Source organism: Urtica dioica, chromosome 3 (genome assembly GCF_054948205.1).
Source record: "Urtica dioica subsp. dioica isolate 48M chromosome 3, U.dioica_male_clone48M_v1_H2, whole genome shotgun sequence".
Lineage (NCBI taxonomy): Eukaryota > Viridiplantae > Streptophyta > Magnoliopsida > Rosales > Urticaceae > Urtica > Urtica dioica.
This window is the reverse complement of record NC_142758.1, coordinates 17,755,754-17,827,842: the sequence shown is the minus strand read 5'-3', so window position 1 is coordinate 17,827,842 and position 72,089 is coordinate 17,755,754. Positions and strand designations below refer to the sequence as shown.

The following is a 72,089-nucleotide window of genomic DNA, read 5'->3' as shown; positions in this document are numbered from 1 at the left end:
GAACTCAACTCGAGGAGAAAAGTAGAGTCGACACGAGGAGTAGCTAGTCGACTCGTGGATTCCGTACTCGACTCGAGGAGTGAACTCCACTGGAGGAGAAATGTGGAGTCGGTGCGAGGAGTAGCTAGTCGACTCGTGGACTCGGTACTCGACTCGAAGTGTGGACTCAACTCGAGGAGAAATGTAGAGTCGGCACGAGGAGTAGCTAGTCGACTCGTGGACTCGTTACTCGAGCCGAGGAGTGAACTCAACTCGTGGAGAAATGTAGAGTCGGCACGAGGAGTAGCTAGTCGACTCGTGGATTCGGTACTCGACTCGAGGAGTGAACTCCACTGGAGACGAAATATGGAGTCGGCATGAGGAGTAGCTAGTCGACTCGTGGACTCGGTACTCGACTCGAAGAGTGGACTCAACTCGAGGAGAAATGTAGAGTCGGCACGAGGAGTAGCTAGTCGACTCGTGGATTCGGTACTCGACTCGAGGAGTGAACTCTACTGGAGGAGAAATGTGGAGTTGGCGTGAGGAGTAGCTAGTCGACTCGTGGACTCGGTACTCGACCCGAGGAGTGAACTCAACTCGAGGAGAAATGTAGAGTCGACACGAGGAGTAGCTAGTCGACTCATGGACATGGTACTCGACTCGAGGAGTGAACTCAACTCGAGTAGAAATGTAGAGTCGGCACGAGGAGTAGCTTGTCGACTCGTTGACTCGGTACTCGACTCGGGGAGTGAACTCAACTCGAGGAGAAATGTAGAGTCGGCACGAGAAGTAGCTAGTCGACTCGTGGACTCGGTACTCGACCCGAGGAGTGAACTCAACTCGAGGAGAAAAGTAGAGTCGACACGAGGAGTAGCTAGTCGACTCGTGGATTCGGTACTCGACTCGAGGAGTGAACTCCACTGGAGGAGAAATGTGGAGTCGGCGCGAGGAGTAGCTAGTCGACTCGTGGACTCGGTACTCGACTCGAAGACTGGACTCAACTCGAGGAGAAATGTAGAGTCGGCACGAGGAGTAGCTAGTCGACTCGTGGACTCGGTACTCGAGCCGAGGAGTGAACTCAACTCGAGGAGAAATGTAGAGTCGGCACGAGGAGTAGCTAGTCGACTCGTGGATTCGGTACTCGACTCGAGGAGTGAACTCCACTGGAGGAGAAATGTGGAGTCGGCATGAGGAGTAGCTAGTCGACTCGTGGACTCGGTACTCGACTCGAAGAGTGGACTCAACTCGAGGAGAAATGTAGAGTCGGCACGAGGAGTAGCTAGTCGACTCGTGGGCTTGGTACTCGACTCGAGGAATGAACTAAACTTGAGGAGAAATGTAGAGTCGGCACGACCAGTAGCAAGTCGACTCGTGGACTCGGTACTCGACTCGAGGAGTGAACTGAACTCGAGGAGAAATGTAGGGTCGGCACGAGGAGTAGCTTGTCGACTCGTGGACTTGGTTCTAGAGTCGAGGAGTGAACTCAACTCGAGGAGAAATGTAGAGTCGACAGGAGGAGTAGCTTGTCGTCTCTTGGGCTTGGTACTCGACTCCAGGAGTGAACTTAACTCGAGGAGACATGTAGAGTCGGCACAAGGAGTAGCTAGTCGACTCGTGGACTCGGTACTCGACCCGAGGAGTGAACTCAACTCGAGGAGAAATGTAGAGTCAGCACGAGGAGTAGCTAGTCGACTCATGGACTTGGTACTCGACTCGAGGAGTGAACTCAACTCGAGTAGATATGTAGACTCGGCACGAGGAGTAGCTTGTCGACTCGTTGACTCTATACTCGACTCGGGGAGTGAACTCAACTCGAGAAGAAATGTAGAGTCGGCACGAGGAGTAGCTAGTCGACTCGTGGACTCGGTACTCGACTCGAGGAGTGAACTCAACTCGAGGAGAAATGTAGAGTCGGCACGAGGAGTAGCTAGTCGACTCGTGAACTCGGTACTCGACCCGAGGAGTGAACTCAACTCGAGGAGAAAAGTAGAGTCGACACGAGGAGTAGCTAGTCGACTCGTGGATTCTGTACTCGACTCGAGGAGTGAACTCCACTGGAGGAGAAATGTGGAGTCGGTGCGAGGAGTAGCTAGTCGACTCGTGGACTCGGTACTCGACTCGAAGTGTGGACTCAACTCGAGGAGAAATGTAGAGTCGGCACGAGGAGTAGCTAGTCGACTCGTGGACTCGGTACTCGAGCCGAGGAGTGAACTCAACTCGAGGAGAAATGTAGAGTCGGCACGAGGAGTAGCTAGTCGACTCGTGGATTCGGTACTCGACTAGAGGAATGAACTCCACTGGAGGAAAAATGTGGAGTCGGCACGAGGAGTAGCTAGTCGACTCATGGACTCGGTACTCGACTCGAAGAGTGGACTCAACTCGAGGAGAAATGTAGAGTCGGCACGAGGAGTAGCTAGTCGACTCGTGGACTCGTTACTCGAGCCGAGGAGTGAACTCAACTCGTGGAGAAATGTAGAGTCGGCACGAGGAGTAGCTAGTCGACTCGTGGATTCGGTACTCGACTCGAGGAGTGAACTCCACTGGAGATGAAATATGGAGTCGGCATGAGGAGTAGCTAGTCGACTCGTGGACTCGGTACTCGACTCGAAGAGTGGACTCAACTCGAGGAGAAATGTAGAGTCGGCACGAGGAGTAGCTAGTCGACTCGTGGGCTTGGTACTCGACTCGAGGAATGAACTAAACTTGAGGAGAAATGTAGAGTCGGCACGACCAGTAGCAAGTCGACTCGTGGACTCGGTACTCGACTCGAGGAGTGAACTGAACTCGAGGAGAAATGTAGGGTCGGCACGAGGAGTAGCTTGTCGACTCGTGGACTTGGTTCTAGAGTCGAGGAGTGAACTCAACTCGAGGAGAAATGTAGAGTCGACAGGAGGAGTAGCTTGTCGTCTCTTGGGCTTGGTACTCGACTCCAGGAGTGAACTTAACTCGAGGAGACATGTAGAGTCGGCACGAGGAGTAGCTAGTCGACTCGTGGACTCGGTACTCGACCCGAGGAGTGAACTCAACTCGAGGAGAAATGTAGAGTCAGCACGAGGAGTAGCTAGTCGACTCATGGACTTGGTACTCGACTCGAGGAGTGAACTCAACTCGAGTAGATATGTAGAGTCGGCACGAGGAGTAGCTTGTCGACTCGTTGACTCTATACTCGACTCGGGGAGTGAACTCAACTCGAGGAGAAATGTAGAGTCGGCACGAGGAGTAGCTAGTCGACTCGTGGACTCGGTACTCGAGTCGAGGAGTGAACTCAACTCGAGGAGAAATGTAGAGTCGGCACGAGGAGTAGCTAGTCGACTCGTGAACTCGGTACTCGACCAGAGGAGTGAACTCAACTCGAGGAGAAAAGTAGAGTCGACACGAGGAGTAGCTAGTCGACTCGTGGATTCCGTACTCGACTCGAGGAGTGAACTCCACTGGAGGAGAAATGTGGAGTCGGTGCGAGGAGTAGCTAGTCGACTCGTGGACTCGGTACTCGACTCGAAGTGTGGACTCAACTCGAGGAGAAATGTAGAGTCGGCACGAGGAGTAGCTAGTCGACTCGTGGACTCGTTACTCGAGCCGAGGAGTGAACTCAACTCGTGGAGAAATGTAGAGTCGGCACGAGGAGTAGCTAGTCGACTCGTGGATTCGGTACTCGACTCGAGGAGTGAACTCCACTGGAGACGAAATATGGAGTCGGCATGAGGAGTAGCTAGTCGACTCGTGGACTCGGTACTCGACTCGAAGAGTGGACTCAACTCGAGGAGAAATGTAGAGTCGGCACGAGGAGTAGCTAGTCGACTCGTGGGCTTGGTACTCGACTCGAGGAATGAACTAAACTTGAGGAGAAATGTAGAGTCGGCACGACCAGTAGCAAGTCGACTCGTGGACTCGGTACTCGACTCGAGGAGTGAACTGAACTCGAGGAGAAATGTAGGGTCGGCACGAGGAGTAGCTTGTCGACTCGTGGACTTGGTTCTAGAGTCGAGGAGTGAACTCAACTCGAGGAGAAATGTAGAGTCGACATGAGGAGTAGCTTGTCGTCTCTTGGGCTTGGTACTCGACTCCAGGAGTGAACTTAACTCGAGGAGACATGTAGAGTCGGCACGAGGAGTAGCTAGTCGACTCGTGGACTCGGTACTCGACCCGAGGAGTGAACTCAACTCGAGGAGAAATGTAGAGTCAGCACGAGGAGTAGCTAGTCGACTCATGGACTTGGTACTCGACTCGAGGAGTGAACTCAACTCGAGTAGATATGTAGAGTCGGCACGAGGAGTAGCTTGTCGACTCGTTGACTCTATACTCGACTCGGGGAGTGAACTCAACTCGAGGAGAAATGTAGAGTCGGCACGAGGAGTAGCTAGTCGACTCGTGGACTCGGTACTCGAGTCGAGGAGTGAACTCAACTCGAGGAGAAATGTAGAGTCGGCACGAGGAGTAGCTAGTCGACTCGTGAACTCGGTACTCGACCAGAGGAGTGAACTCAACTCGAGGAGAAAAGTAGAGTCGACACGAGGAGTAGCTAGTCGACTCGTGGATTCCGTACTCGACTCGAGGAGTGAACTCCACTGGAGGAGAAATGTGGAGTCGGTGCGAGGAGTAGCTAGTCGACTCGTGGACTCGGTACTCGACTCGAAGTGTGGACTCAACTCGAGGAGAAATGTAGAGTCGGCACGAGGAGTAGCTAGTCGACTCGTGGACTCGTTACTCGAGCCGAGGAGTGAACTCAACTCGTGGAGAAATGTAGAGTCGGCACGAGGAGTAGCTAGTCGACTCGTGGATTCGGTACTCGACTCGAGGAGTGAACTCCACTGGAGACGAAATATGGAGTCGGCATGAGGAGTAGCTAGTCGACTCGTGGACTCGGTACTCGACTCGAAGAGTGGACTCAACTCGAGGAGAAATGTAGAGTCGGCACGAGGAGTAGCTAGTCGACTCGTGGGCTTGGTACTCGACTCGAGGAATGAACTAAACTTGAGGAGAAATGTAGAGTCGGCACGACCAGTAGCAAGTCGACTCGTGGACTCGGTACTCGACTCGAGGAGTGAACTGAACTCGAGGAGAAATGTAGGGTCGGCACGAGGAGTAGCTTGTCGACTCGTGGACTTGGTTCTAGAGTCGAGGAGTGAACTCAACTCGAGGAGAAATGTAGAGTCGACAGGAGGAGTAGCTTGTCGTCTCTTGGGCTTGGTACTCGACTCCAGGAGTGAACTTAACTCGAGGAGACATGTAGAGTCGGCACGAGGAGTAGCTAGTCGACTCGTGGACTCGGTACTCGACCCGAGGAGTGAACTCAACTCGAGGAGAAATGTAGAGTCAGCACGAGGAGTAGCTAGTCGACTCATGGACTTGGTACTCGACTCGAGGAGTGAACTCAACTCGAGTAGATATGTAGAGTCGGCACGAGGAGTAGCTTGTCGACTCGTTGACTCTATACTCGACTCGGGGAGTGAACTCAACTCGAGGAGAAATGTAGAGTCGGCACGAGGAGTAGCTAGTCGACTCGTGGACTCGGTACTCGAGTCGAGGAGTGAACTCAACTCGAGGAGAAATGTAGAGTCGGCACGAGGAGTAGCTAGTCGACTCGTGAACTCGGTACTCGACCAGAGGAGTGAACTCAACTCGAGGAGAAAAGTAGAGTCGACACGAGGAGTAGCTAGTCGACTCGTGGATTCTGTACTCGACTCGAGGAGTGAACTCCACTGGAGGAGAAATGTGGAGTCGGTGCGAGGAGTAGCTAGTCGACTCGTGGACTCGGTACTCGACTCGAAGTGTGGACTCAACTCGAGGAGAAATGTAGAGTCGGCACGAGGAGTAGCTAGTCGACTCGTGGACTCGGTACTCGAGCCGAGGAGTGAACTCAACTCGAGGAGAAATGTAGAGTCGGCACGAGGAGTAGCTAGTCGACTCGTGGATTCGGTACTCGACTAGAGGAGTGAACTCCACTGGAGGAGAAATGTGGAGTCGGCACGAGGAGTAGCTAGTCGACTCGTGGACTCGGTACTCGACTCGAAGAGTGGACTCAACTCGAGGAGAAATGTAGAGTCAGCACGAGGAGTAGCTAGTCGACTCGTGGACTCGTTACTCGAGCCGAGGAGTGAACTCAACTCGAGGAGAAATGTAGAGTCGGCACGAGGAGTAGCTAGTCGACTCGTGGGCTTGGTACTCGACTCGAGGAGTGAACTAAACTCGAGGAGAAATGTAGAGTCGGCACGAGGAGTAGCAAGTCGACTCGTGGACTCGGTACTCGACTCGAGGAGTGAACTGAACTCGAGGAGAAATGTAGGGTCGGCACGAGGAGTAGCTTGTCGACTCGTGGACTTGGTTCTCGAGTCGAGGAGTGAACTCAACTCGAGGAGAAATGTAGAGTCGACGCGAGGAGTAGCTTGTCGTCTCTTGGGCTTCGTACTCGACTCCAGGAGTGAACTTAACTCGAGGAGAAATGTAGAGTCGGCACGAGGAGTAGCTAGTCGACTCGTGGACTCGGTACTCGACTCGAGGAGTGAACTCAACTCGAGGAAAAATGTAGAGTCGGCATGAGGAATAGCTAGTCGACTCGTGGACTCGGTACTCGACTCGAGGAGTGAACTCAACTCGAGGAGAAATGTAGAGTCGGCACGAGGAGTAGCTAGTCTACTCGTGGACTCGGTACACGACTCGAGGAGTGAACTCCACTAGAGGAGAAATGTGGAGTCGGCACGAGGAGTAGCTATTCGACTCGTGGACTCGGTACTCGACTCGAAGAGTGGACTCAACTCGAGGAGAAATGTAGAGTCGGCACGAGGAGTAGCTAGTCGACTCGTGGACTCGGTACTCGACCCGAAGACTAGACTCAACTCGAGGAGAAATGTTGAGTCGGCACGAGGAGTAGCTAGTCGACTCGTGGACTCGGTACTCGACTCGAGGAGTGAACTCAACTCGAGGAGAAATGTAGAGTCGGTACGAGGAGTAGCTAGTCGACTCGTGGATTCGGTACTCGACTCGAGTCGAGGAGTGAACTCAACTCGAGGAGAAATGTAGAGTCGACACAAGGAGTAGCTTGTCGTCTCTTGGGCTTCGTACTCGACTCCAGGAGTGAACTTAACTCGAGGAGAAATGTAGAGTCGGCACGAGGAGTAGCTAGTCGACTCGTGGACTCGGTACTCGACTCGAAGACTGGACTCAACTCGAGGAGAAATGTAGAGTCGGCACGAGGAGTAGCTAGTCGACTCGTGGACTCGGTACTCGAGCCGAGGAGTGAACTCAACTCGAGGAGAAATGTAGAGTCGGCACGAGGAGTAGCTAGTCGACTCGTGGATTCGGTACTCGACTCGAGGAGTGAACTCCACTGGAGGAGAAATGTGGAGTCGGCATGAGGAGTAGCTAGTCGACTCGTGGACTCGGTACTCGACTCGAGGAGAAATGTAGAGTCGGCACGAGGAGTAGCTAGTCGACTCGTGGGGTTGGTTCTCGACTCGAGGAATGAACTAAACTTGAGGAGAAATGTAGAGTCGGCACGACCAGTAGCAAGTCGACTCGTGGACTCGGTACTCGACTCGAGGAGTGAACTGAACTCGAGGAGAAATGTAGGGTCGGCACGAGGAGTAGCTTGTCGACTCGTGGACTTGGTTCTAGAGTCGAGGAGTGAACTCGACTCGAGGAGAAATGTAGAGTCGACAGGAGGAGTAGCTTGTCGTCTCTTGGGCTTGGTACTCGACTCCAGGAGTGAACTTAACTCGAGGAGACATGTAGAGTCGGCACGAGGAGTAGCTAGTCGACTCGTGGACTCGGTACACGACCCGAGGAGTGAACTCAACTAGAGGAGAAATGTAGAGTCAGCACGAGGAGTAGCTAGTCGACTCATGCACTCGGTACTCGACTCGAGGAGTGAACTCAACTCGAGTAGATATGTAGAGTCGGCACGAGGAGTAGCTTGTCGACTCGTTGACTCTATACTCGAGTCGGGGAGTGAACTCAACTCGAGGAGAAATGTAGAGTCGGCACGAGGAGTAGCTAGTCGACTCGTGGACTCGGTACTCGACTCAAGGAGTGAACTCAACTCGAGGAGAAATGTAGAGTCGGCACGAGGAGTATCTAGTCGACTCATGAACTCGGTACTGGACCCGAGGAGTGAACTCAACTCGAGGAGAAAAGTAGAGTCGACACGAGGAGTAGCTAGTCGACTCGTGGATTCTGTACTCGACTCGAGGAGTGAACTCCACTGGAGGAGAAATGTGGAGTCGGTGCGAGGAGTAGCTAGTCGACTCGTGGACTCGGTACTCGACTCGAAGTGTGGACTCAACTCGAGGAGAAATGTAGAGTCGGCACGAGGAGTAGCTAGTCGACTCGTGGACTCGGTACTCGAGCCGAGGAGTGAACTCAACTCGAGGAGAAATGTAGAGTCGGCACGAGGAGTAGCTAGTCGACTCGTGGATTCGGTACTCGACTAGAGGAGTGAACTCCACTGGAGGAGAAATGTGGAGTCGGCACGAGGAGTTGCTAGTCGACTCGTGGACTCGGTACTCGACTCGAAGAGTGGACTCAACTCGAGGAGAAATGTAGAGTCGGCACGAGCAGTAGCTAGTCGACTCGTGGACTCGGTACTCGAGCCGAGGAGTGAACTCAACTCGAGGAGAAACGTAGAGTCGGCACGAGGAGTAGCTAGTCGACTCGTGGGCTTGGTACTCGACTCGAGGAGTGAACTACACTCGAGGAGAAATGTAGAGTCGGCACGAGGAGTAGCAAGTCGACTCGTGGACTCGGTACTCGACTCGAGGAGTGAACTGAACTTGAGGAGAAATGTAGGGTCGGCACGAGGAGTAGCTTGTCGACTCGTGGACTTGGTTCTCGAGTCGAGGAGTGAACTCAACTCGAGGAGAAATGTAGAGTCGACACGAGGAGTAGCTTGTCGTCTCTTGGGCTTCGTACTCGACTCGAGGAGTGAACTAAACTCGAGGAGAAATGTAGAGTCGGCAAGAGGAGTAGCAAGTCGACTCGTGGACTCGGTACTCGACTCGAGGAGTGAACTGAACTCGAGGAGAAATGTAGGGTCGGCACGAGGAGTAGCTTGTCGACTCGTGGACTCGGTACTCGAGCCGAGGAGTGAACTCAACTCGAGGAGAAATGTAGAGTCGGCACGAGGAGTAGCTAGTCGACTCGTGGTCTTGGTACTCGACTCGAGGAGTGAACTAAACTCGAGGAGAAATGTAGAGTCGGCACGAGGAGTAGCAAGTCGACACGTGGACTCGGTACTCGACTCGAGGAGTGAACTGAACTCGAGGAGAAATGTAGGGTCGGCACGAGGAGTAGCTTGTCGACTCGTGGACTTGGTTCTCGAGTCGAGGAGTGAACTCAACTCGAGGAGAAATGTAGAGTCGGCACGAGGAGTAGCTAGTCGACTCGTGGACTCGGTACTCGACTCGAGGAGTGAACTCAACTCGAGGAAAAATGTAGAGTCGGCACGAGGAATAGCTAGTCGACTCGTGGACTCGGTACTCGACTCGAGGAGTGAACTCAACTCGAGGAGAAATGTAGAGTCGGCACGAGGAGTAGCTAGTCTACTCGTGGACTCGGTACTCGACTCGAGGAGTGAACTCCACTAGAGGAGAAATGTGGAGTCGGCACGAGGAGTAGCTATTCGACTCGTGGACTCGGTACTCGACTCGAAGAGTGGACTCAACTCGAGGAGAAATGTAGAGTCGGCACGAGGAGTAGCTAGTCGACTCGTGGACTCGGTACTCGACTCGAGGAGAAATGTAGAGTCGGCACGAGTAGTAGCTAGTCGACTCGTGGACTCGGTACTCGACTCGAGGAATGAACTCAACTCGAGGAGAAATGTGGAGTCGGCACGAGGAGTAGCTAGTCGACTTGTGGACTCGGTACTCGACTCGAAGAGTGGACTCAACTCGAGGAGAAATTTAGAGTCGGCACGAGAAGTAGCTAGTCGACTCGTGGACTCAGTACTCGACCTGAGGAGTGAACTCAACTCGAGGAGAAACGTAGAGTCGGCAGGAGGAGTAGCTTGTCAACTCGTTGACTCGGTACTCGACTCGGGGAGTGAACTCAACTCGAGGAGAAATGTAGAGTCGGCACGAGGAATAGCTAGTCGACTAGTGGACTCGATACTCGACTCGAGGAGTGAGCTCAACTTGAGGAGAAATGTAGAGTCGGCACGAGGAGTAGCTAGTCGACTCGTGGACTCGGTACTTGACCCGAGGAGTGAACTCAACTCGAGGAGAAATGTAGAGTCGGCACGAGGAGTAGCTAGTCGACTCATGGACTTGGTACTCGACTCGAGGAGTGAACTCAACTCGAGGAGAAATGTAGAATCGGCACGAGGAGTAGCTTGTCGACTCGTTGACTCGGTACTCGACTCGGGGAGTGAACTCAACTCGAGGAGAAATGTAGAGTCGGCACGAGGAGTAGCTAGTCGACTCGTGGACTCGGTACTCGACTCGAGGAGTGAACTCAACTCGAGGAGAAATGTAGAGTCGGCACGAGGAGTGGCTAGTCAACTCGTGGACTCGGTACTCGACCCGAGGAGTGAAATCAACTCGAGGAGAAAAGTAGAGTCGACACGAGGAGTAGCTAGTCGACTCGTGGATTCGGTACTCGACTCGAGAAGTGAACTCCACTGGAGGAGAAATGTGAAGTCGGCGCGAGGAGTAGCTAGTCGACTCGTGGAGTCGTTCTCGACTCGAAGAGTGGACTCAACTCGACGAGATATGTAGAGTCGGCACGAGGAGTAGCTAGTCGACTCGTGGACTCGGTACTCGATCCGAGGAGTGAACTCAACTCGAGGAGAAATGTAGAGTCGGCACGAGGAGTAGCTAGTCGACTCGTGAATTCGGTACTCGACTCGAGGAGTGAACTCCACTGGAGGAGAAATGTGGAGTCGGCACGAGGAGTAGCTAGTTGACTCGTGGACTCGGTACTCGACTCGAAGAGTGGACTCAACTCGAGGAGAAATGTAGAGTCGGCACGAGGAGTAGCTAGTCGACTCGTGGACTCGGTACTCGAACCGAGGAGTGAACTCAACTCGAGGAGAAATGTAGAGTCGGCATGAGGAGTAGCTTGTCGACTCATGGACTCGGTACTCGACTCGAGGAGTGAACTCAACTCGAGGAGAAATGTAGAGTCGGCACGAGGAGTAGCTAGTCGACTCGTGGACTCGGTACTCGACCCGAGGAGTGAACTCAACTCGAGGAGAAATGTAGAGTCGGCACGAGGATTAGCTTGTCGACCCGTGGACTCGGTACTCGACTCGAGGAGTGAACTCAACTCGAGGAGAAATGTAGAGTCGGCATGAGGAGTAGCTTGTCGACTCATGGCTCGGTACTCGACTCGAGGAGTGAACTCAACTCGAGGAGAAATATAGAGTCGGCATGAGGAGTAGCTAGTCGACTCGTGGACTCGGTACTCGACTCGAGGAGTGAACTCAACTCGAGGAGGAATGTAGAGTCGGCACAAGGAGTAGCTAGTCGACTCGTGGACTCAGTACTCGACCCGAGGACTGAACTCAACTCGAGGATAAATGTAGAGTCGACACGAGGAGTAGCTAGTCGACTCGTGGATTCGGTACTCGACTCAAGGAGTGAACTCCACTGGACGAGAAATGTGGAGTCGGCGCGAGGAGTAGCTAGTCGACTCGTGGACTCGGTACTCGACTCGAAGAGTGGACTCAACTAGAGGATAAATGTAGAGTCGGCACGAGGAGTAGCTAGTCGACTCGTGGACTCGGTACTCGACCCGACGAGTGAACTTAACTCGAGGAGAAATGTAGAGTCGGCACGAGGAGTAGCTAGTCGACTCGTGGATTCGGTACTCGACTCGAGGAGTGAACTCCACTGGAGGAGAAATGTGGAGTCGGCACGAGGAGTAGCTAGTCGACTCGTGCACTCGGTACTCGACTCGAGGAGTGAACTGAACTCAAGGAGAAATGTAGGGTCGGCACGAGGAGTAGCTTTTCGACTCCCGGACTTGGTTCTCGAGTCGAGGAGTGAACTCAACTCGAGGAGAAATGTAGAGTCGGCACGAGGAGTAGCTTGTTGTCTCTTGGGCTTGGTACTCGACTCGAGGAGTGAACTTAACTCGAGGAGAAATGTAGAGTCGGCACGAGGAGTAGCTAGTCGACTCGTGGACTCGGTACTCGACTCGAGGAGTGAACTCAACTCGAGGAAAAATGTAGAGTCGGGACGAGGAATAGCTAGTCGACTCGTGGACTCGGTACTCGACTCGAGGAGTGAACTCAACTCGAGGAGAAATGTAGAGTCGGTACGAGGAGTAGCTAGTCGACTCGTGGACTCGGTACTCGACTCGAAGAGTGGACTGAACTCGAGGAGAAATGTAGAGTCGGCACGAGGAGTAGCTAGTCGACTCGTGGGCTTGGTACTCGACTCGAGGAGTGAACTAAACTCGAGGAGAAATGTAGAGTCGGCACGAGGAGTAGCTAGTCGACTTGTGGACTCGGTACTCGACTCGAGGAGTGAACTCCACTGGAGGAGAGATGAACTTGTCAAAAAATTTATTGACATTCATTTCATCATATGTCTCAAAAGACAAAAATATCCTTTTGACTATTTTCGTTCTTGTTTTGACTTACCTTCCAGTTTAACTATTCCTATCGATGTGATTCGTGACAGTGACCTCATGGACCCAAATGAACAAAGCTTGAGCTAAACACTTGGGCTCAAAAGTTCACAAACCTTTTCCAAGTTTAGCTTAATGCCAACTGACTCCACTAAAGAGCTGACACTGAAAATCTCTCGGTTCAAATGAATTTGTTTTCTACTCAAGAATTCGACCTAATTATGATGAGCGGATCCACTGAATATTATCTATGTTTACCCTTCATGAATGTCATCAGCTAGTCGGGATTTACTAATTTACCATTTTACCCTTCTAGCTGTTATTTCCTCAACTCCTTTGTCGCTTGTGAATAAGTTAGAAACAATGTATTGACGATGAGCTAACAAGTCACATTATTTCATCCAAAAGAGTCAGGACTCAATTTGGACACTGGCCAGTTCATTTATTCACACTCCAAGGAACAAAGCATGAGGTGACATACATTGTATTTCAGCAATCTTGTACATGAATTCCATATCTATGAGAACTTCACAAAGTTACTCATGACAGACTCACAACTTACTACTTCACCAATAGGCCTTGTTCGGAATCACATAGTGAATCCGAACTTTGACTTTCTCAAATGAGAATACTAAGGTGTGAAATGGCATGTCTCATTTCAGGATTAAGGTAAGCATGATGCAATTCATACATAGTGACTTCGAGACATAAGAGGTTAAATGGTTTGTTCTTATATTGTCTCTAGAAGTGCACTGGTCAATTCAGTACCTTCGGAAGATACCTAGAAGAACTATAGAGTCCCCAACTCTCAATGCCTCATAACCAGACATCATAGATTCTTCTAACAATCGTACTGAGGTCAATAGTCCTTTGACCCTAAGATTGCGAATATATCGTTTTAAGCAAACTACGAAGAGTTTGTTCATGCAAATCTACATTTGTCTCTTCGTAAGTTGTTAAGTTTGTTTATGGACTAAAAGATTAAGGTTTTATCATAAAGCTTCAAACAAAGAAAGAATGAATGAACGTTTCAACTCTATTAATGAATAGATAGGCAATTACAAGCAAGAGTCTTCGTAAGACTATATGACATCAAATGTACATAAATAGACACTACTACTCTTCTTGTGGACACCATTGACAACACCATGTAGGCGTCTTTAGTGCACCATGTAGGCGTCTTATGCGGGCCGTTTTTGATGCGCTATGTAAGCGTCACGAGGGACGACTTGGATGCGCCGTGTAGGCGTCTTAAGTGCGTCATAGAGACGGCTTTTATGCGCCATGTAGGCGTCTTAAGTGCGCCGGGTAGGCGTCTTAGGTGCGGCATGTAGGCGTCTTAATTGCGCCATGTAGGCGTCTTAGGTGCGCCATGTAGGCGTCTTGCATGCGCCATGTAGGCGTCTTATGTGCGCCATGTAGGCGTCTTAATTGCGCTATGTAGGCGTCTTGCATGCGTAATGTAGGCGTCTTATGTGCGCCACGTAGGCGTCTTAAGTGCGCCATGTAGGCGTCTTAAGTGCGCCATGTAGGCGTCTTAATTGCGCCACGTAGGCGTCTTAAGTGCGCCATGTAGGTGTCTTAGGTGTGCCATGTAGGCGTCTTAGTGTCTTTGTTCCCGTTTGTGTTTGGGTTGAGACATAATTTTTTTTTGGTGCAGCGTGTTTTTCTTAAGGATTTCCTTATTGTTGGTAGTGTTGTCAATGGTGCCCACAAGAAGAGTAGTAGTGTCTATTTATGTACATTTGATGTAATATAGTCTCACGAAGAATCTTGCATGTAATTGCCAAATTATCAATAAAAAGTTGAAACGTTCATTCAATCTTCTTTGTCTTCTTGAAGCTTTACGATAATCTATAGTCTTTAGTCCTTAAACAAACCTAACAACATACGAAGAGAAAAATGTAGATTTGCATGAACAAACTCTTCGTGGTTTGCTAAAAATAATATATTCGCAATCTAAGGATCAAAGGACTATTGATCTCAGTACGATTGCTAGGAGAATCTATGATGTCTGGTTATGGAACATTGAGAGTTGGAGACTCTATAGTTCTTCTAGGTATCTTCTGAAGGTACTGAATTGAGCAGTGCACTTCTAGAGACAGAATAAGAACAAACCATTTAACCTCTTATGTCTTGAAGTCACTACGTATGAATTGCATCATGCTTACCTCAATCCTGAAATGAGACATATCATTTCATAGCTTACGTATTCTCATTTGAGAAAGTCAGAGTTCGGATTCACTATGTGATTATGAACAGGACCTATTGGTGAAGTTTTAAATTACGATGGTGCCATGACTAACTTAGTGAAGATCTCATAGATATGAAATTCATGTACAAGATTGCTGAAATGCAATGTATATCACCTCATGCTTTGTTCCTTGGAATGCGAATAAATGAACTGACAAGTATCCAAATTGAGTCATGACTTTTTTGGATGAATCAATGTGACTTGTTAGCACCTCGTCAAAACATTACTTCTAACTTATTCAAAAGCGACAAAAGAGTTGAGGAAATAACAGCTAGAAGGGTAAACTAGTAATTTTGCAAATCCCGACTAGCTGATGATATTCATGAAGGGTAAACATAGATAATATTCAGTGGATCCACTCATCACAATTAAATTGAATTCTTGAGTAGAAAATAAATTCATTCGAATCGAGAGATTCTCAGTGTCAACTCTTTAGTGGAGTCAGTTGACATTAAGCTAAACTTGGAAAAGGTTTGTGAACTTTTGAGTCCAAGTATGTTAGCTCAAGTTGTATTCATTTGGATCCATGAGGTCACTGTCAGAAATCATATCGAGTAGGATTAGTTAAACTAGAAGCTAAGTCAAAACAAGAACGAGACAAGTTTTACGAAAATTATCTAAAGGGTATTTTAGTCTTTTTGGACACAGGATGAAATGAATTTCAATAAATTGTTTGACATTGTCATATGATGACAAATAAACCACTCGGCCATTATAAGATTATGGGCCTTGAGGATTAATTTCATTTCATGGAATTTTACTTGAAAATTATTAATGGGCTTTTCTTATGTTGTCATGAACAAATGAAGAAACATATAGATGCTCCTTCTAGATGCCCCTTGGCCGCCCAACATAGCTAGAAAAGAGAGATTATTTTGTGAATTGATGTATGAAGATACTTGTCAAAAGAAAAAGAGGAAACAAATTTCCTAAACAAGGAAAGAGAAATTTTGGCTAAAGCAAGGAGAGAGAAGAACAAAAGAGGAAACAAATCCAAGACCTTCTAGAACATGACACAGTGGAATAAGGGAGGGAGAGAAAATCCAAGACCTTCTAGAGGAACAAAAGAGGAAACAAATCCAAGACCTTCTAGAAGGTGTCATGGACGTGTGGAATAAGGGAGGGAGAGCAAATCCAAGACCTTCTAGAGGAACAAAAGAGGAAACAAATCCAAGACCTTCTACAGAAAAGAGGAAACTACCTTTTGAAGGTAATCCTCCTCCTATAAATACCCCACCTCATTCTCATTGTTTCTCATCCTAAAGTTTTAGAGATCTGAGAGCTTCTCTCTCTAGAACTCCTTGGCCGCCCCTCTTCCTCTCTCTCTCTAGTTCTTTTCAATTTTGTGTTGGCACCTAGGTCCACATTTGACCTAGTGTTCTAGCTCTTCGACTCTTAGACTTGTTCTTAAGTCGTCGTGTTTAAAAGTGTCCACACACTAATTCTTTCTTATCTCGAGTGATTTTTGTGATAGAAACTTTCGTGGTTACTCGAGTTCTCGAATAACGAAGAAAGACGAGCTTAGTGGGTAGACAAGCGATTCAACATTTCCAAAGGCTTCTCAACGATCAAGTTTCGATAAAAGTTAGTAAATGAGTAATGCTCTTTAATAGTTTTAATTTAAGTGGCATAACTCTCTGCTCAAAATTCGAAATATAATGATTCTTGAATCAAATTAAAGGTCTATTTGTCCTCTTTCCAATGCAATTTTTACACCTCGGTGCGCAGCTGTTCCGAAAGTCCAGTTTTTTAGAATTTTGAACTCCAAATTTTTGACCCCTCCATTAGTTATAGAACTCTAATGAGAAAATTTCCTTGAGCAAAATTGTTTTTTATAAGATAATAAATATAATGTGAAAGATTAAAATGTTTTGATTTTTGAAAATTTAATTGAAATTAATTTTTTACAAAACTAGTGTGAATTTTGAAAACTGTTTTCACTTTCAAACCTAAAATATTTTGTCATCCAAATCAAATAATTTTTCAAAATGTTTTCAAAACTATATCTATATCACATATGTTAAAAATCTATATGCTCTTGAAAATTTGAGTGGGAGGTCTCCTCGTAGACGAGCCGAAAAATAAAAGATGTGTAATCTCAAACTTTCAAGTGTTCGAATGAGTTGAAGTTCACACTTCCCTCATGCAGTTTCCCGAATAGAAAATAGGAAATTGTCCGAGTATGTACCTTGTGCCTTTATGCACTAACAATGCTCTTCCTTGAACATGAAGATATAGGATTCCTTTCTAGAAGTCCACTCTATCGCTCTATAACTAGAAAATTTGTTTCCGAACTTATAAGAGACGATGTGCCAACTCTAAAAACTAAGTGGGAGGGTTATACTTGTTGTTTGTAACCCACGATCCCCAACTCTAATGAAATAATTAATTAAATGTTTGTCTAAGAGTCACTCCTATGGCCCTCTCTTCAATGAGAGTACTCTATGGCGTTTTTGCTTCGATCATTGTTCAATGAGTTAAGTCCGAGAGTGAGACGATGAAGACAAGGCCTCCTCCTGGGTGATTTTTTTTCAAAGTTGACCTTTTGGACTAAGTGGTTGGTTGCACACTTAGACTCCATCCCTAGTAATCCTCTCTTGAGGCTCTGCGAAAGAATGTGAGTGATCAAATCAATATAAAGGTTGCTACTCAAAATTAGTGTATTGACATCTTGGCTAAGCATTAATGATGTGTCATTTACTTATAAAAGGAGATTTTTTGTGGCCTTCTCTTAAGGGAGTAGATTTTCATTTCGTTTATAACACCTTTGGATTTTATCAAATCTTAAAAACTTAAATCCCAAACTAAAAGATAAATCATAAACTTGTTTCAACTATTCTACAAACATGTCTCTCAACCGTCTCTCAACCATCCTTTCCACAAACAAACTAGAAACCAAAAACTACGTTGATTGAAAACATAACCACGATATCGTCCTTATCGTTAACAAGCACAAATGGGTACTCACCACCCCGTGTCCTCCTCAAACGAATGATGATTCGACTCAAGAGGACAAAGACGCCTTGGCGGCCTGGCTCCGCTCCGATGAGATTGTGAGGTGCTATATCTTAGCATCTATGAATAATGTGCCGAAACATAAACAACGTGATATCGAGACTGCCGCCGACATGCTCAACAATCTCCATGAGATGTTTGGAGGGCAAGGGCGTCAGGCCAGACAATAAGCAGCCAGACAGTTCATGAACTGTCGCATGAAGGTTGGGACTCCTATCAGGGACCATATGATGTTGATCGTTATTTACCTGAATGAGATGGAAATCCTAGGATCTGAGATTGACAAGGAGACCGAAATAGATATGATCTTTGAAACTCTCCTCGAATCTTCCGATACCTTTAAGCTGAACTACTACATGAACAAGCTAGAGTACACTATTACCGAGCTTATGAAGGAGCTTCACACTACTGAAGGTCTCACTAAGAGAAAGAGGAATCAAGGAGAGGCACATGCTACTGAGCACAAAGCCTCCGCCTCTGGATCTAAGAAGAGACCTCACAAGGCCGAGAAGAAGAACTATCCTACCTATCTCAAAACAAAGGAACATAGTATTGTACTAATTACCGAAGCATTCTTAGTAGCTGATAATGTATCAACGTGAATTCTTGACTCCGCTGCTACTAACCATATTTCTTGTTCCTTGACTAGTTTCAAGAAAACAAAAAGCTTAGAGGAAGGCGACTTCTCTTTCAAATGGGGTGATGGGAGCCTTGTGTCTGCGAAGGCTGTGGGATCCGTGACGCTGTCCTTTAAAGACCGCACTTTAAACTTGAATAATGTTTATTTTGTTACTTCCTATGGGAAGAACTTAATATCTGTTGCTCGTCTTCGTGAGCAAAATTATTGTTTAATGTTCATTAAGAATGGAATTCGTATTTCGTTTCCTGATAATTCTTTTGTTACTGATGCATGTATGAAGGATGCTCTTTTCTACATCTATCCCACGCAACCTTCTCTTTTAGACACTGAAATAGATAACGATCTAGTTAGGGAGCCTAAGAGGATCAAACTTTCTGATTCCTCCGATCTAATAAAATCCACATATCTCTGGCACTTAAGACTTGGTCATATCAGTCTAGACAGGATTAAGACACTTGTGAGGGACGGTTCACTCCAAGCCTCTGCAATAGGTTCATTGCCTACTTGTGAATCTGTTGGAATTGATCTAGGGTTTAAGAAAAAGTTTAACGCTTCGGGTAAGCGGCGGAATTTTAAAAAATTTCTTTTGATAAGTAAAACAATTTTACTAACCTAGACAAAGAGCAAGTACACGTAAATAAAAACTATTATGAGCATTAAAGATTACTAACCTTTTTAGAAGTTTGAACGTTGAGAAGCTTTTGGAAAGTTGCAACGTTCGTCTCCCCTCGCAGCACGTCTCTCTTCCTTCCTCGGCAACACGAGCAACCACGATAGTTTCTATCACAAGAATCACTCGAGAGAAAAGGAATTAGTGAGTGGGCACTTTTAAACACGACGGCTCGAGAACAAGTCTCAAAGTCGAAGAGCTAAAACACTAGGTCAATCGTGGACCTAGGTGCCAAAACAAAAAACGAAAATAACTAGAGAGAGAGAGAGGATCGGCCACAAGGTCTAGAGAGAGAAGCTCTCAATCTCTAACTTATGTGGGATGAATAAAATGAGAGGAATGAGTGCTCTATTTATAGGAGAGGTTTTACCTTCAAAAGGTAGTTTCCTATTCTCTATTGAATATCACATATTCATGAGCAAATCCCTTGTTTCCCTTTTCATTTTGGGCGTGTAACATATTCCTCATGCCACATGGATTTGTTTCCTCATTTGTTCTCTCTTGCTTGGTGGCCGAAATTCCCTTTCCTCATGGTGGCCGAAATTCCCTTTCCTCATTTGTTCTCTCTTGCTTGGTGGCCGAAATTTGTTTCCTGTTTTTCTTTTGGCAAGCATCTTAATACATCAATGCACAAAATAAATCCCTCTTTCTCTCTATGGTATGCACGAAATTTGCCTTCTACAACATGCTTCTAGATGTTTCTTTATTTGTTCATGACAATATAAGAAAAGCACATTAAGAATTTTCAAGTAAAATTCTATGAAATGAAATTAATCCTCAAGGCCCAATTACACTAATATGGCCGAGTAAAATTTATTTCATTTGTCATCATATGACAATGTCAAAAATTTATTGACATTCATTTCGTCCTATGTCCAAAAAGACAATTTTCATAAAACTTGTCTCGTTCTTGTTTTGACTTAGCTTCTAGTTTAACTATTCCGACTCGATATGATTTGTGACAGTGACCTCATAGATCCAAATGAACAAATATTGAGCTAAATACTTGGACTCAAAAGTTCACAAACCTTTTCCAAGTTTGGCTTAATGTCAACTGACTCCACTAAAGAGTTGACACTGAAAATCTCTCGGTTCAAATGAATTTATTTTCTACTCAAGAATTCAACCTCATTCTGATGAGTGAATCCACTGAATATTATTTATGTTTACCCTTCATGAATATCATCAGCTAGTCGGAATTTACAAAATTATCATTTTACCCTTCTAGCTGTTATTTCCTCAACTCCTTTGTCGCTTGTGAATAAGTTAGAAACAATGTATTGACGAAGAGCTAACTAGGCACATTGTTTCATCCAGAAGAGTCAAGACTCAATTTGGACACTGGCAAGGTCATTTATTCACATTCCAAGGAACAAAGCATGAGGTAATATACATTGCATTTCAGCAATCTTGTACATGAATTCCATATCTATGAGAACTTCACAAACTTACTCATGACATCTTCATAACTTAGTACTTCACCAATAGGTCCTGTTCGGAATCACATAGTGAGTCTGAACTCCGACTTTCTCAAATGAAAATAAGTAAGCTATGAAATGGCATGTCTCATTTCAGGATTGAGGTAAGCACGATGCAATTCATACGTAGTGACTTCGAGACATAAAAAGTTAAATGGTTTGTTTTTATTTTGCCTCTAGAAGTGGACTGGTCAATTCAGTACCTTCGGAAGATACCTAGAAGAACTATAGAGTCTCCAACTCTCAATGCCCCATAACCAGACATCATAGATTCTCCTAACAATCGTTTTGAGGTCAATAGTCCTTTGACCCTTAGATTGCGAATATATCGTTTCAAGCAAACTACGAAGAGTTTGTTCATGCAAATTTACATTTGTCTCTTCGTAAGTTGTTAAGTTTGTTTATGAACTAAAGACTAATGTTTTATCATAAAGCTTCAAATAGACAAGTATGAATGAATGAACGTTTCAACTTTTTATTAATGAATAAGCAATTACAAGCAAGAGTCTTTGTGAGACTTTATTACATCAAATGTACAAAATAAAGACTACAACTCTTCTTGTGGGCACCATTGACAACAGAATCTTGTATAGAAGGAAAAATGACTAAGCGACCTTTCTCAGCTAAGGGTCGAAGAGCCACTGAGCTACTGAAATTTGTATATTCTGATGTATGTGGTCCGCTCAGTACACATGCATAGGGAGGATACGAATACTTCGTTACCTTCACCGATGATTACTCAAGATACGGTTTTGTCTATTTGCTCAAACACAAATACGAGACCTTTAACGTATTTAAGGTCTTTAGGGCTTTAGTAGAAAAGCAAACTTGCAAACAGATCAAAACCCTTTGATCCGATCGAGGTGGTGCGTATATGTCTGGAAAGTTCGATAACCTTCTTAAAGAAAAGGGATCGCTTCTCAGCCTACAGCACGTGGCACACCTCGATAAAACGGAGTGTCAGAGAGAAGGAACCGAACTCTAATGGAAATGGTTAGATCAATGATGAATTACTCATCACTCCCTCTTTCGTTTTGGGGATATTCCCTCAAAACAGTAGCTTACATTCTAAACCAAGTTCCGTCTAAAACGGTTCTTGGTACTCCTTATGAATGATGGATTGGCCGTAAAGTAAATCTGGGCCTCATCCGAATTTGGGGTTGCCCTGCACATGTGCTAAAGGAAAAGACTACCAAGTTGGCTAGTAGGTCAGAATTGTGTCTGTTTGTTAGATATCCGAAGGAAACCAAAGCTTTCACATTCTACAGTCCCGAGGACGACAAGACTTTCATTGGCACGAACGCTCGTTTCCTTAGGGAGGACTTCATGAAAGATGTAAAACCTAGAAGTAAAATTGTGCTTGAAGAATAGTTGGGTGAGGATGCCTCTACCTCATCTGTAAGAAATGTTCTTACCCCAACTGAAACACAACCTAACTCATCATAATATCGTCAAGTAGTACTTCGACGTAGTGGGAGGGTTTCTCAAAAACCTGACAGGTACATGTCTTACGGGGATACTCTTGTAGCCGTCTCTGACATGGATGACCGTATTTCCTACAGCCATGCAATGGCTGGTTCTGAATCAAACCTTTGGCTTGATGCCATGAAAGTTGAAATACACTCGATGTATGTCAATAAAGTCTAGAAACTTGTAGACCTTACAGAAGGGATTAAACCCATAGGGTGTAAGTGGATATACAAGAAGAAAAGGGGTCCGGATGGGAACGTCGAGACGTTCAAAACACGACTAGTGGCAAACGGTTATACCCAAAAAAAGGGATTGACTATGAAGAAACCTTCTCGCCAGTCACGATGCTTAAATCCATCCGCATACTTGTATCCATAGCTCCAGCTCTTGACTATGAGATCTGGCAAATGGATGTCAAGACTGCCTTCGTTAATGGCAATCTTGACGAGCGCATTTATATGGCTCAACCAGACGGTTTCGTGGAAGAATGTCAAAATACCAAGGTTTGTGAGTTGTTTAAATCCATTTATGGATTAAAGCAAGCATCTAGGTCATGGAATATAAGATTCGATGAAACTGTGAAGAGCTTCGGTTTTGAGCTGTCAATAGATGAGCCGTGTGTTTACAAGTTAATACACGAAGGCAAGTTATGTTTCTGGTACTGTACGTCGATAATATATTACTCATAGGTAATGATGTGGGTAAGGTATCTGAGGTTAAGGTCTGGCTAGCAAAGCAATTCTACATGAAGGATCTAGGAGAAGCCGCGCACATTATGGGGATCCAAATCTTTCGAGATCGGAAGAACTGGACTTTGTCGCTCTCTAAAGCATCTTATATTGATAAGGTGATGAATCGATTCTCGATGCAAGACTCCAAGAAGGGCCAAACACCCTTTAGGCATAGAGTCTCACTCTCTAAGAACCCGTCTCCCAAGACTGCACAAGAGATTAAGGACATGAGAAAAATGCCTTACGCCTCAGTCGTAGGAAGTCTCATGTATGCTATGCTTTGCACTAGACCAGATATCTGTTTCGCACATGGCGTAGTTAGCTGTTTTCAATCCAACCCTGGACCCGAGCACTGGATTATTGTTAACCATGTTCTTAAGTATTTTCGAAGAACTAGGAACTTGATGCTTACATATTCAGGTACTAACTTGACTATGACGGGATATACTAACTCCGATTTTCAAGCGGATAAGAATTCCAGGAAATCCACCTCTGGATCTGTGTTCATCCTTAATGGTAGAGCTATTGTGTGGAGGAGTATTATGCAATCTTGCATTGCTGACTCCACAATGGAAGCAAAATATGTGGCTGCTTGTGAAGCATCCATGGAGGCTGTATGGCTTAAAAAATTCCTTATGTATTTGGAAGTCGTTCCAAACGTTGACGAGCCCATGACCCTTTATTCTCCTAACAGTGGGGTTGTTGCTAACTCAAAGGAACCTCGAAGCCATAAGCGCTCTAAACATATTGAGAGGAAATACCATTTGATTCGAGAGATCGTGCAGCACGGAGATGTGGAGGTGAAGAAGATCTCAATGGTGGAAAACTTGGCAGACCTATTCACCAAGGCCCTAGCGAAAAATGTCTTCGACCAGCATCGGGAGGGATTAGGCCTGAAGGACTACTCACATCTTCTTTGACTCAAGTGGATGTTTGTTGTTAATGGTGCCCACAAGAAGAGTAGTAGTGTCTATTTATGTACATTTGATGTAATATAGTCTCACGAAGACTCTTGCTTGTAATTTCCAAATCATTAATAAAAAGTTGAAACGTCCATTCACTCTTCTTTGTCTATTTTAAGCTTTATGATAATCTATAGTCTTTAGTCCTTAAACAAACCTAACAACATAAGAAGAGACAACTGTAGATTTGCATGAACAAACTCTTCATGGTTTGTTTAAAATAATATATTCGCAATCTAAGGATCAACGGACTATTGATCTCAGTAAGATTTTTAGGAGAATCTATGATGTCTGGTTATGGGGCATTAAGAGTTGGAGACTCTATAGTTCTTCTAGGTATCTTATGAAGAGATTGAATTTACTAGTGCACCTCTTATTAGTCGAAGTCACTACGTATGAATTGCATCATGCTTACCTCAATCCTGAAATGAGACATGTCATTTCATAGCTTACGTATTCTCATTTGAGAAAGTCAGAGTTCGGATTCACTATGTGTTTCTGAACAGGACCTATTGGTGAAGTACTAAGTTATGAAGATTTCATGAGTAACTTTGTGAAGATCTCATAGATATGGAATTCATGTACAAGATTGCTGAAATGCAATGTATATCACCTTATGCTTTGTTCCTTGGAATGTGAATAAATTAACTGGCCAGTGTTCAAATTGAGTCATGACTCAATACATTGTTTTTAACTTATTCACAAGCGACAAAGGAGTTGAAGAAATAACAGCTAGAAGGGTAAAATGGTAATTTTGTAAATCCCGACTAGCTGATGATATTCATGAAGGGTAAACATAGATAATATTTAGTGGATCCACTCATCACAATTTAGTTGAATTCGTGAGTAGAAAATAAATTCATTTGAACCGAGAGATTCTCAGTGTCAACTCTTTAGTGGAGTCAGTTGACATTAAGCTAAACTTGAAAAAGGTTTGTGAACTTTTGAGTCCAAGTATTTTAGCTCAATCTTTGTTCATTTGGATCCATAAGGTCACTACCACAAATCATATCGAGTAGGATTAATTAAACTAGAAGCTAAGAAAAAACAAGAACGAGATATGTTTTACGAAAATTGTCTAAAAGGTATTTTTGTCTTTTTGGACATAGGACGAAATGAATGTCAATAAGTTTTTTGACATTGTCATACGATGACAAATAAATCACTCGGCCATAACAATTAATTGGGCCTTGAGGATTAATTTCATTTCATAGAATTTTACTTGAAAATTCTTAGTGGGTCTTTATTATGTTGTCATGAACAAATGAAGAAACATTTAGAAGCTCCTTCTAGATGAATTTCTCTCTAGAACTCCTTGGCCGCCTCTCTTCCTCTCTCTCTCTCTCTAGTTCTTTTCATTTTTGTTTTGGCACCTAGGTCCACGTAACCTAGTGTTTAAGCTATTCGACTCTTAGACTTGTTCTTGAGTCATCGTGTTTAAAAGTGCCCACACACTAAAGCAGATTTTGATAACCGAAAAACTTTTATAAAGCAGATTTTGGAAAAGAAACCTCGAACTTTGTTATTATTGCAAAAAATTAAAAGTCCTAAAACATTAACTCGTAGGCCTAATTGAATGTGGGAAATCAAAGCAATAAAATGGGGGAAGTGCTAGCTACTGGTAGTACTACCTCAAGTGTTCCGCATTCCACAGATGAAGGATCGGGGTCCCGTTCGTGTATTCGATATAATAGGTCCCATCGTGTATGACTTTGAGGATTCTGTAGGGTCCTTCGCAGTTTTGTCCGAGGACGTCGGCGCCTTGTACTTGGGTATTTTGAAATACTCGTCTGAGTACAAGGCTTTCGATGGCAAAGGTTCACCTTTTGATCTTGGAGTTGTAGTATTTTTCGACTTTGCGCTTTTGTGCAGCGAGACGAGTAAGCACTTCTGACCTCTTTTTGTCAATTAATTCTAACTCTAGGGGCAGGGCCTCATCGTTGTTTTCTTTATTGAACATCTCAACTTGGAATGTGTGGATCTCGGTTTCGACTGGCACCACAGCTTCGATCATGTATGCGAGGGAGAACAGGGTCTCCCCGGTTGCATTCCGTGCGGTTGTTCGGTAAGCCCACGGGACGAATGGTAGCTCTTCAGCCCATGCACCGTTCTTGTCTTCGAGCTTCTTTTTCAGATTGTTTTTAATAGTCTTGTTGACTCCTTCGACTTGGTCGTTGGCCTGCGGATGATGTGGCGCGGAGAACGTGTTACTGATCTTTAGTTGATCGGAGATATCTCTTACTCGTGCGTCTTCGAATTGTGCACCATTTAGCAAAGGGTCGTGGGACAACGATGCTGCTTAGTGGGGTCAGCGACTATCTCGGGATTTCGGAGAAGTACTGGCACCTGTCACAGCACCTCGCCCATTCACAGGCATCTTCTTTCATGGTAGGTCAAAAATAGCCTTGTCCGAGTGCTTTCAGCACGAGGGAGATTCCAGCAGCGTGGTTCCCGCAGATGCCTTCGTGAATTTCGCGGAGGACCTTGGTCAACTCAACGTTGTTGAGGCATCGGAGCAGCGGCGTCGAGTAACCACGCTTGTAGAGCACGTAATCTCAGAGCGTGTACTTGGATGCTAACACTCTCAATTTATCTGCTTCCTTGCGGTCTTCGGGAAGTTCCCCTATTCGCAGAAATTTGATAATTGGGTTCATCCAAGTTGGTTGAGGTGTATCTTCATGGTTCCGACTTTTGTCTCGGGAGACGAATAGTCGTGGAAGAAATTCGATGGGGATAGTCCCCAATCTATCTTCGTCGATGCCAGATCCGAGGCGAGCAAGAGTGTCAACCTTCGCACTTTTTTCTCTCGGGATTTGGAGACTCTCGATCCAAGAGAAGGCATCGAGTTAGGAGTTCGTCTTCGCCAGGTAGACGACCATGTTGGGCTCCTTGGCGGTATAATCACCTTTAACCTGGTTTATGATCAACTGCGAGTCGCAGTGTATCCGCGGGTTTTTTTGCGCCGAGTTTCTGTGCTAGCTCTATCCCTACGATAAGAGCTTCATATTTGGCCTCATTGTTGGAGGCCTGGAAACCGTAATGGAGGGTGTACCATAATTTTTCCCCATCAGGGTTAGTTAGAATGATTCCAGCGCCAACCCCCCGAGCATTAGATGCTCCGTCTACGTGCAATTCCTAGATGGGACCCGTTAGGTCAACCTTTCTCTTTCGCATCATTGCGTTGTTGGTCATTCCGCTCTTCCCATATCGAGAGTGTAGGAGAATTCTGCCACAAAGTCGGCTAAGACCTGACCCTTTATAACCGTTCTTGGGTGGAACTCGATCCCGTACTCGCTCAATTCTTGGGACCAGATCGCCATACAAGTCGATGTTCCCTTTTGAAGAGCTTTACCGATCGGGTGCTCAGTTCGCACCGTGATAGGGTGAGCTTGGAAATATGGCCGCAACTTTTTAGATGTCATCATGAGAGCTAGAGAAAGTTTCTCTATCTCGGTGTAGCGCCTCTCCGCATCAAGCAAAGCTTTGCTCACATAGTAGATTGACCATTCGACCCTATCTTCTTCGCGGACAAGAATGGCGCTTACGGCTCTTTCGGAGACGGCGAGGTATATGTATAGCACCTCGCCCTCTTTTTGTTTGGAGAGGAATGGTGGGGACCCGAAGTAGGCCTTCATCTCTTGGAAGGCTTTTTCGCAGCCATCGGTCCACTCAAAGTCATCCATCTTCTTCAGAGCTTTGAAGAACGGTTGACACTTGTCGGTTGCTTTTGACACAAAGCGCGTCAGTGCAGCAATCCGACCGGTCAAGCTTTGTACCTCTTTGATTCGTCTTGGAGAATTCATCTCACGGAGTGCTTTGATCTTTTCGGGATTTGCTTCTATCCCTCGTCGGCTGACGATGTATCCCAGGAATTTCCCGGATTCGACCCCGAACACGCACTTGTTGGGGTTGAGTTTCATTCTATATCGGCGGAGGATCGTGAACATCTCCCTCCCTCAGTTCGTGTACGTGATTAGTTGCTGTTGTCAATGGTGCCCACAAGAAGAGTTGTAGTCTTTATTTTGTACATTTGATGTAATAAAGTCTCATGAAGACTCTTGCTTGTAATTGCCTATCTATTCATTAATAAAGTTGAAACGTTCATTCATTCTTTCTTTGTTTGAAGCTTTATGATAAAACCATAGTCTTTTACTCCATAAACAAACTTAACAACTTACGAAGAGACAAATGTAGATTTGCATGAACAAACTCTTCGTAGTTTGCTTAAAACGATATATTCGCAATCTTAGGGTCAAAGGACTATTGACCTCAGTATGATTGTTAGAAGAATCTATGATGTCTGGTTATGAGGCATTGAGAGTTGGGGACTCTATAGTTCTTCTAGGTATCTTCCGAAGGTACTGAATTGACCAGTGCACTTCTAGAGACAATATAAGAACAAACCATTTAACCCCTTATGTCTCGAAGTCACTATGTATGAATTGCATCATGCTTACCTTAATCCTGAAATGAGACATGCCATTTCACACCTTAGTATTCTCATTTGAGAAAGTCAAAGTTCGGACTCACTATGTGATTCCGAACAAGGCCTATTGGTGAAGTACTAAGTTGTGAGTCTGTCATGAGTAACTTTGTGAAGTTCTCATAGATATGGAATTCATGTACAAGATTGCTGAAATGCAATGTATGTCACCTCATGCTTTGTTCCTTGGAGTGTGAATAAATGAACTGGCCAGTGTCCAAATTGAGTCCTGACTCTTTTGGATGAAACAATGTGACTTGTTAGCTCCTCGTCAATACATTGTTTCTAACTTATTCACAAGCGACAAAGGAGTTGAGGAAATAACAGCTAGAAGGGTAAAATGGTAATTTAGTAGATCCCGACTAGCTGATGACATTCATGAAGGGTAAACATAGATAATATTCAGTGGATCCGCTCATTATAATTAGGTGAATTCTTGAGTAGAAAATAAATTCATTTGAACCGAGAGATTTTCAGTGTCAACTCTTTAGTGGAGTCAGTTGGCATTAAGCTAAACTTGGAAAAGGTTTGTGAACTTTTAAGTCCAAGTGTTTAGCTCAAGCTTTGTTCATTTGGGTCCATGAGGTCACTGTCACGAATCACATCGAGTAGGAATAGTTAAACTGAAAGCTAAGTCAAAACAAGAACGAGACAGTTTTACGAAAATTGTCAAAAGGGTATTTTTGTCTTTTTGGACATAGGACGAAAAAAATGTCAATAAATTTTTTTGACATTGTCATATGATGACAAATGAAATAAATATTACTCAGCCATATTAGTGTAATTGGGCCTTGAGGATTAATTTCATTTCATAGAATTTTACTTGAAATTTTCTTAATGGGCTTTTCTTATGTTGTCATGAACAAATGAAGAAACATCTAGAAGCTCCTTCTAGAAGCTCAAATTTCGTCCAACCCAAGGAAAATAAGGCTGAATTTCGTTCATGCCATAGTGGGAAAGAGAGTTTATTTTGTGCATTGATGTATGAAGATACTTGCCAAAAGAAAAAGGGGAAACAAATTTCCTTAAGAAGGAAAGTGCATTTTCGGCCAACTAAGAGGAAATCAAATGAGGAAACAAATCCTAAGCCTTCATGAGGCATGTTGGACGTGCAAGGCAATAGGAAAAGAGGAAACTACCTTTTGAAGGTAATCCCCCTCCTATAAATAGGAGCCTCATTCCTCACATTTCATTCCACATAAGTTAGATATTGAGAGCTTCTCTCTCTAGAACTTGTGGTTGCCGCCCCTTTCTCTCTCTCTCTAAGTTTATTTTCGATTTTTCTTGTCTTGGCACCTAGGTCCTCACTCGACCTAGTGTTTAGCTCTGCGACTTCGAGACTCGTTCTTAAGTCGTAGTGTTTAAAAGTGCCCACTCACTGATTCCTTCTTTTCGAGTGATTTAGTGATAGAAACTTTCGTGGTTGCTCGAGGTGCCGAGGAAAGAAAGAGAGACGTGCTGCGAGGGGAGACAAGCATTGCAAACTTTCCACAAGCTTCTTCAAAGTTCAAGCTTCAAGAAAGGTTAGTAAACTTCTAGCTCATATTGGTTTTTAATTACATGTACTTGCACTTGTCTAGGTTAGTAAAAACTGTTTTACTTGTAAAAGAAAATTTTTAAAATTCCGCCGCTTACCGAAGCGTTAATTATTTTCTCAAACCCTAGATCGATTCCAACAAATGGTATCAGAGCTATGGTCAAAGAGATGCATGTACATGTTTTTAAAATTATGAGCTTGAAAATCGTTTTCGAAAGTTTACTAATTTTGTGACAAGTTAGAATTGTTATCTTAGATTTTTTTTAATTTATTGCTCATGTCTTTAAATTAAAAAGCATGTTGATTTTCTATGAGTTTGGGATGTTTTTAAAACACATTAGAATCAGTTCTAAAAGTTTTTAATTTTTTATATTGAAAAACGTGTTTTAAAGGTTTGAGAAATTTCGAGTAAAATTTTGTGACTAGTTATATTGTCTTGCTAGTTTCGTTTATTTACTTGAATCGTTTTATGCATGTTGTTATTTCTTTTATTCTATGTTATTACCCTGCTAATAAAACACAAATAAAAGCTTTAAACAACATCTTAAAACGTTCCGTTACACTTGATTCTTTTTCGCACCTAAGTAGGACCAAACTTTAATTTATTTCTTTTTCTTCGAGCTGGAGTAAACCCGCATTAAAAGTGGCATAACTCTCTTCTCAGAAATTGAAATTTAATGATTCTTGAATCAAATTAAAGCTCTGTCTGTCCTCTGTCCAATGCCATCGGTTTCGGCTCAAAAGGACATCGGAGCCGCCAGATATGGCGATTTTACTCCGAGGTGCGCGGCTGTCTGAAACTCCAGTTTTTTAGAAATCCGGATTTTCAAACCCCACTACCATGAGTTATAGAACTCTAATGAGAAAATTTTCTTGAGCAAAAATGTTTTTCATATGATTATACACATGATGCGTAAGATTAAAATGTTTTGTTTTTTGAAAGTTTAATTGAAATTGAATCTTTACAAAACTAGTTTGAATTTTGAAAAACCGTTTTCACTTTCAAAATATTTTGTCATCCAAATCAAATAAATTTTCAAAATGTTTTCAAAACTATATCTATATCACATATGTTCAAAATCTATATGCTCTTGAAAATTTGAGTGGGAGGTCTCCTTGTAGACAAGCCGAAAAATAAAAAGATGTGTAATCTCAAACTTTCAAGTGTTCGAGTGAGTTGAAGTTCACACTTCCCTCATGCACTTTCCCGAAATAGAAAATAGGAAAAGATCGAGTATGTACCTTGTGCCTTTATGCACTAATACTGCTCTGAACATGTCGATCTAGGATTCTCTTCTAGTTGTCCGCTCTGTCGCTCTCTAACTAGGAAATTTGTTTCCGAAGTTAAAAGAGTCGATCAACCAACTCCAAAAACTAAGTGGGAGGGTTATACTTGTTGTTTGTAACCCACGATCCCCAACACTAATGAAAAGTGCAAGTGTCGCCGGACTAAGAGTCACCCTCGTGGCCCTCTCTTAAATGAGAGTACTCAAGGGCGCTTTGCTCTGATCATTGCTCAATGAGCTACGTCCGAGAGTGAGACGATGATGACAAGACCTCCCCTCGGCGGATTGTTTTTCAAAGTCAATCTTTTGGACTAAGTGGTTGGTTACACACTTAGACTCAATCCCTAGTAATCCTCCCTCGAGGCCCTGCGAAAGGATGTGAGTGATCAAACCAATTTACAAGGTGGCTAGTCAAAATTGATGTATTGACATCTTGGCTATGCATTAATGATGAGTCATTTACTTATGAAAGGAGACTCGTTGCGGCCTTCCCTCGAAGGAGTAAAGTGTCATTTCGTTCATAACACCTTTGGATTTTATAAAGTCTTAAACAAACTTAAATCCTAAACCAAAGACTAATCATAAACTTGTTTCAACTTTTATAGGCAATATGTTTCCCAACTCTCTCTCTTTCATTCTTTCCTCGAACAAACTCGAAAACGAAAACTACATAGACTCGAAACGTAACCTCGACATAATACCTACCGTTAACAAGCACAAATGGGTACTCACCACCCCGTGTCCTCCTCTGACGAATGATGATTCAACTCAAGAGGACAATGACGCCTTAGCGGCCAGGCTTCGATCCGATGAGATTGTGAGGTGCTATATCTTGGCATCTATGAACAATATGCTGAAAGAGCAACATCGTGACATCGAGACTGCCGCTGACATGTTCTACAATCTCCTTGAGATGTTTGGAGGGCAAAGGCGTCAAACAAGGCTACAAGCAGTCCGACAGTTTATGAACTGTCATATGCAGGCTAGGACTCCTGTTGGAGACTTCATGATACTGATCATTAGTTTTCTGAATAAAATGGAAATCCTAGGATCTGAGATTGATGGGAAGAATATCATAGATATGATCTTAGAAACTCTCCCCGCATCTCTTGATACCTCCAAGCTGAACTACTCCATTACAAAGCTAAAGTACACTGTTACCGAGCTTATGAAGGAGCTTCACACTGCTGTAGGTCTCCATAAGAGAAAGAGGAATCAAGGAGAGGCACATGCTACTGAGCAAAAAGCCTCCGCCTCTGGAACTGTAAAGAGACCTTACAAGGCCGATAAAAAGAACTGTCCCGCCTATCTCAAAGCAAAGGAACATAGTATTGTACTAGTTACCGAAGCATGCTTAGTAGCTGATAATGTATCAACGTGGATTCTTGACTCCGCTGCTACTAACCATATTTGTTGTCCCTTGAATGGTTTCAAGAAAACCAAAAGCTTAGAGGAAGGCGAGTTCTGTTTCAAATGGGGTGATGGGAGCCTGGTGTCCGCGAAGGCTGTGGGATCCGTGACGCTGTCTTTTGAAGACCGCACTTTAAACTTGAATAATGTTTATTTTGTTCCTACCTTTGGGAAGAACTTAATATCCGTTGCTCGTCTTCGTGAGCAAGATTATTGTTCAAAGTTCATTAAGAATGGAATTCGTATTTCGTTTCCTGATAATTCTTTTGTCACTGATGCATGTATGAAGAATGCTCTTTTCTACATCTATCCCACTCAACCTTCTCTTTTAGACACCGAAATAGATAATGATCTAATTAGGGAGCCAAAGAGGATCAAACTTTCTGAATCCTCCGATCTAACAAAATCAACATACCTCTGGCACTTAAGACTTGGTCATATCAGTCTAAATAGGATTAAGAGACTTGTGAGGGATGGTCCACTCCAAGCCTCTGCAATAGGTTCACTACCTACTTGTGAATCCTGCATAGAAGGAAAAATGACTAAGCGACCTTTCTCCGATAAGGGTCGAAGAGCCACTGAGTTGCTGGAACTAATACATTCTAATGTATGTGGTCCGCTCAACCAACAGGCACGTGGAGGATACGAATACTTCGTTACCTTCACTGATGATTACTCAAGATATGGGTTTGTCTATTTGCTTAAACACAAATCCGAGACCTTTAACGTATTTAAGGTCTTTAGGGCTTTAGTGGAAAAGCAAACTGGCAAAGTGATCAAAACCCTTCGATCTGATCGAGGTGGTGAGTATATGTCTGGAGAGTTCGATGACTTTCTTAAAGAAGAAGGTATCGCTTCTCAGCTTACCGCACCTGGCACACCTCAACAAAACGGAGTGTCAGAGAGAAGAAACCGAACTCTTATGGAGATGGTTAGATCGATGATGAGTTACTCATCACTCCCGCTTTCCTTTTGGGGATATGCCCTCGAAACAGCCGCTTACATTCTGAACCAAGTTCCGTCTAAAACGGTTCCTGGTACTCCTTATGAAAGATGGACTGGCCGTAAAGTAAGTTTGGGCCACATCCGAATTCGGGGTTGCCCTGCACACGTGCTAAGGCAAAAGACTAGCAAGTTGGCTAGTAGGTCAGAATTGTGCCTGTTTGTGGGATATCCAAAGGAAACCAAAGGTTTCATTTTCTATAGTCCCGAGGACGATAAGACTTTCGTTAGCACGAATGCTCGTTTCCTTGAGGAGGACTTCATGAAGGATGCGAAACCTAGAAGCAAAATTCTGCTTGAAGAAAAGTTGGGTGAGGAAGCTTCTACCTCATCTGTAAGAACTGTTCTTACCCCAACTGAAACACAACCTAACTCATCAGAATCTCGTCAAGTAGTACTTTGACGTAGTGGGAGGGCTACTCAAAAGCCTGACAGGTACAAGTCTTATGGAGACTCTCTTGTAGCCGTCTCCGACATGGATGACCCTGTTTCCTATAGCCAAGCGATGGCTTGTTCTGAATCAAACCTTTGGCTTGACGCCATGAAAGTTGAAATGCACTCGATGTATGTCAACAAAGTCTGGAAACTTGTAGACCTTCCTGAAGGGATTAAACCCGTAGGGTGTAAGTGGATATACAAGAAGAAAATGGGTCCTGATGGGAACGTCGAGACGTTCAAAGCACGACTTGTGGCGAAGGGTTATACCCAACAAGAAGGGATTGACTATGAAGAAACCTTCTCGCCAGTCGCGATGCTTAAATCCATCCGCATACTCCTATCCATAGCTGCAGCTCTCGACTATGAGATCTGGCAAATGGATGTCAAGACAGCCTTTCTGAATGGCAATCTTGACGAGCGCATTTACATGGCTCAACCAGACGGTTTCGTGGATAAAGGTCAAGAGACCAAGGTTTGTGAGTTGCTTAAATCCATTTATGGACTAAAGCAAGCATCTAGGTCATGGAATATTAGATTCGATGAAACTGTAAAGAGCTTCGGCTTTGAACAGTAAATAGATGAGCCTTGTGTTTACAAGTTAATACACGAAGGCAAAGTTGTGTTTCTGGTACTATATGTCGATGATATACTACTCATTGGTAATGACGTGGGTAAGTTATCTGAGGTTAAGGTCTGGCTGGCAAAGCAATTCGATATGAAGGATCTAGGAGAAGCCGCATACATTCTGGGAATCCAAATCTTTCGAGATAGGAAAAACCGGACCCTGTCGCTCTCTCAAGCATCTTATATTGATAAGGTGATGGATCGCTTCTCGATGCAAGACTGCAAGAGGGGTCAAACACCCTTTAGGCATGGAGTTTCACTCTCTAAGGACCAGTCTCCCAAGACTGCACAAGAGATTGAAGACATGAGGAAGATTCCTTACGCCTCTGCCGTAGGAAGCCTCATGTATGCTATGCTTTGCACTAGACCTGATATATGTTTCGCCGTTGGCGTAGTTAGCCGTTTCCAATCCAACCCTGGACCCGAGCACTGGATTGCTGTTAAGCATGTTCTTAAGTATCTTCGAAGAACTAGGAACTTGATGCTTACATACTCAGGTATTGACCTGACTATGACGGGATATACCGACTCCGATTTTCAAGCGGATAAGGATTCCAGGAAATCCACTTCGGGATCTATGTTCATCCTTAATGGTGGAGCTGTTGTGTGGAGAAGTATTAAGCAATCTTGCATTGTTGACTCCACAATGGAAGCAGAATATGTGGCTGCTTGTGAAGCATCCAAAGAGGCTGTATGGCTTAAAAAGTTCCTTAAGTATTTGGAAGTTGTTCCAAACATCGACGAGCCCATGACCCTTTATTGTGATAATAGTGGGGCTGTCGCTAACTCAAAGGAACCTAGAAGCCATAAGCGCTCTAAGCATATTGAGAGGAAATACCATTTGATTTGAGAGATCGTGCAGCGCGGAGACGTGGAAGTGAAGAAGATCTCAACGGTGGACAACCTCGCAGATCCATTCACCAAGGCCCTAGCGAACAAGGTCTTCGACCAACATCGTGAGGGATTAGGCATGAAGGACTACACACACCTTCTTTGAGTCAAGTGGGAGTTTGTTGTCAATGGTGCCCACAAGAAGAGTTGTAGTCTTTATTTTGTACATTTGATGTAATAAAGTCTCATGAAGACTCTTGCTTGTAATTGCCTATCTATTCATTAATAAAGTTGAAACGTTCATTCATTCTTTCTTTGTTTGAAGCTTTATGATAAAACCATAGTCTTTTACTCCATAAACAAACTTAACAACTTACGAAGAGACAAATGTAGATTTGCATGAACAAACTCTTCGTAGTTTGCTTAAAACGATATATTCGCAATCTTAGGGTCAAAGGACTATTGACCTCAGTATGATTGTTAGAAGAATCTATGATGTCTGGTTATGAGGCATTGAGAGTTGGGGACTCTATAGTTCTTCTAGGTATCTTCCGAAGGTACTGAATTGACCAGTGCACTTCTAGAGACAATATAAGAACAAACCATTTAACCCCTTATGTCTCGAAGTCACTATGTATGAATTGCATCATGCTTACCTTAATCCTGAAATGAGACATGCCATTTCACACCTTAGTATTCTCATTTGAGAAAGTCAAAGTTCGGACTCACTATGTGATTCCGAACAAGGCCTATTGGTGAAGTACTAAGTTGTGAGTCTGTCATGAGTAACTTTGTGAAGTTCTCATAGATATGGAATTCATGTACAAGATTGCTGAAATGCAATGTATGTCACCTCATGCTTTGTTCCTTGGAGTGTGAATAAATGAACTGGCCAGTGTCCAAATTGAGTCCTGACTCTTTTGGATGAAACAATGTGACTTGTTAGCTCCTCGTCAATACATTGTTTCTAACTTATTCACAAGCGACAAAGGAGTTGAGGAAATAACAGCTAGAAGGGTAAAATGGTAATTTAGTAGATCCCGACTAGCTGATGACATTCATGAAGGGTAAACATAGATAATATTCAGTGGATCCGCTCATTATAATTAGGTGAATTCTTGAGTAGAAAATAAATTCATTTGAACCGAGAGATTTTCAGTGTCAACTCTTTAGTGGAGTCAGTTGGCATTAAGCTAAACTTGGAAAAGGTTTGTGAACTTTTTAAGTCCAAGTGTTTAGCTCAAGCTTTGTTCATTTGGGTCCATGAGGTCACTGTCACGAATCACATCGAGTAGGAATAGTTAAACTGAAAGCTAAGTCAAAACAAGAACGAGACAGTTTTACGAAAATTGTCAAAAGGGTATTTTTGTCTTTTTGGACATAGGACGAAAAAAATGTCAATAAATTTTTTTGACATTGTCATATGATGACAAATGAAATAAATATTACTCAGCCATATTAGTGTAATTGGGCCTTGAGGATTAATTTCATTTCATAGAATTTTACTTGAAATTTTCTTAATGGGCTTTTCTTATGTTGTCATGAACAAATGAAGAAACATCTAGAAGCTCCTTCTAGAAGCTCAAATTTCGTCCAACCCAAGGAAAATAAGGCTGAATTTCGTTCATGCCATAGTGGGAAAGAGAGTTTATTTTGTGCATTGATGTATGAAGATACTTGCCAAAAGAAAAAGGGGAAACAAATTTCCTTAAGAAGGAAAGTGCATTTTCGGCCAACTAAGAGGAAATCAAATGAGGAAACAAATCCTAAGCCTTCATGAGGCATGTTGGACGTGCAAGGCAATAGGAAAAGAGGAAACTACCTTTTGAAGGTAATCCCCCTCCTATAAATAGGAGCCTCATTCCTCACATTTCATTCCACATAAGTTAGATATTGAGAGCTTCTCTCTCTAGAACTTGTGGTTGCCGCCCCTTTCTCTCTCTCTCTAAGTTTATTTTCGATTTTTCTTGTCTTGGCACCTAGGTCCTCACTCGACCTAGTGTTTAGCTCTGCGACTTCGAGACTCGTTCTTAAGTCGTAGTGTTTAAAAGTGCCCACTCACTGATTCCTTCTTTTCGAGTGATTTAGTGATAGAAACTTTCGTGGTTGCTCGAGGTGCCGAGGAAAGAAAGAGAGACGTGCTGCGAGGGGAGACAAGCATTGCAAACTTTCCACAAGCTTCTTCAAAGTTCAAGCTTCAAGAAAGGTTAGTAAACTTCTAGCTCATATTGGTTTTTAATTACATGTACTTGCACTTGTCTAGGTTAGTAAAAACTGTTTTACTTATAAAAGAAAATTTTTAAAATTCCGCCGCTTACCGAAGCGTTAATTATTTTCTCAAACCCTAGATCGATTCCAACAGTTGCCTGTAGGCTTTTAACGAGCATGTCATCCACGTATACTTCCATGGTCTTTCCAAGTTGATTAGCGAAGATCCGGTTAACCAACCGTTGGTAAGTAGCTCCCACGTTCTTAAAGCCGAAAGGCATGACCTTATAACAGTAGAAGCCTCGATCAGTAACAAAGATTGTCTTAATCTGATCGGGCTCATGCATTCGAATTTGGTTGTAGCCCGAGTAAGCATCCATGAAGCTAAGGAGTTCATGGCCAACCGTGGCGTCGACCAGTTGTTCGATGTGCGGGAGTGGGAAGCAGTCATGTAAGGACAAGTTTCTGCGTCAGCCGTATTTGGAGATATTGGAATAACTAACGAGTTTTCGTTGTTACAACTAAATTCTCGAGTGAATTATACTCCAATGGATTTATCGAATTACTTTTAAATATGTTAAGGTTATGAAAAATCTCGAAATAAATAAAGGAATTATCGAGTTTAACTCGATTAATAAATTATTTCCGAGGAGACATTCCGGAAATTAATTTAAGAAATAAATTCTCAAGAACGAGAATTAATTCCGAGGAACCTTAAATATATTTTAATTAATCGAGAACGAACGAGAAAATTCTCGGTTCGAATCATATAATTATAATCCGTTCGGTTATGCATTCAAGTAAATAATTATATGAAAGGACGTGGTTGTAACAATTTTAAGGGACCCATTTGAAAGAAAACAAGGAAAAGAGTTTGGATTGTGAATAAGATGTTTTTTTTCCTACCTTGCCACACCATGTATGACTCATCTTCTCCAAAGTGATAAGTATCACTCGGCCAACTAAGAAAGGAACCAGAGAAAGGAAAAACGCGAGAAAAAAAGAAAAGAAAGAAAGACCGAACGAAAGAAAGAAGGGAAAGGAAAGAGAAGAAGAGAAAAGAAAAGGAGAAGAAGAAGAGAGGGGCTGAGCGGTCAAGAGAGAGAGAGAGAGAGATCGAGCGAGAGATAGGAGAAGAGAGCGAGAGAGCGAGACTGAGAAGGAGAGAGAGGGAGAGGACGCGCGACCACCAGCACCAGCCCGAGACCCCAGCCCCGTGCGCGCGCCATACAGCCGACCACCAAGCCTCGCCGCGCGCGCGACCGCCGTGAAGATTGAGCCTCCGTGAGCTAGAGAGGACGTTGGAGGGTTCAATTCCTCCAGAAACAAGGTGAGATGTTCTTCCCCAATTTCGAATCTGGAAGTTAGGGTTTTTAATTTTGGATTTTGGGGGTTTTTCCGTGAGTGATATTATTGATGATTTTGATAGTGAGATGTAATGTTGAACGAAACTGAGATCAGGTTTGTGTTGATTTGGTTCTGATGTTCGTTCCTTCTGGCCGAGTGTGCTCGTTGAGTATGTTTTGGTGTCGGGTTGTGCTTGATGCTCTCGTTCTTGTGTGTGTGAGTTGTTAAGTTGTTTTTTTTGTTGCGAGTTTGTGTCGAGTGTTAGACTCGGTCTAGGTGGGCGGCACAGGTCTCGGGGCAGCGGTTCGGGACGGCGAGGGCGCTGTCCAAGTGTGGCGGAGCTGCTGCGCGAGTGACGACGGAGCGGGGCTGGTCCGCGAGGTTCATCGGCTCGGTTGGGATGAGCTGTTGGGCCGGGGACGGCAGTGACGCTGTGGCGGCTCTCGGGGGCTATTCACGGCCGTCGGGTTTTCGTTCGGAGACTCGCGAAGTCTCGGTTTAATGTTAGCAAGTCGATGTTTAATGTTTTATTTACGTTCTCAAATACTTATAACTTGTCAATAAAGAGACGAGTCAAAAAAAATATCTTCTAAAATACATTTGAGAAATGTTGTTTTGAGTTATTTTCATATAACTTACGTATGCTATAGATTGTTAGTAAGAGTTTCCTTATACCTTCTTTTTGTTTAGTTTCGACCTTCGGGAACCTATTCTAAGCAGTGGGTCTTGCCCAGTCAAAAGAATAGGTGGTCGAGTAGTATGAGACATTTTTTAAGTTAGAGTACGTCAAGACCTTATTTTTAGGCGTCCATTCTTTTCTGTATCTCTGTTTTGCCTCCGTGTTTCTCTGTTTTTCGTGTTTGTGACGCTCTGAGTAGCGTGACTAGGAGAACCATTTGAATACGTTCCGTATGAGCTTTCTTTTAGTAGAAGTGTGTACGTTAGTAGATCAATGAACGAGATACTGAGTATGCTCGATGCTCGATCTTTCTCTTCCATAGATAAGTCCAGATTGCTATTAGGATTAGCAGGAGAAGCTTATGAGGACTGGGTTATACGTAAAGTTAAGAAGAACCCTTTTTCTGGAAGAGAAGATTCAGGATTCGAAAGAATCATATCCGGGTAAGTGGATTTTAGGCACCTACAATATCAAGAAATATTATATATATCTTTATATATATACATATATTGTACATGCATATGCCTTCTAGTAAGCAAGAGTAAGATAAGCCAAAAGATAATTCACTTTCAAGACTAAGGGCTTTAAGCCACTAACTAATTGAGAAACGGAATTAGTCCGGCTAACAAAAATGGCTAGAGGATCTAGGAACCCGAGCTTTTGTTATGTGTTTAGTTAGTTTTCCTTCCAAGAGATCCAGTCCTAGTAAACTGGGTTATGAGAGACTCTAGTTAAGACTCGTATTCAAAAGCGAGGATATTATGATAGGATCTTTGGGAGTCGCATCCCAAGATCTTATAAGTCACAAGTTAATAAGCGAAAAGAATATACGTTAAGATCGGGATTGAACTCGAACTAAGCAGTCTCTCATGTTAAGTTAATTAAAGAGAAAACATGGAATGGTACCGCCTCCGACATATACCCCATGTTAGCAGGTACCTATTATGCTTCGTGCTGGTACCACATGGGGATTAGGCAGGGGATTGGACACCCTCTGTCTGGCGCCAATAAGACATGTGTCGTGCGGATATCATTAAGGGATCCCGAGCAGGAAATGTATTGTATGATGGGAATTGCCGGGACCTAAGCTGGCATATTCTCAAGTAAGTAGGAGTTACCGGGACCTAAGCTGGTAATTCCTTAGTTTATGATAAAAGTAAGTATGTTATGATGTGAATCACCGGGACCTAAGCTGGTGAATTCTTAAGTAAGAGGAATCTCGGGGGACCTAAGCTGAGTGATTCCTAAGTAAGATGAATCTGTCGGGACCTAAGCCGATTGATTCTTATAAAAGGTGGATTTATCGGGACCTAAGCCGATACTTCCGCAAGTTATGATAAGATATGAACTTTATGTTATGCATTGTTTATGTGTTATGTGCATGGTGCATTAGTTATATAGATATCCGCTTACTGAGTCTTTCGACTCACAGTTATTATATTGATATTGTAGATAAAGGAAAGGCTAAAGAAGACTGAGCAGAGCATCAACGAAACCGGTAAGTAAGTAGGCGTGTGTATGTACGGCTGCCGACCTGTGGCTAAGTCAAGGGCGAATGAGTCTGTTTTGTTTTTAAAAGACGAGTCTTTTGTTTGTGAATTTTTAAATAGTATGTTGTAGGAAAAATGAAAAATTCGCCCATATTTTTGAGACGTTTATGTAAATATTTTAAAAGTTATTATAGAAAATGTTTTCAAGAAGCGCTTCCACCAAAGTTTTTATGAATTTTATTTATGTTAAGTAAGATACGAGATCTCTGTCGCGGCTCGTGGGCGAGCTAAGGCTCGCGGGTCGTGACAAGTCCTTAGGGCAGGATTTTCTAAGATCTTCGAAATCTATGCAAATACGCCACTTCCCATTAGGTTTTTTCACCATTACCACGTTGGCAACCCACTTGGGGCACTTAGCTTCTCGAATAAAATTTGCGGTGAGAAGTTTCTCGACCTCTTCATTTATGGCTAGGTATCGTTTCTGGTTGAACGTCCGTCTGGCCTGCACTTTCTCAACGACAGTTGGGTCGCCATTCAACCGGTGCACTATTATTTCGGGGTCATTCCAGGAATTTCCGCATGAGTCCATGCGAATACATCCTTGAATTCCCGAAGGAATGCGGTGAGTTGAGTCTTGATGGGGAGTGGGAGTTGGGTGTCGATCTTTACAACTTGGTCAGGTTTAGATTCGTCTAGCACGACTGACATGAGATCTTTACAACCTAGTCATTTGTTCGTAAATATGAGAAGAGCATAAGACGATGAATTTTGCATGTGTTAATCCGATTATGGTTTCTCCGGCGATAATTAAAAGTAATGATGGAATAGAGCATTATGATGAACCGATAGGACACGTGAAAAATGTTTTGCATAGAGTTGAAGCTATGATTCCGAATCAATTGCTACACATGCCTTTTATTCATTTGTAAGTTTTAGTTTACTATGTATAGTATATAAAGTCATGTTCTCGTATAGTCTTGACATGATATTTGTAAAATTATTTTTTATAGGTGTCATTGGACACTCGTGGTGATTGATGCTTCAAACAAGACGTCGTTCTATTTAGATTCGTTGAATCTCAATAAAGTGCTATATGATATAAAGACCATCTTTTTCTTGTAAGTATTAAGTTAAAAAAATTTCATGCATAGGTAAAAGAGAATAACTATATTGTATTTTATTATGTGTGGGGTGGAGTTGGACTTGGAGTATATGTGGAAGATAATAAGGTACTTATTATAACTTAAAGTTCTACATTATTAAATGTGTAGAATTATAATTTCATGTTTTACGTACCGAAACAACCGTCGACCGTCGAGTGTGGATATTTCGTCCTTATGATGATGAGAGACATCACTATATTCTCGAGTTTTCAGAATTGGATCAAACTTGTAAGTATTATAATCTAAATATTTATATATAACTAAAATCCTAATTTCTAATATATTATTTTGTGTATATATCTTAGTGGCGCAACCAAGACACATACAATCAAGTGGAGGTCGACGAGTTTCGTGAAGAATGATATCAATGCGTTATGGATAACATTCCTAAGAGAAACAGTGAAAGATATGTGAGCCATAGTTCGAACTTTTGAATTTGGTGATGCTGTGAGTCATTGAATTTTTGTAGACTTTGGTGAACTTGTGAATCATAGTTAGAAATGTGTTTTTCTAGCTTAGAAAGTTTGAAGAATTATGGTATTCTTGTCGGTCGTTTTTGGAAAACCCAGAATGCCAAGAAGACACACCGCTAAAAGGGCCGATGGTCAGGCCGGAGGTCCTGAAGAGTGGCAAGCCTTCCGTCACGAGTCGCTAGCAAGCCCTCATGTCGAAACTTTCAGCTCCTCGAGTCGAGTCACTCTCCTCGAGTCGAGCCTCGCTCCTCGAGTCGAGCCTCACTCCTCGAGTCGAGTCACTCTCCTCGAGTCGAGCCTCGCCCCTCGAGTCGAGTCCTTCTCATCGAGTCGAGCCTCGCTCCTCAAGTGGAGTCATTGTGTCCAAGAGTCGATTAACAAATCCTCGTGTTGACCTTGATGCCTCGTATGGACTTTACGTTCAACGCAACTCACGGGCCAAATAAAAGAAGACCACTAAGGCCCACAAGAGTCCGACAAGACGGGACCCGTGCACGCCACACGCCGTGCGCCGCGCCACGCACACTGCGTGTGTGCATGGCGCATGGCGCACCGCGCCGGTCACGAGGCGTGCCGCGCCATCAAGTACACCGCGAGCGCATGGCGCATGGCGCGCAACGCCAGTCAGGAGGCGCGCCGCGCCACCAAGCACGCCAAACGCGTGCGCGGTCCTGGAAGTGAGGCCCTCGCGCGCATCGTGCACAGCACGCCGCGCCGGTCAGGAGGCGCGCTCGCGACGCGCGCGCGCTGCACTCCACTTCTTGGCGGGGCGCGCTCCACCTCGAGGGGAGCGCGTTCGCCAGTCCCACATGGACGAAATAAAAGCCTCCTAGGCCCCTCCAACTACTATAAATACTCCCTCTCATTGAGGGGAAAGCCATCCCATTCATTCTCAAGAAACTTGAGACTTCTCTCTGCTTCTCTGGATGCCATCCTTGCCCTGTAGCGGATTCTCCTCGATTTCTCATTCTCAGAGATTCCGAACCGCTCCTGGGAACTCCCGAGTGCCGCCTCTCTCGATCAAACGACTAATCCCGAGCCCACGAGTGCTCCCGCGGTTTTCGACTAAAAATCGCCTACGCACCATCCACCATTTCTGACAAGAAATCGCCTACGCGCCGTGCATTTCCGACTGGAAATCGCCTACGTGTCCAGTATCTCCGCCACGACAAGGAACTCTTGACTTAGAGTCTCCCGCGTCTCCAAAAGGGAGAAAAGACACATTCTCTCTCGGGTCACTCGATTCCAGAGTTCTGAGACTCCTCCGCGCTCCGTCTCCTCTGTCGAGCACACCCTCTAGGCTCCGCGCCACATTCTGCGTTACATACGGCTTGAACTACGTTCTGACCTGATCCCACACACAGGTACGTAGGCAACCTATACAAAAAAGGCACGGTCACTCCTCCTCTTCACCCATTCCCTCCTCTAAGAGGTGGGTTGATCAGAGAAAGCCTAGGTCGAGACTTTCGAGTTCACACTTTTGGCCCGGGTGCGATCACTTGGTCCGGCCTTGGATCGAACCGCCCGAGGTAGGTAATCGTTGTTCATTTTCGTGCGAAAACATTTTGGCGCTAGAAGGAGGGGACTTCCCGACTTGTTCAGCCCGAAATCCCTTCTGTCCATCTTCTTCTTACTCGACTTTCTCGGACTCGAGAAAAGATGAGTAGTCAGCCACCCGTATGTTCTGTGGCGTTAATAACCCCGATAACGTTTTGGGACCACAAAATATTTCTTGCGCTCCCGAGCGCATGGTGACGAAGGGTCGCTCCCTGAAGAGAGCTCGACCCGCTCACCATCTCCATCTCCAGATAGCAGGGACGACCGCATCTTGGATTTGGAGGAGAATATCCGCCAACTGAAGGCGAAAAACGGGATGTACCACAGCCGACTGGCTGCAGAGCGACCTATGCATGACGCGGTGATCCCCAACGGGGATCTCGAGAACCTCAACAAGGAGAGTCGCGACTGTGACCCTGATTACGAGGGTACTGGGGATTCACAGGATATCGAGACTTCTCTCACGAAGGACGGGGGACACCCTGCCGTGTTTGAAGCCGGTCCTCTAAGAGCGCGCCGTCTTAGAGGATGACGATGAAGGGTGTCGCTCCCAGCGCCATGTGCCAAGCTTTTAGTCTTACCCTCGCCGGACCCGTCTTCTACTGGTTCAAGAACTTGAGGCCGGGAAGCATCCGATCGTTCAAAGACCTGAAGGACATGTTCCTGTTGGAATCGATCTAGGGTTTAAGAAAAAGATTAAACGCTTCGCAAAGCGGCGGAATTTTAAAAAATTTCTTTTCAAGTAAAAACGGTTTTTTACTAACCTAGACAAGAGCATGTACATGTAAATAAAAACTAATATGAGCGCTATTAAAGTTACTAACCTTTCTTGAAGCTTGAACCTTGTAGAAGCTTTTGGAAAGTTGCAACGCTCGTCTCCCCTCGCAGCACGTCTCTCTTTCTTTCCTCGGCACCTCGAGCAACCACGAAAGTTTCTATTACTAAATCACTCGAAAAGAAGGAATCAGTGAGTGGGCACTTTTAAACACAACGACTTAAGAACAAGTCTCGAAGTCGTAGAGCTAAACACTAGGTCGAGTGAGGACCTAGGTGCCAAGACAAGAAAAATCGAAAATATAAACTAGAGAGAGAGAGAGGAAGGGGCGGCCAAGTCTAGAGAGAGAAGCTCTCAATCTCTAAAACTTTGGATGAATCAATTGTGAGAAAAAGGGGCTCCTATTTATAGGAGAGGTCTCACCTTCTATAAGGTAGTTTCCTCTTCTATAGAATATCACATATTCATGAGCCAATTACCTCTTTTCCCACTTGAGATGCTCGGCCAAGGATGCCTTCTAGAAGGCTTGGATTTGTTTCCATTTTTGTTCCTTGCCTTGCCTTGTTCTCTCTTGGCCGATTACCCTAAAGCATCCTCATGCAAATTTGTTTCCTCTTTTTCTTTTGGCAAGTATCTTGATACATTTATGCACAAAATATTCTCTCTTGGTTGGGTATGTTGGGCGCCTATGTCCTTCTAGAATGGGCTTCTAGAAGCTTTTCCATTTGTTCATGACAACATGAAAAAGGCCCAATAAGAATTTTCAATAAAATTCTTATGAAATGAAATTAATTCACAAGGCCCAATGATCAAGTCATGGCCGAGTGAAACATGTCATAAAATGACCTTGTCAAAAATTTATTGACATTCATTTCATCATTTGTCTCAAAAGACAAAAATACCCTTTTCACTATTTTCGTTCTTGTTTTGACTTAGCTTCCAGTTTAACTATTCCTATCGATGTGATTCGTGACAGTGACCTCATGGACCCAAATGAACAAAGCTTTAGCTAAACTCTTGGACTCAAAAGTTCACAAACCTTTTCCAAGTTTAGCTTAATGCCAACTGACTCCACTAAAGAGTTGACACTGAAAATCTCTCGGTTCAAATGAATTTATTTTCTACTCAAGAATTCACCTAATTATAATGAGCGGATCCACTGAATATTATCTATGTTTACCCTTCATGAATGTCATCAGCTAGTCGGGATTTACTAAATTACCATTTTACCCTTCTAGCTGTTATTTCCTCAACTCCTTTGTCGCTTGTGAATAAGTTAGAAACAATGTATTGACGAGGAGCTAACAAGTCACATTGTTTCATCCAAAAGAGTCAGGACTCAATTTGGACACTGGCCAGTTCATTTATTCACACTCCAAGGAACAAAGCATGAGGTGACATACATTGCATTTCAGCAATCTTGTACATGAATTCCATATCTATGAGAACTTCACAAAGTTACTCATGACAGACTCACAACTTAGTACTTCACCAATAGGCCTTGTTCGGAATCACATAGTGAGTCCGAACTTTGACTTTCTCAAATGAGAATACTAAGGTGTGAAATGGCATGTCTCATTTCAGGATTAAGGTAAGCATGATGCAATTCATACATAGTGACTTCGAGACATAAGAGGTTAAATGGTTTGTTCTTATATTGTCTCTAGAAGTGCACTGGTCAATTCAGTACCTTCGGAAGATACCTAGAAGAACTATAGAGTCCCCAACTCTCAATGCCTCATAACCAGACATCATAGATTCTTCTAACAATCATACTGAGGTCAATAGTCCTTTGACCCTAAGATTGCGAATATATCGTTTTAAGCAAACTACGAAGAGTTTGTTCATGCAAATCTACATTTGTCTCTTCGTAAGTTGTTAAGTTTGTTTATGGACTAAAAGACTAAGGTTTTATCATAAAGCTTTAAACAAAGAAAGAATGAATGAACGTTTCAACTTTATTAATGAATAGATAGGCAATTACAAGCAAGAGTCTTCATGAGACTTTATTACATCAAATGTACAAAATAAAGACTACAACTCTTCTTGTGGGCACCATTGACAACAAACTCCCACTTGACTCAAAGAAGGTGTGTGTAGTCCTTCATGCCTAATCCCTCACGATGTTGGTCGAAGACCTTGTTCGCTAGGGCCTTGGTGAATGGATCTGCGAGGTTGTCCACCGTTGAGATCTTCGTCACTTCCACGTCTCCGCGCTGCACGATCTCTCGAATCAAATGGTATTTCCTCTCAATATGCTTAGAGCGCTTATGGCTTCTAGGTTCCTTTGAGTTAGCGACAGCCCCACTATTATCACAATAAAGGGTCATGGGCTCGTCGACGTTTGGAACAACTTCCAAATACTTAAGGAACTTTTTAAGCCATACAGCCTCTTTGGATGCTTCACAAGCAGCCACATATTCTGCTTCCATTGTGGAGTCAGCAATGCAAGATTGCTTAATACTTCTCCACACAACAGCTCCACCATTAAGGATGAACACAGATCCCGAAGTGGATTTCCTGGAATCCTTATCCGCTTGAAAATCGGAGTCGGTATATCCCGTCATAGTCAGGTCAGTACCTGAGTATGTAAGCATCAAGTTCCTAGTTCTTCGAAGATACTTAAGAACATGCTTAACAGCAATCCAGTGCTCGGGTCCAGGGTTGGATTGGACACGGCTTACTACGCCAACGGCGAAACAGATGTCAGGTCTAGTGCAAAGCATAGCATACATGAGGCTTCCTACGGCAGAGGCGTAAGGAATTTTCCTCATGTCTTCAATCTCTTGTGCAGTCTTGGGAGACTGGTCCTTAGAGAGTGAAACTCCATGCCTAAAGGGTGTTTGACCCCTCTTGCAGTCTTGCATCGAGAAGCGATCCATCACCTTATCAATATAAGATGCTTGAGAGAGCGACAGGGTCCGGTTTTTCCTATCTCGAAAGATTTGGATTCCCAGAATGTATGCGGCTTCTCCTAGATCCTTCATATCGAATTGCTTTGCCAGCCAGACCTTAACCTCAGATAACTTACCCACGTCATTACCAATGAGTAGTATGTCATCGACATATAGTACTAGAAACACAACTTTGCCTTCGTGTATTAACTTGTAAACACAAGGCTCATCTATTGACTGTTCAAAGCCGAAGCTCTTTACAGTTTCATCGAATCTAATATTCCATGACCTAGATGCTTGCTTTAGTCCATAAATGGATTTAAGCAACTCACAAACCTTGGTCTCTTGACCTTTATCCACGAAACCGTCTGGTTGAGCCATGTAAATGCGCTCGTCAAGATTGCCATTCAGAAAGGCTGTCTTGACATCCATTTGCCAGATCTCATAGTCGAGAGCTGCAGCTATGGATAGGAGTATGCGGATGGATTTAAGCATCGCGACTGGCGAGAAGGTTTCTTCATAGTCAATCCCTTCTTGTTGGGTATAACCCTTCGCCACAAGTCGTGCTTTGAACGTCTCGACGTTCCCATCAGGACCCCTTTTCTTCTTGTATATCCACTTACACCCTACGGGTTTAATCCCTTCAGGAAGGTCTACAAGTTTCCAGACTTTGTTGACATACATCGAGTGCATTTCAACTTTCATGGCGTCAAGCCAAAGGTTTGATTCAGAACAAGCCATCGCTTGGCTATAGGAAACAGGGTCATCCATGTCGGAGACGGCTACAAGAGAGTCTCCATAAGACATGTACCTGTCAGGCTTTTGAGTAGCCCTCCCACTACGTCGAAGTACTACTTGACGAGATTCTGATGAGTTAGGTTGTGTTTCAGTTGGGGTAAGAACAGTTCTTACAAATGAGGTAGAAGCTTCCTCACCCAACTTTTCTTCAAGCACAATTTTGCTTCTAGGTTTCGCATCCTTCATAAAGTCCTCCTCAAGGAAACGAGCATTCGTGCTAACGAAAGTCTTATCGTCCTCGGGACTATAGAAAGTAAAACCTTTGGTTTCCTTCGGATATCCTACAAACAGGCACAATTCTGACCTACTAGCCAACTTGCTAGTCTTTTGCCTCAGCACGTGTGCAGGGCAACCCCAAATTCGGATGCGGCCAAGATTCACTTTACGGCCAGTCCATCGTTCATAAGGAGTACCAGGAACCGTTTTGGACGGAACTTGGTTCAGAATGTAGGCGGCTGTTTCGAGGGCATATCCCCAAAAGGAAAGCGGGAGTGATGAGTAACTCATCATCGATCTAACCATCTCCATAAGAGTTCGGTTTCTTCTCTCTGACACTCCGTTTTGTTGAGGTGTGCCAGGTGCGGTAAGCTGAGAAGCGATACCTTCTTCTTTAAGAAAGTCATCGAACTCTCCAGACATATACTCACCACCTCGATCAGATCGAAGGGTTTTGATCAGTTTGCCAGATTGCTTTTCCACTAAAGCCCTAAAGACCTTAAATACGTTAAAGGTCTCGGATTTGTGTTTAAGCAAATAGACAAACCCATATCTTGAGTAATCATCAGTGAAGGTAATGAAGTATTCGTATCCTCCACGTGCCTGTTGGTTGAGCGGACCACATACATCAGAATGTATTAGTTCCAGCAACTCAGTGGCTCTTCGACCCTTATCGGAAAAAGGTCGCTTAGTCATTTTTCCTTCTATGCAGGATTCACAAGTAGGTAGTGAACCTATTGCAGAGGCTTGGAGTGGACCATCCCTCACAAGTCTCTTAATCCTATCTAGACTGATATGACCAAGTCTTAAGTGCCAGAGGTATGTTGATTTTGTTAGATCGGAGGATTCAGAAAGTTTGATCCTCTTTGGCTCCCTAATTAGATCGTTATCTATTTTGGTGTCTAAAAGAGAAGGTTGAGTGGGATAGATGTAAAAAAGACCATTCTTCATACATGCATCAGTGACGAAAGAATTAGAAAAAGAAATACGAATTCCATTCTTTATAAACTTTAAATAATAATCTTGCTCGAAAAGTTGAGCAACAGATACTAGGTTTTTCCCAAAGGAAGGAACATAATAAACATTATTCAAATTTAAAGTTCGATCTTCAAAAGATAGCGTCACAGATCCCACAGCCTTCGCAGACACCACGCTCTCATCACCCCACTTGAAGCAGAAGTCGCCGTCCTCTAAGCTTTTGCTTTTCCTAAAACCAGTCAAGGAGCAGCAAATATGTTTAGTAGCAGCGGAGTCAATAATCCACGATGATACATTATCAGCTACTAAACAGGCTTCAGTAACAAGTACAATACCTTTTGCTTTGGTTTTGAGGTAGGCAGGACAGTTCCTACGCCAGTGACCAGGCTCGTTGCAGTGGTGGCACTTGTCGTTAGACTTGTCCACCTTTGGAGCCTTTGGCGCCTTCTTCTTCGTGTGAACCTTAGGTTGGTTCTTCTTCTCGGCATTGCGAGGTCTCTTCTTAGATCCAGAGGTGGAGGCAGTAGCATGTACTTCTCCTTGAGCCCTCTTTTTCTTAGTGAGTGCCTCAGCGGTTTGAAGTTCCTTCATGAGCTCGGTAACAGTGTACTCCAGCTTGTTCATGGAATAATTCAATTTGAAGGTATCAAAGGTTTCGGGGAGACTTTCCAAGATCATATCTATTTTAGTTTCCCCATCAATCTCAGATCCAAGAATCTCCATCTCGTTGAGATAGCTAATGATCAGCATCATATGATCTCTAACGGGAGTTCTAGCCTTCATACGACAGTTCATGAATTGTCGGACCGCTTGTTGCCTAGCTTGACGTCCTTGCCCTCCAAACATCTCATGGAGATTGTAGAGCATATCGGTGGCAGTTTCATAATCACGATGTTGTTGTTGCAACACATTGTTCATCGATGCCAAAATATAGCATCTCGCAATCTCATCGGATCGAAGCCAGGCCGCCAGGACGTCTTTCTCCTCTTGCGTCGAATCATCATTCGTTTGAGGACAGGGGGTGGTGAGAACCCATTTGTGCTTGTCGACAGTAAGGACTATGTCGAGGTTACGTTTCCAGTCGACGTAATTGTCGCCTTCGAGTTTATTCGAGGAAAGAATTGTAGAGAGAGGGTTGAGAGACATATTGCCTATAAAAGTTGAAACAAGTTTATGATTAGTCTTTGGTTTAGGATTTAAGTTTCATTAAGACTTTTGTAAAATCCAAAGGTGTTATAAACCAAACGATAATTTACTCCCTCAAGAGAAGGCCGTAAAAAATCTCCATTTATAAGTAAATGACACATCATTAATGCTAAGCCAAGATGTCAATACATCTATTTTGACTAGCCACCTTGTAAATTGGTTTGATCACTCACATCCTTTCGCAGAGCCTCAAGGGAGGATACTAGGGATTGAGCCTAAGCGTGCAACCAACCACTTAGTCCAAAAGATCAGCTTTGAAAAACAATCCCCCAAGGGGAGGCCTTGCCATCATTGCATCACTCTCCGACGTAGCTCATTGAGCAATGATCGAAGCAATAACGCCTTGGAGTACTCACATTTAAGTGAGGGTCGCAAGAGCGGCTCTTAGTCCCACGTTATTGCATCTTTCACTAGTGTTGGGGATCGCGGGTTACAAACAACGAATATAACCCTCCCACTTAGTTTTTGGAGTTGGTTCATCGACTCTTATAAGTTCGGAAACAAATTTCCTAGTTAGAGAGCGACAGAGCGGACAACTAGAAGAGAATCCTAGATCGACATGTTCAGAGCAGTATTAGTGCATAAAGGCACAAGGGACATACTCGATCTTTTCCTATTTTCTATTTCGGGAAAGTGCGTGAGGGAAGTGTGAACTTCAACTCACTCGAACACTTGAAAGTTTGAGATTACACATCCTTTTATTTTTCGGCTTGTCTACAAGGAGACCTCCCACTCAAATTTTCAAGAGCATGTAGATTTTGAACATATGTGATATAGATATAGTTTTGAAAACATTTTGAAAATTTATTTGATTTGGATGACAAAATATTTTCAAGTTTGAAAGTGAAAACGGTTTTTCAAAATTCAAACTAGTTTTGTAAAGATTCAATTTCAATTAAACTTTCAAAAATCAAAACATTTTAATCTTACACATCATGTTTATAATCATATGAAAAACATTTTTGCTCAAGAAAATTTTCTCATTAGAGTTCTATAACTCATGGTAGTGGGGTTTGAAAATCCGGATTTCTAAAAACTGGAGTTTCAGACAGCCGCGCACCTCGGAGTAAAATCGCCATATCTGGCGGCTCCGATGTCCTTTTCAGCCGAAACCAGAGGCATTGGACAGAGGACAGACAGAGCTTTAATTTGATTCAAGAATGATTAAATTTAGATTTCTGAGCAGAGAGTTATGCCACTTTTAATGCGGGTTTACTCCAGCTCGAAGAAAAAGATATAATTAAAGCTTGGTCCTATTTAGGTGCGAAAAAGAATCAAGTGTAACGGAACGTTTTAAGATTTTGTTTAAAGCTTTTATTTGTGTTTTATTAGCAAGGTAATAACAAGGCATAAAATAAATAACAACAAGCATAAAACGATTCAAGTAAAAATAAGAAACTAGCAAGATAACAAAACTAGTCACAAAATTTTACTCGAAAAAACTCAAACCTTTAAAACACGTTTTTCAATATAAAAAATTAAAAACTTTTAGAACTGATTCTAATGTGTTTTAACATCATCCCAAACTCATAGAAAATCAACATGGTTTTTAATTTAGAGACAAGAGCAATAAATTAAAAAAAATCTAAGATTACAATTCTAACTTGTCACAAAATTAGTAAACTTTCGAAAACGATTTTCAAGCTCATAATTTAAAAACATGCACATGCATTCCTTTGACCATAGCTCTGATACCATTTGTTGGAATCGATCTAGGGTTTAAGAAAAAGATTAAACGCTTCGCAAAGCGGCGGAATTTTAAAAAATTTCTTTTCAAGTAAAAACGGTTTTTTACTAACCTAGACAAGAGCATGTACATGTAAATAAAAACTAATATGAGCTATTAAAGTTACTAACCTTTCTTGAAGCTTGAACCTTGTAGAAGCTTTTGGAAAGTTGCAACGCTCATCTCCCCTCGCAGCACGTCTCTCTTTCTTTCCTCGGCACCTCGAGCAACCACGAAAGTTTCTATCACTAAATCACTCGAAAAGAAGGAATCAGTGAGTGGGCACTTTTAAACACAACGACTTAAGAACAAGTCTCGAAGTCGTAGAGCTAAACACTAGGTCGAGTGAGGACCTAGGTGCCAAGACAAGAAAAATCGAAAATATAAACTAGAGAGAGAGAGAGGAAGGGGCGGCCAAGTCTAGAGAGAGAAGCTCTCAATCTCTAAAACTTTGGATGAATCAATTGTGAGAAAAAGGGGCTCCTATTTATAGGAGAGGTCTCACCTTCTATAAGGTAGTTTCCTCTTCTATAGAATATCACATATTCATGAGCCAATTACCTCTTTTCCCACTTGAGATGCTCGGCCAAGGATGCCTTCTAGAAGGCTTGGATTTGTTTCCATTTTTGTTCCTTGCCTTGCCTTGTTCTCTCTTGGCCGATTACCCTAAAGCATCCTCATGCAAATTTGTTTCCTCTTTTTCTTTTGGCAAGTATCTTGATACATTTATGCACAAAATATTCTCTCTTGGTTGGGTATGTTGGGCGCCTATGTCCTTCTAGAATGGGCTTCTAGAAGCTTTTCCATTTGTTCATGACAACATGAAAAAGGCCCAATAAGAATTTTCAATAAAATTCTTATGAAATGAAATTAATTCACAAGGCCCAATGATCAAGTCATGGCCGAGTGAAACATGTCATAAAATGACCTTGTCAAAAATTTATTGACATTCATTTCATCATTTGTCTCAAAAGACAAAAATACCCTTTTCACTATTTTCGTTCTTGTTTTGACTTAGCTTCCAGTTTAACTATTCCTATCGATGTGATTCGTGACAGTGACCTCATGGACCCAAATGAACAAAGCTTTAGCTAAACTCTTGGACTCAAAAGTTCACAAACCTTTTCCAAGTTTAGCTTAATGCCAACTGACTCCACTAAAGAGTTGACACTGAAAATCTCTCGGTTCAAATGAATTTATTTTCTACTCAAGAATTCACCTAATTATAATGAGCGGATCCACTGAATATTATCTATGTTTACCCTTCATGAATGTCATCAGCTAGTCGGGATTTACTAAATTACCATTTTACCCTTCTAGCTGTTATTTCCTCAACTCCTTTGTCGCTTGTGAATAAGTTAGAAACAATGTATTGACGAGGAGCTAACAAGTCACATTGTTTCATCCAAAAGAGTCAGGACTCAATTTGGACACTGGCCAGTTCATTTATTCACACTCCAAGGAACAAAGCATGAGGTGACATACATTGCATTTCAGCAATCTTGTACATGAATTCCATATCTATGAGAACTTCACAAAGTTACTCATGACAGACTCACAACTTAGTACTTCACCAATAGGCCTTGTTCGGAATCACATAGTGAGTCCGAACTTTGACTTTCTCAAATGAGAATACTAAGGTGTGAAATGGCATGTCTCATTTCAGGATTAAGGTAAGCATGATGCAATTCATACATAGTGACTTCGAGACATAAGAGGTTAAATGGTTTGTTCTTATATTGTCTCTAGAAGTGCACTGGTCAATTCAGTACCTTCGGAAGATACCTAGAAGAACTATAGAGTCCCCAACTCTCAATGCCTCATAACCAGACATCATAGATTCTTCTAACAATCATACTGAGGTCAATAGTCCTTTGACCCTAAGATTGCGAATATATCGTTTTAAGCAAACTACGAAGAGTTTGTTCATGCAAATCTACATTTGTCTCTTCGTAAGTTGTTAAGTTTGTTTATGGACTAAAAGACTAAGGTTTTATCATAAAGCTTCAAACAAAGAAAGAATGAATGAACGTTTCAACTTTATTAATGAATAGATAGGCAATTACAAGCAAGAGTCTTCATGAGACTTTATTACATCAAATGTACAAAATAAAGACTACAACTCTTCTTGTGGGCACCATTGACAACAAACTCCCACTTGACTCAAAGAAGGTGTGTGTAGTCCTTCATGCCTAATCCCTCACGATGTTGGTCGAAGACCTTGTTCGCTAGGGCCTTGGTGAATGGATCTGCGAGGTTGTTGTCGCACGCTTCGCTACATCTATGGTCCAAAAGAAGACCAAGATGTACATGTGGTCAATCAAGCAAGAGAGTGGCGAGTCTCTTAGACGATACCTCGCCCGATTCACTAAAGAATCGAATAAGGTCCACCGCTTTGACGACAAAGACGTAATCATTTCCATCATTTAAGGCTTGCGCACAAGTGACTTCCTCAAGTCCGTCATCGGCCGTGTCCCTTCTACCATGGCCGAGTTAATGACTCGGGCCAAGAACTTTATGGGAGTCGAAGATTACCTCGATAGCCGCAAGGGCAATAATCGAAGCCCTCACCGCCGAGACGAGCCTAGCAACGAGCAAGGCCACTCCTGTAAAAGGAGAAATAAAGTGGGTCAGACTTCTAATAGCCGACCTCCGATGCCTCAAAAGCCGCGACTTGCAGAAGACTTTAACGTCTACTCGTCGTTCACGCCATTGAACACGATGTCAGATCAACTCCTAGCTTTAGCGCGTGACAAGTTCATCGCCCCGGCTCCAATGAAAAAAGACCCCGCGACTCGCGACCGGTCTAGATATTGCGAGTTCCATCAGAAATACGGTCACCTGTCCTCCGAGTGCCACAGTCTCAAAAGGCAAATCGATGCTCTGATCCAACGGGGTGAGCTAAAAGAGTTCGTGTTACGCATGATTAGCGTTGCGGGCCCCACCTCATGCAGACCACTGTATAGCAAAGGAGGAGGAGCAACTGCTACTGCCGACCGAGCCACAGCTACTGCTGTCGCCAATCCACAGCTCCATGTTGTAACCACCATACTGGGTGGTCCACAAGATGGAGATTCAGCCTGACAACGGAAAAAATTCCTATGGGCCGTGGCTCAAGAAGACGCTGCCTTACGTATGAAGAACCTATGTCTGTGCCTCATGAGATGATGTACTTCACCAACAAAGAGGCCAAGCGAGTTGTGCATCCGCACAATGACGCGACAGTGCTCAAAGCCCAAGTGGTTAATAACATGGTGAAAAGGGTTCTCATCGACAACGGCAGTGCTGCCGACATAATTTTCAAGACCCGAACACCTTTATTTGGGTTCACTAGGGAGAGAGTCATGACCGAAGGTATCATCGATCTGCCGGTCACCTTCGGAACTCCCGGAGGCACTGAAGTCGTTCACATGGTCCCATTCCTAGTGGTTGATCAAGAGTCGCCCTACAATATAATCGTTGGGCGACCCACGCTGAACCGACTAAGGGCTATTACTTCTACATACCACCTACTGGTGAAGTTTCCTACCGAGGAAGGAATCGGTATCATGGCTGGAGATCAATCCCAAGCCAGAACATGCTACGTCCAAGGAATCGATGGAAAACCCGCTAGAAAGACGGTTAACACGATCTCCTAACTTAGAGACAGGGTCGAGTCGACCAAGGTCCTCTGCGAAGTGAAAGGTGCCGGCGTCCTCGTCCCAAACAGGGAGGGGCCCTATAGAGTCTGCCAAGTCATACATGACGGGACCTACTACATCGAATACACGGACGAGACCTCGATCAATAAAAAGTACTACCAGTAACCAGCGCTTCCTCCATTTTATTGCTTTGCTTTTCCAACATTCAATAAAAACTACGAGCCAATGTTTTAGGATTTCAAATTTTTGCAATATTAATAAAGTTCGAGGTTTTTCTTTCAAAATCCACTTTATCAAAGTTTTTCGGTCATCAACATAACGCTTGTAAACCCAAAAACTTGGGGGGCTAGTGACATAGGAAACAATAAGTACGCTCAAAATCCTCAAGAAAGTACGCTCCACCAAAACAAAACACCCGAACATAAACGGGAACAAGCATGTACTAAAGACGCCTCCGCGGCGCACCGTAAGACATCCATGAGATGCAGGCTTAAGACGCCCACGTGGCGTGCCATAAGCCATCCAAGAGATGCAGGTTGAAGACGCCTCCGCGGCGCGCCATAAGACATCCATGAGATGCAGGCTAAAGACGCCTACGCAGCGCGCCATAAGACATCCAAGAGATGCCACTACTACAAATTAACATATTGGGAGCGGAAGGGTATTAGGTGCGACATGTCGCACCTAAGCACATATTAGGAGCGACATGTCGCACCAGATAGTCCTCCAAGCGACTAAAAATTTCGCTGATGATTAGTGCTATCCGGTGCGACTTTGTCGCACCAAATATGACACTGTCGCACCTGATACTATTGGGTGCGACATTTGTCGCACCTAATACCTTTAGATGCAACATTTGTCGCACCTAATGGGTTTAAAAATTTAAAACGGTCAGAAATTCCCCCCCGAATATTTTTGGTTCTGGAATTTGTCGCACCTAATACCTTTAGATGCGACATTTGTCGCACCTAATGGGTTTAAAAATTTAAAACGGTCAGAAATTCCCCCCGAATATATTTGGTTCTGGAATTTCACATTAGGTGCGATATTGTCGCACCCAATATGACTATTAGGTGCGACAATGTCGCACCTAATAGTTTAGGGTATTTTAAATACCGAGCGTCTTCTTCCTCTCGCCCAAACCGTGCGCCTCTCTCTCTATCTAACACTCTCTCTCTCTCCGACGCTCGTTCTTCTTCCTCCGCGGTGACCTCCCCCGCCGCCGTGACCTCCCCGCCACCGTGACCCCTTCGTCGTCCTCCTGCAAGGTGTTGTCAATGGTGCCCACAAGAAGAGTTGTAGTCTTTATTTTGTACATTTGATGTAATAAAGTCTCATAAAGACTCTTGCTTGTAATTGCCTATCTATTCATTAATAAAGTTGAAACGTTCATTCATTCTTTCTTTGTTTGAAGCTTTATGATAAAACCTTAGTCGTTTAGTCCATAAACAAACTTAACAACTTACGAAGAGACAAATGTAGATTTGCATGAACAAACTCTTCGTAGTTTGCTTAAAACGATATATTCGCAATCTTAGGGTCAAAGGACTATTGACCTCAGTATGATTGTTAGAAGAATCTATGATGTCTGGTTATGAGGCATTGAGAGTTGGGGACTCTATAGTTCTTCTAGGTATCTTCCGAAGGTACTGAATTGACCAGTGCACTTCTAGAGACAATATAAGAACAAACCATTTAACCTCTTATGTCTCGAAGTCACTATGTATGAATTGCATCATGCTTACCTTAATCCTGAAATGAGACATGCCATTTCACACCTTAGTATTCTCATTTGAGAAAGTCAAAGTTCGGACTCACTATGTGATTCCGAACAAGGCCTATTGGTGAAGTACTAAGTTGTGAGTCTGTCATGAGTAACTTTGTGAAGTTCTCATAGATATGGAATTCATGTACAAGATTGTTGAAATGCAATGTATGTCACCTCATGCTTTGTTCCTTGGAGTGTGAATAAATAAACTGGCCAGTGTCCAAATTGAGTCCTGACTCTTTTGGATGAAACAATGTGACTTGTTAGCTCCTCGTCAATACATTGTTTCTAACTTATTCACAAGCGACAAAGGAGTTGAGGAAATAACAGCTAGAAGGGTAAAATGGTAATTTAGTAAATCCCGACTAGCTGATGACATTCATGAAGGGTAAACATAGATAATATTCAGTGGATCCGCTCATCATAATTAGGTCGAATTCTTGAGTAGAAAATAAATTCATTTGAACCGAGAGATTTTCAGTGTCAGCTCTTAAGTGGAGTCAGTTGGCATTAAGCTAAACTTGGAAAAGGTTTGTGAACTTTTGAGTCCAAGTGTTTAGCTCAAGCTTTGTTCATTTGGGTCCATGAGGTCACTGTCACGAATCACATCGATAGGAATTGTTAAACTGGAAGCTAAGTCAAAACAAGAACGAAAATTGTCGAAAGGGTATTTTTGTCTTTTGAGAGAAAGGATGAAATGAATGTCAATAAATTTTTGACAAGGTCATTTTATGACATGTTTCACTCGGCCATGACTTGATCATTGGGCCTTGTGAATTAATTTCATTTCATAAGAATTTTATTGAAAATTCTTATTGGGCCTCTTTCATGTTGTCATGAACAAATGGAAAAGCTTCTAGAAGCCTTTTCTAGAAGGCTATAGGCGCCCAACATACCCAAGAGATAGAGAGAATATTTTGTGCATAAATGTATGAAGATACTTGCCAAAAGAAAAAGAGGAAACAAATTTCCTCTAAGGGAAACAAGAGGTAGGCGCCCAAGTTGAGAAAGAAGCAAGGCAAGGAACAAAAAAGGAAACAAATCCAAGGCTTAATGAAGCCTACCTTGGCCGAGTGCATCATAGAGGAAAAGAGGAAATTGGCTCATGAATATGTGATATTCTATAGAAGAGGAAACTACCTTATTGAAGGTGAGACCTCTCCTATAAATAGGAGCCTCATTCTTCTCATTTTTCTCATTCCACATAAGTTAGAGATTGAGAGCTTCTCTCTCTAGAACTTGTGGTTGCCGCCCCTCTTCTCTCTCTCTAGTTTATTTTCGATTTTTCTTGTCTTGGCACCTAGGTCCTCACTCGACCTAGTGTTTAGGTCTGCGACTTTAAGACTCGTTCTTAAGTCGTAGTGTTTAAAAGTGCCCACTCACTGATTCCTTCTTTTCGAGTGATTTAGTGATAGAAACTTTCGTGGTTGCTCGAGGTGCCGAGGAAAGAAAGAGAGACGTGCTGCGAGGGGAGACGAGCGTTGCAAACTTTCCACAAGCTTCTTCAAAGTTCAAGCTTCAAGAAAGGTTAGTAAACTTCTAGCTCATATTGGTTTTTAATTACATGTAATTGCACTTGTCTAGGTTAGTAAAAACTGTTTTACTTGTAAAAGAAAATTTTTAAAATTCCGCCGCTTATCGAAGCGTTAATTATTTTCTCAAACCCCAGATCGATTCCAACAAATGGTATCAGAGCTATGGTCAAAGATTAGCATGTACATGTTTTTAAAATTATGAGCTTGAAAATCGTTTTCGAAAGTTTACTAATTTTGTGACAAGTTAGAATTGTTATCTTAGATTTTTTTTAATTTATTGCTCATGTCTTTAAATTAAAAAGCATGTTGATTTTCTATGATTTTGGGATGTTTTTAAAACACATTAGAATCAGTTCTAAAAGTTTTTAATTTTTTATATTGAAAAACGTGTTTTAAAGGTTTGAGAAATTTCGGTAAATTTTGTGACTAGTTACTTTGTCTTTCTAGTTTCTTTTATTTGCCGTATTCGTTTTATGCTTGTTGTTATTTCTTTTATATCATGTTATTACCCTGCTAATAAAACACAAATAAAAGCTTTAAACAACATCTTAAAACGTTCCGTTACACTTGATTCTTTTTCGCACCTAAATAGGACCAAGCTTTAATTTATTTCTTTTTCTTCGAGCTGGAGTAAACCCGCATTAAAAGTGTCATAAATCTCTTCTCAAAAATCTAAATTTAACGATTCTTGAATCAAATTAAAGCTCTGTCTGTCCTCTGTCCAATGCCACCGGTTTCGGCTCAAAAGGACATCGGAGCCGCCAGATATGATGATTTTACTCCGAGGTGCGCGGCTGTCTGAAACTCCAGTTTTTTAGAAATCCGGATTTTCAAACCCCACTACCATGAGTTATAGAACTCTAATGAGAAAACTTTCTTGAGCAAAAATGTTTTTTCATATGATTATAAACATGATGTGTAAGATTAAAAGTTTTGATTTTTGAAAGATTAATTGAAATTGAATTTTTACAAAACTAGTTTGAATTTTGAAAAACCGTTTTCACTTTCAAACTTGAAAATATTTTGTCATCCAAATCAAATAAATTTTCAAAATGTTTTCAAAACTATATCTATATCACATATGTTCAAAATCTATATGCTCTTGAAAATTTGAGTGGGAGGTCTCCTTGTAGACAAGCCGAAAAATAAAAAGATGTGTAATCTCAAACTTTCAAGTGTTCGAGTGAGTTGAAGTTCACACTTCCCTCACGCACTTTCCCGAAATAGAAAATAGGAAAAGATCGAGTATGTACCTTGTGCCTTTATGCACTAATACTGCTCTGAACATGTCGATCTAGGATTCTCTTCTAGTTGTCCGCTCTGTCGCTCTCTAACTAGGAAATTTGTTTCCGAACTTAAAAGAGTCGATGAACCAACTCCAAAAACTAAGTGGGAGGGTTATATTCGTTGTTTGTAACCCACGATCCCCAACACTAATGAAAAGTGCAAGTGTCGCCGGACTAAGAGTCACCGTCGTGGCCCTCTCTTAAATGAGAGTACTCAAGGGCGCTTTGCTCTGATCATTGCTCAATGAGCTACGTCTGAGAGTGAGACGATGATGACAAGGCCTCCCCTCGGCGGATTGTTTTTCAAAGTCAATCTTTTGGACTAAGTGGTTGGTTACACACTTAGACTCAATCCCTAGTAATCCTCCCTCGAGGCCCTGCGAAAGGATGTGAGTGATCAAACCAATTTACAAGGTGGCTAGTCAAAATTGGTGTATTGACATCTTGGCTAAGCATTAATGATGTGTCATTTACTTATAAAAGGAGATTTTTTGCGGCCTTCCCTCGAAGGAGTAAATTATCGTTTGGTTTATAACACCTTTGGATTTTATCAAAGTCTTAATAAAACTTAAATCCTAAACCAAAGACTAATCATAAACTTGTTTCAACTTTTATAGGCAATATGTCTCCCAACTCTCTCTCTTTCATTCTTTCCTCGAACAAACTCGAAAACGAAAACTACATAGACTCGAAACGTAACCTCGACATAATACCTACCGTTAACAAGCACAAATGGGTACTCACCACCCCGTGTCCTCCTCTGACGAATGATGATTCAACTCAAGAGGACAATGACGCCTTAGCGGCCTGGCTTCGATCCGATGAGATTGTGAGGTGCTATATCTTGGCATCTATGAACAATGTGCTGAAAGAGCAACATCGTGACATCGAGACTGCCGCAGACATGCTCTACAATCTCCTTAAGATGTTTGGAGGGCAAAGGCGTCAAACAAGGCAACAAGCAGTCCGACAGTTTATGAACTGTCATATGCAGGCTAGGACTCCTATTGGAGACTTTATGATATTGATCATTAGTCATCTGAGTAAAATGGAAATCCTAGGATCTGAGATTGATGGGAAGAATGTCATAGATATGATCTTAGAAACTCTCCCCGCATCTCTTGATACCTTCAAGATGAACTACTCCATTAACAAGCTAGAGTACACTGTTACCAAGCTTATGGAGGAACTTCACACTGCTGTAGGTTTCACTAAGAAAAGGAGGAATCAAGGAGAGGCACATACTACTGAGCAAAAAGCCTCCGCCTCTGGAACTGTGAAGAGACCTTACAAGGCCGATAAAAAGAACTGTCCCGCCTATCTCAAAGCAAAGGAACATAGTATTGTACTAGTTACCGAAGCATGCTTAGTAGCTGATAATGTATCAACGTGGATTCTTGACTCCGCTGCTACTAACCATATTTGCTGTTCCTTGAATGGTTTCAAGAAAACCAAAAGCTTAGAGGAAGGCGAGTTCTGTTTCAAATGGGGTGATGGGAGCCTGGTGTCTGCAAAGGCTGTGGGATCCGTGACGCTGTCTTTTGAAGACCGCACTCTAAACTTGAATAATGTTTATTTTGTTCCTACCTTTGGGAAGAACTTAATATCTGTTGCTCGTCTTCGTGAGCAAGATTATTGTTTAAAGTTCATTAAGAATGGAATTCGTATTTCGTTTCCTGATAATTCTTTTGTCACTGATGCATGTATGAAGAATGCTCTTTTTTACATCTATCCCACTCAACCTTCTCTTTTAGACACCGAAATAGACAATGATCTAATTAGGGAGCCAAAGTCGATCAAACTTTCTGAATCCTCCGATCTAACAAAATCAACACACCTATGGCACTTAAGACTTGGTCATATCAGTCTAGAAAGGATTAAGAGACTTGTGAGGGACGGTCCACTCCAAGCCTCTGCAATAGGTTCACTACCTACTTGTGAATCCTGCATAGAAGGAAAAATGACTAAGCGACCTTTCTCCGATAAGGGTCGAAGAGCCACTGAGTTGCTGGAACTAATACATTCTGATGTATGTGGTCCGCTCAGCCAACAGGCACGTGGAGGATACGAATACTTCGTTACCTTCACTGATGATTACTCACGATATGGGTTTGTCTATTTGCTCAAACACAAATCCGAGACCTTTAACGTATTTAAGGTCTTTAGGGCTTTAGTGGAAAAGCAATCTGGCAAACTGATCAAAACCCTTCGATCTGATCGAGGTGGTGAGTATATGTCTGGAGAGTTCGATGACTTTCTTAAAGAAGAAGGTATTGCTTCTCATCTTACCGCACCTGGCACACCTCAACAAAACGGAGTGTCAGAGAGAAGAAACCGAACTCTTATGGAGATGGTTAGATCGATGATGAGTTACTCATCACTCCCGCTTTCCTTTTGGGGATATGCCCTCGAAACAGCCGCTTACATTCTGAACCAAGTTCCGTCTAAAATGGTTCCTGGTACTCCTTATGAAAGATGGACTGGCCGTAAAGTAAGTTTGGGCCACATCCGAATTTGGGGTTGCCCTGCACATGTGCTAAGGCAAAAGACTAGCAAGTTGGCTAGTAGGTCAGAATTGTGCCTGTTTGTGGGATATCCAAAGGAAACCAAAGGTTTCATTTTCTATAGTCCCGAGGACGATAAGACTTTCGTTAGCACGAATGCTCGTTTCCTTGAGGAGGACTTCATGAAGGATGCGAAACCTAGAAGCAAAATTGTGCTTGAAGAAAAGTTGGGTGAGGAAGCTTCTACCTCATCTGTAAGAACTGTTCTTACCCCAACTGAAACACAACCTAACTCATCAGAATCTCGTCAAGTAGTACTTCGACGTAGTGGGAGGTCTACTGAAAAGCCTGACAGGTACATGTCTTATGGAGACTCTCTTGTAGCCGTCTCCGACATGGATGACCCTGTTTCCTATAGCCAAGCGATGGCTTGTTCTGAATCAAACCTTTGGCTTGACGCCATGAAAGTTGAAATGCACTCGATGTATGTCAACAATGTCTGGAAACTTGTAGACCTTCCTGAAGGGATTAAACCCGTAGGGTGTAAATGGATATACAAGAAGAAAAGGGGTCCTGATGGGAACGTTGAGACGTTCAAAGCACGACTTGTGGCGAAGGGTTATACCCAACAAGAAGGGATTGACTATGAAGAAACCTTCTCGCCAGTCGCAATGCTTAAATCCATCCGCATACTCCTATCCATAGCTGCAGCTCTCGACTATGAGATCTGGCAAATGGATGTCAAGACAACCTTTCTGAATGGCAATCTTGACGAGCGCATTTACATGGCTCAACCAGACGGTTTCGTGGATAAAGGTCAAGACACCAAGGTTTGTGAGTTGCTTAAATCCATTTACATGGAATATTAGATTCGATGAAACTGTAAAAAGCTTTGGCTTTGAACAGTCGATAGATGAGCCTTGTGTTTACAAGTTAATACACGAAGGTAAAGTTGTGTTTCTGGTACTATATGTCGATGATATACTACTCATTGGTAATGACGTGGGTAAGTTATCTGAGGTTAAGGTCTGGCTGGCGAAGCAATTCGATATGAAGGATCTAGGAGAAGCCGCATACATTCTGGGAATCCAAATCTTTCGAGATAGGAAAAACCGGACCCTGTCGCTCTCTCAAGCATCTTATATTGATAAGGTGATGGATCGCTTCTCGATGCAAGACTGCAAGAGGGGTCAAACACCCTTTAGGCATGAAGTTTCACTCTCTAAGGACCAGTCTCCCAAGACTGCACAAGAGATTGAAGACATGAGGAAGATTCCTTACGCCTCTGCCGTAGGAAGCCTCATGTATGCTATGCTTTGCACTAGACCTGATATATGTTTCGCCATTGGCGTAGTTAGCCGTTTCCAATCCAACCCTGGACCCGAGCACTGGATTGCTGTTAAGCATGTTCTTAAGTATCTTCGAAGAACTAGGAACTTGATGCTTACATACGCAGGTACTGACCTGACTATGACGGGATATACTGACTCCGATTTTCAAGCATATAAGGATTCCAGGAAATCCACTTCGGGATCTGTGTTCATCCTTAATGGTGGAGCTGTTGTGTGGAGAAGTATTAAGCAATCTTGCATTGCTGACTCCACAATGGAAGCAGAATATGTGGCTGCTTGTGAAGCATCCAAAGAGGCTGTATGGCTTAGAAAGTTCCTTAAGTATTTGGAAGTTGTTCCAAACGTCGACGAGCCCATGACCCTTTATTGTGATAATAGTGGGGCTGTCCCTAGCTCAAAGGAACCTAGAAGCCATAAGCGCTCTAAGCATATTGAGAGGAAATACCATTTGATTCGAGAGATCGTGCAGCGCGGAGACGTGGAAGTGAAGAAGATCTCAACGGAGGACACCCTCGCAGATCCATTCACCAAGGCCCTAGCGAACATGGTCTTCGACCAACTTCGAGAGGGATTAGGCATGTAGGACTACTCACATCTTCTTTGAGTCAAGTGGGAGTTTGTTGTCAATGGTGCCCACAAGAAGAGTTGTAGTTTTTATTTTGTACATTTGATGTAATAAAGTCTCATAAAGACTCTTGCTTGTAATTGCCTATCTATTCATTAATAAAGTTGAAACGTTCATTCATTCTTTCTTTGTTTGAAGCTTTATGATAAAACCTTAGTCTTTTAGTCCATAAACAAACTTAACAACTTACGAAGAGACAAATGTAGATTTGCATGAACAAACTCTTCGTAGTTTGCTTAAAACGATATATTCGCAATCTTAGGGTCAAAGGACTATTGACCTCAGTATGATTGTTAGAAGAATCTATGATGTCTGGTTATGAGGCATTGAGAGTTGGAGACTCTATAGTTCTTCTAGGTATCTTCCGAAGGTACTGAATTGACCAGTGCACTTCTAGAGACAATATAAGAACAAACCATTTAACCTCTTATGTCTCGAAGTCACTATGTATGAATTGCATCATGCTTACCTTAATCCTGAAATGAGACATGCCATTTCACACCTTAGTATTCTCATTTGAGAAAGTCAAAGTTCGGACTCACTATGTGATTCCGAACAAGGCCTATTGGTGAAGTACTAAGTTGTGAGTCTGTCATGAGTAACTTTGTGAAGTTCTCATAGATATGGAATTCATGTACAAGATTGCTGAAATGCAATGTATGTCACCTCATGCTTTGTTCCTTGGAGTGTGAATAAATAAACTGGCCAGTGTCCAAATTGAGTCCTGACTCTTTTGGATGAAACAATGTGACTTGTTAGCTCCTCGTCAATACATTGTTTCTAACTTATTCACAAGCGACAAAGGAGTTGAGGAAATAACAGCTAGAAGGGTAAAATGGTAATTTAGTAAATCCCGACTAGCTGATGACATTCATGAAGGGTAAACATAAATAATATTCAGTGGATCCGCTCATCATAATTAGGTCGAATTCTTGAGTAGAAAATAAATTCATTTGAACCGAGAGATTTTCAGTGTCAGCTCTTAAGTGGAGTCAGTTGGCATTAAGCTAAACTTGGAAAAGGTTTGTGAACTTTTGAGTCCAAGTGTTTAGCTCAAGCTTTGTTCATTTGGGTCCATGAGGTCACTGTCACGAATCACATCGATAGGAATCGTTAAACTGGAAGCTAAGTCAAAACAAGAACGAAAATTGTCGAAAGGGTATTTTTGTCTTTTGAGACAAAGGATGAAATGAATGTCAATAAATTTTTGACAAGGTCATTTTATGACATGTTTCACTCGGCCATGACTTGATCATTGGGCCTTGTGAATTAATTTCATTTCATAAGAATTTTATTGAAAATTCTTATTGGGCCTCTTTCATGTTGTCATGAACAAATGGAAAAGCTTCTAGAAGCCTTTTCTAGAAGGCTATAGGCGCCCAACATACCCAAGAGATAGAGAGAATATTTTGTGCATAAATGTATGAAGATACTTGCCAAAAGAAAAAGAGGAAACAAATTTCCTCTAAGGGAAACAAGAGGTAGGCGCCCAAGTTGAGAAAGAAGCAAGGCAAGGAACAAAAAAGGAAACAAATCCAAGGCTTAATGAAGCCTACCTTGGCCGAGTGCATCATAGAGGAAAAGAGGAAATTGGCTCATGAATATGTGATATTCTATAGAAGAGGAAACTACCTTATTGAAGGTGAGACCTCTCCTATAAATAGGAGCCTCATTCTTCTCATTTTTCTCATTCCACATAAGTTAGAGATTGAGAGCTTCTCTCTCTAGAACTTGTGGTTGCCGCCCCTCTTCTCTCTCTCTCTAGTTTATTTTCGATTTTTCTTGTCTCGGCACCTAGGTCCTCACTCGACCTAGTGTTTAGCTCTGCGACTTTAAGACTCGTTCTTAAGTCGTAGTGTTTAAAAGTGCCCACTCACTGATTCCTTCTTTTCGAGTGATTTAGTGATAGAAACTTTCGTGGTTGCTCGAGGTGCCGAGGAAAGAAAGAGAGACGTGCTGCGAGGGGAGACGAGCGTTGCAAACTTTCCACAAGCTTCTTCAAAGTTCAAGCTTCAAGAAAGGTTAGTAAACTTCTAGCTCATATTGGTTTTTAATTACATGTAATTGCACTTGTCTAGGTTAGTAAAAACTGTTTTACTTGTAAAAGAAAATTTTTAAAATTCCGCCGCTTATCGAAGCGTTAATTATTTTCTCAAACCCTAGATCGATTCCAACACAAGGTACGTCTCTCTCTTTCTCTATCTATCTATCTCTCACTCTTATTCTGTCTCTCCAACTTGCAGGTCATCCCCGCCGCCCAAGACCACCTCGGCTCAACCCGGTCGTCCCCCGCCGCCCGTGACCTCCCCGCCGCCCGTGCGTCTCTTTGCCGCCGTGACCTCCCCGGCACCGTGACGTACGTCTCTCTCTCTCTCTATCTCTCTCTCTCTCTCTCTCTCTCTCTCTCTCTCTCTCTCTCTCTCTCTCTCTCTCTCTCTCTCTCTCTCTCTCTCTTTCTCTCTCTCTCTCTCTCTCTCTTACTTCTGTCTTTCTCCGACCTGCAGGTCGTCCCCCGCCGCCCGTGACCACCTCGGCTCAGCCCGGTCGTCCCCCGCCGCCCGTGACCATCCCTCGACTCAGCCCGGTCCTCCCCCCATACCCGCTGCCACCCAAATAGCCCTCGGCCCGCCCTCGGCCCACCCGTTGCCGCCCAAATAGCCCCCGGCCCTCTCTTGGCTCAGCCCCGGCCTCGCGTCTAGCTCGTCGCCTCGTCGTCGCCTCTGAAAAGGTTAGTTATAATTAATAATATTTTTTAGATTATTTCATATAGATTAATTAGTAATATATTTGAAAATAGAACTTTGATTAGATGTTAACATGTTTAGTTTATTAATTAATTAGTAATATGTTTAGTTAGATTAATTAGTAATATATATGAAAATAGTAATATGTTAGATTAGATGAAAATACAATTTGATTAGTTTGTTAAAAATTTGTAATATATTGTATTGAAATTGATTTTGAAATGGATATATGTTTAAATTAGAATATTGAGTTAAATGGATGAAATTAAAATGAATAAATGTTGAAATTGGAATGTTGAGTTAAATTGTTATATGTTGAAATTAGAAAGTTGAATTGGAATATTGAAATGGATATTCGTCTGTTAATTAGTTAATTAGTATCATATGTAGTTAATTAGTAATATATTTTAAAATGATTAGTAACATGTTACATTTAATGTAATTATTGAAAATTTATTGCGACCGAGCCACAGAGGCTCGGTTTAGTATTTAGTATGTTAATAGGATAGACCTGGTTGGTTATATATGTGTTTTTTTTTAAATTGCAGATTTTGGTTAGTCAATATTTTAGGGGAAACTCTGCCGAATTTTCGGTAGAATAATTACTATATGTAATATAACGAATTCTAACCATTTTTCAAATTAATATATATTTTTCACAATTTCTCTTTCACTCTCACTAATTCGATCTCGAATCTTTCAAATGTTAACGAGTCACTCTCAATTTCCTAACAATTCATCACTCTCAATTTCATAACAATTCACTTTAAATTTCAAATATTCACTCTCAATTTTACCTCTCAATTTTACCTCTCAATGTCAATAATTCACTCTTACAAAATGAATTCTAACGATTCATTTTTATCTCCCAATTTCCCGTCTCATTCAGAAGAATGTCAAATCCAAGTAGGGACTGGATTACCGAGAACAATCGGTTGAGTTTGTAATATAAAACAGGGGTTAACGAGTTTATCCGCGTTGCAAGCAAACTCCCGAACGAAAACGGTCATTATCGTTGTCCTTGTAAGTCTTGCAATAACGTGAGATGTCTGGACATCGGGGTCGTAAAGAATCACCTTTTGAACAAGGGGTTTACCCCGGGATAAACTGAATGGTATCATCACGGCGAACGTCGAATGGTAGAAGATGCCAGCGAGACTAACCAAAGAGGAGTCGGTGGATTGCACGATTCTCTCCATGATATAATGGATCACGAGGACTTCGACGATTTTACGGATCCGACTCCGAGTGAAGTGCGTGCAGATGAGCAAGTGGAAGATTTGTTCGCTGAGTTGGAAGCAGAATTGTACCCTGGGTGCAAAGAGTTTTCGTCTTTGTCGTTCTTGGTTTCGTTGATGCACATCAAAGTCACGAACCATTGGACGAACAAGTCGTTTACAGAATTGTTGCAACTCTTGAGGACGTCTCACCCAATTGGTAACTGAATTCCGGAAAAACACTACGAGGCAAAGGCGAAGCTGAAGCGTTTCGGCATGGGATACGATATGATCAACGCGTGCATCAACAATTGTGTGTTATTTCGAAAAGATCTCGAGAAAGCTGAAGTGTGCCCAATTTGCAATGAGAGCAGATGGAAGCCAAATGGGAAGAATGTATCACAAAAGATATTACGATACTTTCCCTTGAAAGATCGATTGAAGCGATTGTACGCTTCTCGACACACGTCGCTTGAGATGCAGTGGCATGAATGAGATCGCGTCAAAGAAGAAGGCGTTTTGCGACATCCTGCAGATGGTTCGACGTGGAAGAATCTAGATGAGAGATACCCAAATTTTGCTGCAGAGCCTCGTAACGTACGTCTGGGACTAGCTTCTGATGGGTTCAACCCGTTTGGGGAAATGAGTCTAGCGTATAGTATGTGGCTCGTGGTACTAACTGCGTAAAACTTGCCATCTTGGTTGTGCATGAAAAAAGAGTACTTGATGCTAACGCTTTTGATACCTGGACCGAGCTCACCTGAAAAAGACATGGACGTGTTTTTAGAACCACTAGTTGAAGAGCTGAAAGAATTGTGGGATAATGGATTCCAAGTGCGAGACGGGGCGAACGATGAAGTGTTTCGGTTGCGTGTCGCGCTTCTATGGACGATAAACGACTTTTCATCTCGATCGTATTTATCGGGATGGAGTGGCCAAGGGTATCTTGCTTGCCCCACGTGCAACATTGAGACGCCATCTATGAAAATTAGAAACAGGATTGTCTACTATGACCATCGTTGATTCTTGCCTACGCCTCACCGATTGAGGAAAAGCACTGCTCACTACGTAAATCGTCACGAGAAACGCCTGAAACCTGTCAAGTTGACTGCGCAAGACATACTCGATCAGTTGACTAGTGTGTCTTCCACGACAACCGGCAAGAATATCGGTAAACGAAAACGTGCTGAGTGCGAATTGAATTGCACCAAAAAGAGCATCTTCTATAAGTTGTCTTACTGGTCAGAATTGGAGTTGAAGCACAACATGGACGTCATGCATATAGAGAAGAACGTGTGCGAGAATCTTCTCGGGACGATGCTCAGCTTGGAAAAGAAGAACTACGATACGGAGAGGTCGAGATTTGACTTGATGGACTTGAAAATCAAGTCTTCTCTGCACTTGAGACAACAAAGGACTGGGTGGTACAAACCGCCAGCAGCGTACACGTTAACGCTTGAGCAGAGACACCGGTTTACCGAGTTCCTCCAATCTGTTAAATTCCTAGACGGGCTTGCTAGAAATTTGAAGAAAAATGTAACTGCTGACGGGAAGCTCATAGGCTTGAAGTTGCACGATTGTCACGTGATCATGCAGAGGCTGTTGGCTGATGGTATTCGCCCGTTTGTGCCAAAACCGATACAAGAGACGATCTCAGAGCTCTGCAACTTTTTCAAGTTGATCAGTTCTAGAACCCTGAGAGTGGACGATCTCGAAAAAGCGCAAGATTCAATCATTGAGATATTGTGTAAGCTTGAGATGATATTTTCGCCAGTTTTTTTCACGATCATGGTTCACGTGGCAATTCATCTACCAGATGAAGCGTTGTGTGGCGGTCCGGTGCATATGCGATGGATGTACCCAATTGAGAGATACCTTGGAACGTTAAAACAATTTGTCAGAAATAGAGCTAGACCCGAAGGCTCCATTGCGGAAGCGTACGTTGTAGAAGAGGCATTGACATTTATTGCAAGGTATCTCGAAGATAAGAAAACTGTCGATGAAGTTCAAGTGCGGGAACTTAGTGTTTTCCGATCTGAAAACTGTGTGCCTTACGGGATGATGAAGCCGATAGATTTAGACGACGACCAAAAAGAGAAGGCGGAGTGGTACATTTTTACCAATTGTCCAGAAATCGATCTGTATTTGATGTAAGGGAATCTTTCATTTAAATATGTACATAATCTAGCTCATAGATTTACATCTAATTACGTAATGTTAACAGTGAGCATTTGGAACTTATACAAAATAACTCTGAAGCGGGAACTGCAAATTCTGATCTCGAAGCAATGCACAGAAAATAGTTCAAAATTTGGTTTGCGAAAAAGGTAAACTGAAAGGATTCATTTGCTGAAAGCATACTAAAATTGCTACTAAAATTTCTAATGACATCATCTTAATTTGCATATTCCAGATTTATGACATGAAAGTTAGTGGTTCCGAAGTGTCTGAAGAACTTTACGCATTGTCTACGGGATCTATGCAAATTGCTCATCAGTATCCGAGTTGCTTTGTGAATGGCGTGAAGTTCATC

The 72,089-nt window shown here is 42.9% G+C and overlaps 1 protein-coding gene and 1 long non-coding RNA gene across 2 annotated transcripts; one reads left to right on the top strand and one right to left on the bottom strand.

Moving 5' to 3' along the window:
• Positions 1-26,318: 26,318 nt before the first annotated feature.
• Positions 26,319-27,566, bottom strand: LOC149402456 (uncharacterized). The gene is made up of 3 exons (XM_089608386.1): positions 27,255-27,566; positions 26,676-26,790; positions 26,319-26,386 (listed from the first exon to the last, which is right to left on the bottom strand). The coding sequence occupies exons 1-3, from the start codon at positions 27,564-27,566 to the stop codon at positions 26,319-26,321; spliced, it is 495 nt and encodes a 164-aa protein (XP_089464512.1).
• A 10,962-nt stretch (positions 27,567-38,528) lies between these two features.
• LOC149402455 (uncharacterized) lies at positions 38,529-39,752 on the top strand. The gene is made up of 2 exons (XR_016296138.1): positions 38,529-38,912; positions 39,159-39,752. It is a non-coding gene; the product is annotated as an uncharacterized LOC149402455 (long non-coding RNA).
• The last annotated feature ends 32,337 nt before the right edge of the window (positions 39,753-72,089 follow it).

What these genes read in the sequence shown, in the direction of transcription:
- LOC149402456 (XM_089608386.1), bottom strand. Translation starts at nt 27,566, where the DNA reads ATGAATTCTCCAAGACGAATCAAAGAGGTACAAAGCTTGACCGGTCGG. An exon ending in TCGAATGGTCAATCTACTAT is followed by an intron (nt 26,791 to 27,254) that starts GTGAGCAAAGCT and finishes TACGGTTTCCAG; the next exon opens with GCCTCCAACAATGAGGCCAA. An exon ending in CGCAGTTGATCATAAACCAG is followed by an intron (nt 26,387 to 26,675) that starts GTTAAAGGTGAT and finishes TTCTGCGAATAG; the next exon opens with GGGAACTTCCCGAAGACCGC.